Here is a 72,089-nt window from a genome sequence, read left to right as displayed (position 1 = left end):
GAGCCCCATCAGGCATTCTCTGCCCTCCTGTTGACTCATTTTCATCTGTTCTCATTTCTATTATCTTCTGCTTTCTCTTGGATTAAGGTTTATCTGTGTTTTATTTGTTTTTGTTTGGGATTATTTGGTATGATTTTCTTTATGTGACATCTGGGATCGGTAATCCATAGAGACAGTAGCTTAATAGTTCCTTGGGGTTATGGCAGGGAAGTTTTGGGGGTAATGGGGAGCAAATAATAATGGGCACAAAAATGAAGAATATGTTCTAAAATTGATTGTGGGATGGTTGCACAACGTTTAAAAATATTTTTTCACCATTGAAAAATGTTGAGTTTGGGGAACAAGTCTGAAAGGGCAAGATCAGTACTTTGGGGTAGATGAGTTACGGTTTCCCCAGGAAATTCTCATAGAACAATGCCTGCCTGCTACTATTGAAAAATGGACAGCTACATTGTTGTGACAAAAGAAAAGTCCTTCACGCAACTTCCCTGGCCTTTTTTCAACACAATAGCTTTTAATTTTCTCTAAGTCCTTTTGATTGTCCTTTGTTCTTCAAAAAATCTATCAAGAGTATCCTCCTGAGACCACCCAAAAAAGTCAACATAACCTTCTCAGCTGACCTTCATGCCTTAAAGAAATGTTTTTTTAAAAACTTAATTGTGAATCAGGTAAAGTTTTCAGTTTAAATCATTGCACACAGACATTCCTACAATGGACCTGTTATCCCATTTCCTCCATATTACCCATTTTCATGCCTTCTTTCCTACGCCCTCTTAGCTTCTGCAAGTTGTCCATGTTCAAAAGCTTTTTAAATTTCAAATGATTGATTACACGAAAGAGTGCACACCTCCCTAAAGTTATTCTTAACCTTAATAATTGCTGTTGCTCAGTTGAAAATTGAACCATGGGCGAGTTCATTTCCAGGCCTAAAGGGTGACTAAGGGTCATAGCCTCTGGCGTTCAAGTTTCTATAGAACCAGCAATTTGGCTGTCTTTCATAACATGATTGTTTTTTCTTAAAGGACAGCATAAAACTGCCCCTTTTTGGTTTCTGAAGCTGTAGAGTTAAAAACAAAAAAGATTTACTGTAAATTATCTGGGGGGGAGGTTACATTTAATCATTTTTGTATTCAACAACTTTTATCAGACCTCCCAATAACCTGTCCTGCCCAACACCTTTTTCTTCCATCTCCTCTGCATTTCCTCCTGGCCCCAGTAACATCTGTCCATCCTCTAGCTTCTTCCCTTTTCTTTTCTTCCCACCTTTGGGAACCATCGGTCTGTTTCCTGTAGCATGAAGGTTCTTGTTTCCTTTTCTAACAATGGTTTCATACATTTGTCCTTTTGTGAAGCACTAACTTCATTCAGCATGACATTCTCCAAATTCATCCATGCCATGCAGTTTCAGTTTTATCCTTTGTCGATGCAGTGTTCCTTTGTGTGTATTTATTGATAAATATGTTTGATTATCCATTCTTCCACTGATGGACATATAGGTTGTTTGCATCCTTCTTGCTATTTTGAATACTAGTGAACCTAAGTGTGCATCTATCTGTTACATGCTATCGTTGTTACTTCTTTTAGAGTATATATTTAGTTACGGGAGTGCTGGATCATAGGGTATTTATATTCCCAGTTGTTGAGGAAGCTTTCCACAGTGGCTGCAGTTCTGTGGTTGTGGATTCCAATCTCAATGCGTCACTCCACTATGTTACTTGCCCTTTCCTTTCCTTTTCTTATTTTTGCCCTCAATGCTGGTGTGAGATGGTAGCTCATGGCTATATTTATTTGAAACTTCTGGATGGCTAGTATCTCTTAATGTTCTTCATGGCCACCTAGATGTCTTCTTTCTGAATTCTCCGTTTTCTGCAAATTTTTAACTGAGTTATTAATCTTTTTCTTGTTGAAGTGCTGCAGTTGGATTGTATCTTATTTAGTATTATCTACTGGATCTCTGGAGACCTGGTGGCATCGTGGTTACCCATTGGGCTGCTGCCAGGTCAGCAGTTCAAAACCACCAACCACCCTGTGGGAGAAAAACAGGGCAATCTACTCCATTAAAGAGTTAAAGTTTTGGTAACTCACAGAGGCAGTTCTACCCTGACCTACAGGGTTGCTTTGACTCAGCATTGACTTGATGGCAGTGAGTTTGGCTTTTGGTTCTACTTGACCTCCAGGTTCTAATACCCATTGCAATGATTCCAGAGAATTTACAGACAAAATTCATGATTACAAGGTTTATTAATGAAGTTAACGAGTTGTATTGCCAGTGAGATATGCTCATGATTGAGTTATCAGGACATGCTAGAGAAATTTTTTGTCTAGGGTGTTAATAAGTGCTCCAAGGGCATACCACTTTATATAAGTCTAACACAAAGGCAATCAGCTTAAGCTCCATGGGTCAACAAACCCAGCTCCCTGAAGCCTCAAAGGGACTCGACTTCATTTTCACAGGTCAACAAGGGCAACTTCCTCAATGAACTGACCAGAGGCACCCCACTTCTTAAGCCAGCCTCCTGTACAAACTCATTCATATTTACTTGCTCTGAGGGTTGGGAGTTAGGGACTTTAACAAGAGCCACATTAAGTAATTCATTGCCCCTGCAGCAGTTTTCTATAGGCTTTAATTTCACCTAGTAATTGTTTTCAAGTTTAAAATACTCATCAGCCCCTTCCTCCCCTGCTCCCCACCAACAGTTTACCCTTGACCCACTCCTTGATGTCTCTTTCCCCTCTGGTGGACTATTATCTCCAATTACAATCAAGTTAACACCTTCCACAGTGTAGACCATGGTTTTATCTTCCCTCCCTTGCAGGCGCACCTTTGGCAGTTTCCAAAGTCTGTTCTCCTTAGTATGACTGTATCTTAATTAAAAAAAATATTTTTCCTTTATGTAAGTGGTCTCATAATATTTTCCCTTTTGTGACTGACTGCACTCAGCATGGTGATCTCCAAGTCCTCCATGAGATGCGGCATGGTCTCGTCATTTCATAGTGACATAGTATTCAACTGTGTACGTGCCTTTCCATCTTCTTGCTATTGTGAACAGTGCTGTAGTGAACATGGGCTTGCATATGTCCATGTTAGGAATCTTGCTTCTTTAAGGCATATACCTAACAGAGGGATTGTGGATCATATGGAGTCATGTCACTTTGCACTTTGGTGGTTGTACTTATTTCCAATTCCATCAGGAGTATATGCGGGTTCCTATCTCTCTGCATCCTCTCCAGCATGGTGTTTTCTGTTTCTTTAAATTGGCTATTAATGTGGGTGTAAGTGCATTGCATCATTGTTTTGATTTGCATCTCTTGAATGCTTAGTGGTTGTGAGCATTTCTTCATGTAATTTGGCCATTTGGATGTGATCCTTGGTGAAATTTGTGCTCATGTCCTTTGCCCACTTTTTAATTGGTTGTTCATCTTTTTCTTATTGAGATGTACTATTGAGATGTACTTTTCTATAGATTTTAAAGATTAGTCCCTTGTCCATTAAGTCTATATTAAAAATTCTTTCCCTCGGTGAGTTCTCCTTTTACTTTTGTGATGAAGTCTTTTGATGCACATGTCTGATTTGTAATAAATCCGTCAATTATTTTGTCCCCAACGGATTCTAGGAAACATCCTAGAATCTATTTTAAAATGTATTAAGCCCTGCTTTGTATCCTACCAGATGATCTATTCTAGAAAATGCTCCATGCACACTAGAAAATAATATGTACTGCGCTGGAGTTGGCTGGGGTGTTCTGAATATGTCCAGATTATGTTGGTGAATTGTGTTTGGTACTTCAGTGTCTTTTTTTTACAATGATCTGTCCTTCCCTGAAAGCAGTGTTTTGAAGTCCTCCCCTATTATTGTTGAATTGTCTATTTCTTTCTCCAGTTCTGTTTGGTTAGCATATTTTAAAGGACTTTCATTATGTTTTTATATAGATGTTTATTTCTTCTAGTTCTACTGTCCCTTTACTCATTGTGTAATGCCTTCTTTGTCTCTCAGGATGGATTTTGCCTTGCGATATGCCTGATCAGATATTAATATGCCATTCCTGCATGGTTTTGTTGTTTCAGTTGCCATTAACTTATTTTTTTCAATCCTTTGATTTGTCTGTGTCTAAAGTATACTTCTTGCAAGCAGCACAATGATGGTCTTATTTTCTTATCCAGTCTGTTACTCTCTCTTGACGGATACATTTAATCCATTAAAATTCAGGGTCATTATTGATATAGATGACTTCTTCGCTGTCATTTATATCTATTATTTTTGTGGTAATTATTTTGTTCTTGCTACATTTTGATGCTGTTTGGGATCCAGCTTTGAATGTGTTGATCTTTACGTGGAGTTGTCTTGAATGTTGATCTCAGGTTTATCCGTTATTGTTATCTGTGCATAGTACACCATTTAGTATTTTTGTAATTCTAGTCTTGCTTTTACAAACACCTTTAATTTCTCCTTGTCTGGAAACAGTTTTTCTTCTTCAGATTTTAGTGATAATTATGGATATGACTCTTGGCCGGCAGTTTTGTTCTTTCAGGGTTTTATATCTGCCATTACATTATCTTCGTGTCGGCACGACTTCTACTGACAGCAATCTGAGCTTATCCTTTGTTTCCTTTTGCTGTTGACTTTATCCTGGCTGCTCACAGAATTCCCTCCTTGACTTTGATATTGGAGGGTATGGCTACAATATGTTTCTTTGTGGGGTATATCCCAATGGAGGTTCTCTCAGCTTCCTGGAGCTGTTTGTTTTCTCTCTCTTTTTATGCTATTTACCTCCAAGATTTCTTGTACAATTTTCTCTGTAGGTTTGTTTCTTCCTGATCTGACAGTTTCTAATGAGATGTAAACTGTTCCTCTTCTAGAGCACAACATAATTTTCAGGCTTCCTTGACTTCATCACTCTTTATTTTTATTATTCCTCTGGAATCTGAATGTTTTGCCATCAAACACAAATTCAGCATTTCTTCATTTATAGTGTTGTATAATGGTTATTTAGTATTCATCTTTTGGTTTTGTTTGGTGTTTTTCTTGTAGAATTTCTTGGAAGATGTCTAGTTTTTCTATTCTTTCCTCTGGTGTCTAAGACTATTCTTCTATCCATTGAAAGTACCCTATCATCATTATTTTAAATTCTTTTTCTGATAGTCCCACCCAGAACCTTTTCAACTTCTGCAAATTCCTTTGGTTCAGGGTGTTGTTCATTTATGTGTGCCTGCTTTTCCTGTTTATTCATGGGAACAGATTTTTGTTTGTTTGTTTCCACAACATTTTGATTTAGCAGATCGAGGTGATAGGGTAGGTGAGTCATGTGAGGGTAGTTAACTCTCAAGTCATGCAGGAAAGGAACAGAAACCTCAAAACAAATAAGAGAAAAATGGGAAGAAATAAAGATGAAGGAAAATCATTTCTTTTAAATTATTTTATTGGGGGCTCGTACAACTCTTATCACAATCCGTACATCTACTGTGTCAAGCGCATTTGTACATCTGTGGCCATGATCATTCTCAAAACATTTTCTACTTTAGCCCTTGATAACAGTTCATTTTCCTCCCTCCCTTATGAACCCTTGATAATTTATGTCATGTCTTACACTATACAACATCTCCCTTCACCCACATCTCTGTTGTCCGTACCCCAAGGAGGGGGTTAAATGTAGATCCTTGTAATCGACACCCCCCTTTCTACCCCACCCTCCCTCCACCCTCTTGGTATCTCCACTCTCGCCACTAGACCTCAAGGGTTCATCTGTCCTGGATTCCCTGTATTTCCAGTACCTATCTGTATCAGTGTACATCCGCTGGTCCAGCAGGATTTGTAAGGTAGAACTGGGACCATGATAGTGGGGAGGGAGGAAGCATTTAAGAACTAGAGGAAAGTTGTATGTTTCATCATTGCTACACTACACCCTGACAGGCTCGTCTCTCCCCACCACCCATCATCCCCTGCAACCCTTCTATACAGTTGTCAACAGATGGGCTTTGGGTTCACAATCCGCACTCACCTACATTCACAATTTTTGTTCTTTGATGCCTGATAACTGATCCCTTCGACACCTTGTGATCACACAGGCTGGTGTGCTTCTTCCACGTGGGTTTTGTTGCTTCTGAGCTAGATGGCCGCTTGTTTACCTTCAAGCCTTTAAGACCCCAGATGCTCTATCTTTTGATAGCTGGGTACTATCAGCTTGCTTCACCACATTTGCTTATGCACCCGCTTTGTCTTCAGCGATTGTGTTGGGAAGGTGAGCATTATGGAATGCCAGTTCAATAGAACAAAGTGTTCTTGCATTGAGGGAGTACTTGAGTGGAGACCCAATGTCTATCTGCCACCTTAATACTAAACCTATAAATATGTGCACATAGATTTCCATATATATGATTGTATTTAGACCTCTATAAATGCCCTTTGCCTCTTATCCCACTATCATGCTCAGCTTTCATTTAGGTCTCAGTAATTCCTCGAGGTTACATTACCCTTGATCAAGTCCTACCAGGCCTCCTACACCCTCCTCACCACTGATTTTGGATCATTTGTTGTTCTCTTGTCCCTGGGTTTAACACCACTTCCTTTCCCCTGCTCCCCTCCCCCTTCTCATGTCCCCCTGAAACTGTAGGCCTGGTTGTTTTCTCCTCCGGATTGTTTATTCAGCCTATCTTCTCTAGATAGACCTGCAGAGATAATAATATGCACAAAAACAAGACAGAGCAAAACAAAACACAATGAGAACAAAACACACCTGTAAATAGTTCAGGGTCTCTTTGTTGACCTTTAGGAATGTTTTCCTGTTGTCTGATGGGTTGTCACACCCTGGCTCCAAAGTTTATTTTTGGTATTCCCTCAGGACTTCCTTGCTCTGCTCCCTTTGCTGTTCTGTTGCACACCTTTAGTGTTTTGCCTCGGTGTGGTGGGGTCAGATAGGGCACAATTCCCACACTATTTCTCCATTGTTGGCCCCTATAGGGCTATGGATCAGTGAGGGGTGTTGTGTCTCATAGTGGGGCCGGCCATATGGTACTCTGTGCTTTGGCTGCTCTGAGCAGGGATAGAGTCCTCATGGCTTGGTGGGATGTTCCTCCCCCTTCATTTGCTTCTGTGTGCTCTGATCAAACATGTCCCTCTCCCTGAGCTGTAGCATCAGTGCTGTCCTCTGAAGTAAATTCCTCTGGGGGGAGGAGTGGCTGCCCACATAGTTGGGATTGGGGCTGGCATCTCAGAACCTCTCAACTGGTTCCCTGCTTCATGCCGGCATGTTGCATTCACATCTTGGAGTACAGGGTTGAAGTCTGGTCCCTCTTCCCCTGTGGAGATATAAACAATACCCTCCCCTTGGGTGGGTATTGGCAGGGTAGGTGCCCTGTTCCCCCGCTACCCATTTCTTTTTTTTGAAGGAAAAGTATTTTAAAAGAGTAATGAAGAGAAAGGGCAGTTTAAAGTTTAAAAATGTAGAATTATTTACAAATAAAATATTTTAAGATTTTATTGTAAAACAAGGTTGGTTGGATCTTCCTTGTGCTAAGGTGTGTTGTGGCTGGTGTGAGCAAGAGCACAGTGTGCCACCATGAGGGGTGACGAGGTAGATGCAAGACTTGTGATCAAGCTGTTCACAAGCCAAGGAAAATAAAGTAGATGTAGGGAGCATCAAGGAGTGGAGTGGGCCTGCACAGGGGAGTGTTCAAATTGGCCTACACAGACTAGGCAGACGTTTGTACCAGCCAAGGGCTGGACAAAGTGGGGCACAACCTACGCAGGAAGTGAGGCAAATATGTGGAGTAACTAGAGAAGAGTAGGAGCCATCTGGAAGGTGAGGTGACTTTGATAACTGATCATGGGTCAGGTAGGTGGGGTAAAAATCAGCCAGGAGGTGGGGTGATTGCAGGAACTGGCCTGGATGAGCAGGAGAGAGTGTGCTGAGAGGCTAAGGGACCTTGTGATCTGATTGAGGTAAAGGAGGTGTGAAGCAGCCCAGAGAGGCAACTATGACAACTGGCCAGAGACCAAAGGAATGGAGCTCACTAAACATCTGAGAGCAGTGAGCCAAGTGGGTAGGAGGGAGCACTAGACATCTCAAAGGTCTGTTCTCTTCTGGACATTATCACTTTCTGGAATTTGGAGGCTTCAGATTATTTATATACTGTAGGTAGATTTTATTTCTGGATTCTCTATTCTGCCCCATTGGTTTATGTATCTATAATTGTAAAGCGTACGAGGCTGTTTTGACTACTATGCTTATGTAGTAGGCTTTGAGCTTAAAGGAAGTGAGAGCCCCCCCCGTTTTGTTGCCCTTCCGTAGTGCTACGGTTATTTTGGGTCTCTTTCCTCTGCGCATGAAGTTGTTCACTAGTTTCCCCATCTCTTTAAATACTGGTACTGCGATCTGAGTTAAAATTGTCATAGATTTCTCAGGTCGTGTAGTGGTTACAAGTTGGGCTGCTAACTGCAAGGTCAGTAGTTCAAAATCATCAGCTGTTCTTTGGGAGAGATGAGATTTCAGTTAGTCTCAGAAACTCCCAGGGGTAGTTCAACCCTGTGCTCAAGGGTAGCTGAGTCTGCATCCACTCATGGTACTATATTTTGTTTTAAGTAGTATTGACATTTTCACATGGTTTAGTCTTCCTATCCATGAATACAGACCATTCTTCCCTTTATGTGGGTCTAGGGTTTTTTTTTTAAGAGTGTTGTTCCCCCAGGTTTCTTTGTATGTCTTTTGTTTCTCTGTTTAAGTCTAATCCTAAGTATTTCTTCTTTTATGTATTTTATGTATCCTAAGTATTTCTTCTTTTACATAGTATTGTTTTATTTTTTTACTCATTTAAAAATGTGTTCTAGATTTGAGTTTTATGGGCACATATTTCACATATCGCACAATAGTTCAATTACAATAATTTTAGAGCACTTACTTCTTTTACTCATTGTCATCAGCTCCCAACCTCTCCCACCATACCCCAAAGGGAACTATCAATGCAGCTGCCATCTTTATAGTTCTACTCATCCTGATTTCATAATAGGAAACAAAATACAGAAAAACAAAAGTCAGTGCACTCTGCATTGCTAGCAAGGCTACTCACATTCCAGGTCTATAATCAGAAGGGATTCATTAGAGGCTTAATCTGAGACAGCCCTGCAAATGGACGTGGGGCTCCCACCGTCATCCAGTCTCTTTTGCAAGCAGGTGTTCAGTTTAAGATAATACCATTCCCTCCTTCAGGTCTGAATTTTATCATTCACAATCCTTGGATCACACAGGTTCTTCTTTGTAGGCCCAGTAGACACCTCACTCAAAAGGCTGCGTGTTCAAAGACAAGTCTCTAAGACCTCAGATGATCTTTTTTTCTAATACCTAGGTACAATCTAGTTTGTCACACAGCTAGATCACTGTATCTTCAGTAATCTCTTCATGAGAATAAGAATCAAGTATAGCCAATCAAGAACTAACTGTGCACAGATTAGGGCTAAAATTGTGAGCTCAAGATCTCATCTTTGATTTCCTCTTCAGGATCTCTCCTTTATATATAGGAATCTAAAACATTTTTAATATTAATTTTTGTACCCTGCCAGATAGCTAAATCTCTGAATTATTCCTAACAATTTTCTTGTCCTTGGATTTTTCTACATAATCATAAAATCTTCAAATACAATTTTACTTCTGTGGCAACTTGCTTTTCATTTTTTCGTGTGATAACTCAGGCTAGGATTTCCACAAAATCTAGGATAAGTTTGATAAAGGGCATCCTTGTCTAGTTCTCACTTTCAATAGGAATACTTTCGATTTCTCCCAATTGAGCAAGACTTTGGACATTGGTTTTGCATATATGGCATTTATTATGTTGAAGAATCTTCCTTCTGTTCCTATTTTGCAGTGTTTTTTATCAAGGATGAGTGTTGGGTTCTGCTAAGCCTTTTCTGCATTCATTGCTGCAATCATGGTCCCCCCGCCCACCTTGCTTTATTCAAATGGCAACGGTGAACCACATTTGTACAGCCGGTATGAGTATCACAATTGATAACGGTGTTTTTTTAGTTTGGGGATATTCTGTTGGATTCTTTGGGCTAGAATTTTGTTGCAAATTTTTGCATGCTTGCTTGTAATAGAAATTGGTCTGTAATTTTCTATTTTGTAATACTTTGTGAAACAGTATGGCCCTGGACATTTTTTAGTTTTTAAGTAACAATGTTATTAATTTTTCTGCTATGGATTTGTTGAGGTTTTCTGTATCAATCAGCATTAATTTAGGTTGGTATAGTGTTACGGAAAATTTGTCCGTTCGAGGTTTCCAATTTGTTGGAGCAGTCCTTCATAGTATCAGAGTACTACTTTATTTCAGTTGGTTCTTTGTGACATCACCCATTTTTGCTTATTCTTTACACTTGCCATCTTCTCTTCTTTTTCCATTAAATTTTCTACTTGTGTGTTGATTTTGTTAGTCCTTTCAAATATATGCTTTAAAATGTATTTAGCCTACTACCTACTTTTGAAAAAAGTTATTCAGCATCCTCCTGGCAATTAAAACCGCTTTACATAATATGTGATGGAAGTTTAGATATCTGCTTTTGCAGCCCCCTTGTATCACTCCAGCACTCTCAGGAAAATATCACCCTTTGGAAACACGGTTGAAGAATCTGTTTCTGGTCTTGATTTTTTTCTATTGTTTTGCTTAACTAATTGCCTCCAGTTTGGGTGGCATAGTACATTACCCTTTGGGCTGCTACTTGCAAGGCCAGCAGTTAGAACCCATCAGTTACTCCATCAGGAAAAGATGAGGCTTTCTTCTCCCGTCGACTTAGTCTCAGAAACTCATAGGACATTTCTATTTTGTTCTGTAAGGCCACTATGAATCAGAATTGACTATATGGAAGTGAGGTTTTACGCTGTTTAGGGCGTTTTCAATTGCTTGTTATTCTTTTTTAAATTAGTTAATTGGGATTGAATACATACTGTATAGACTTGAGTATAAACCGACCAGAATATCTGCCAAGTACCCGATTTTACAAAAAATCTGCATAATGTACTGAAAAATTGAGCTTATACTCGAGATTACACGGTATATCCTATCATTCAGTCGCATCATGTAGAATTGAACAATTGCTACCACAATGTTTCCAAACATTCATTTTCTACATGGACTCCTTGACATCGTCTCCCTTTTACCCCACCACCACACCACCGTCCCCATGAAATCTTTATTCTGTTTGCTGTATCCGAAAGTTCATCAATCCTGGGCTTCATATACCGAAAATGGAAAAGCACGTAACAACTTCATGAGGGTGACCTCTAATGACAGAACACCTCTGAGATGCACCCTAATATGAACAAAGTAAAACAACGTCCATCACAGGGTTGCCAGAATAATGCATATCTTAATACAGCCTATAGAGTGTTGATGTAGCAAGACCTTGTTTGTCTGTCAACCAACTGTACACCATTCATGGTACAGCTGTCTTCTGCTTCCTCGGACACCAGGTTACAAGTGTGTCTGCGGTAGAGTTCAGTTCACCCAGTTGAGTTCCCAGTTGTGATCTCGCTGATGCAGCCTCTGGAGCATGCCGTGTGCTCCAATCAATGATTTAGTGTCCCAGCATTGCACAACACCCAGCTTGGGTTTCCAAGATATCCCTAGATACCCAACTTCAATGTTGACCACCCACTGCATATCACCAGACACTCCCCACCTAGTATCCCCCAAAGCATCCTTTCACTCCTCCCACCACCTGGAGGTCAGCCCTGCCTCCCCTCCCACTAACAGACCTACACCAATGCTCCCCCAAACATGACCATTCCCTCTCTCCTCTCCTGCGCTGCCCCTCCCATCAGTAAGCCTCATCCCTCTGACAGGGCTGCCTCCCTCTGGGAGGCACCACATACCCACCCACATGGCCACCACTTAGCAGATATCTCTCCCCCTCCCCTGACCATCTGATCCCAGTGACCTGAGGTGCCTTCCATCCAAGATCTACACCATACTTACCTAGAGCCGATGATGTATGTATGGCTCATTGGCACCGGTCAGGCGCTCTACCAGTGTCTGGCCCCCCAGCCAGAAGTATTGTCTCCTTTTTATGGTCTCAAGGAAGTTTGTTCCAGTAATTATTAGAGGATTTTCTTGGTGATTTGTTCATTTGTTTGTTCTTATTCTGGTATGCCAGCTATTCCTTTTGATATCATCCCACCTAATTCTTAGGCGTCATGCTTTTCTAGTCTTACTGATTGTTCTTCTCACAGAACATAAGAGATTTGTATTTAAGCTCACTTAGCTGGTTTCCCAATGTTCTGCTTCTTTAAAATATCTGTATCTAAATGTATCTTAGAATACATTTCCTGAATTTTTAATTTTGTGTTTCCTAGTTTGTCATTTACTTTTTCCATCGTTCTCTCAATCTTTTTCTGAATTATTTTTCTGATGGTTCCAATGTACTTTCTTAGAAAGGTCTTTTGGCCATGTTTATTTGTCAACTTGTTTCTATTAGCCTTTCTTACTCTTCATGCATAGGAGACTGTTGTCTCCATGGCAATGTGATGCAACTCTTACATGTGGAGGGTGGCTGGGTTGTGACAATTGACTATCAAGTAGTTAGAGAAAGCAGTAAAAACACCAAAGCAAATGCTGGTGCCTTTGTAGTGCTGATTGAGTGGGCTTCCGCCTCAGCCATGAAGATCAGGGGAAAGTACTGTATACAGTTGTGTAGAAGCTGAGTTTTTCAGCACATTTTAAATGCAGTTTTTGTGGTAAAATTAGGTGCCTGGGCTGCTATTCGGGTCAGCTCATACGAGTGTGAATGATACGTGCCCAAGGCCTGTACAGCAGTTTGGGAGGGCTCTCGGCTCAGCCGGAGAGAGCAGAAAGTGAATTACGTGGCTGACTACCTTTTAGCGCTACTTTTGAGGGCTTTTTGCCTCCGCCATGTAGAGCAGTGGGGGAGTATGTGGTTGGCATCCTTTTCATGTAGTTTTACTAGAAGAGGGGGGGGGGGAAGTTTTTTCTTGAAAGTCTCTGCTATCCTGTTTGTCTAAGACTATTAGTGATAGCAGTGTGATGAGCAGGAGAAAACTTTGCCTTTTTACTTTTTCCACTAGTTTGGTGAAGAAAGATTAAAAATAAGAAAAATTTCCCACATGGACTCTGTAACCCAGAACATGTCATTATGCTTGTGTGGAACATGTATGCAGACCAAGAGGTTATTAAATATATGAAGGTAGTACTAAATTGTTTAAAATTATGAAAGGTGTACATCAAGTTAATAAATACTTACCAAACAAACTCAGTATGTGTTGAGCAAATAATTTGAGAGGCTGGGCTACATGAAGAACATGCATCAGGACATAGAGAATGCTTATTTACAGCTGCAATGTGCAAATGGTACTACCTTGCTTGCTGAAATTAAGCAGGACTTGAAACATTTCCTGATGCAAATCCAAGATTGCAGTCTCAATATGGATAGCAGTTCAATGTAAAGAAAATCAAAACCCATAGAAGGATGGAAAAAACCTAGACGCTCATCAGAAGAATGAGTAAGTAAGTTTTGGTACATACACACACAGTGGGGGATGCTATGCATCTTTAAAGACCAACGATGAAACTGTACAACATGACATGGATGGATTTGGAGGCCATTGTACAGAGTAAAGTTAACCCAAAAAGGACAGCTTCTATATGAAACCATTGTTAAGAAAAAATCAAGATACAGTTTTTTCTTTACAAATGAGACTTTGATGTCAGACATGGAAAGGAAAGGAGGAAACAATAGGAAGGTAGGTATTAGTTAAGTGTAAGGGAAGATAGTATTCTAGAAGAGGAATAAGAAAAAAAGGGCGGAACAGAGAAGCTATGGGGAGGTTTGAGAAGTTGTTATTCAATACTAAATTATTACTTAATCCAAGTTATAAAATTGAATACAAAAATGGTATGAAACATAAACATCCATTTCACAATCAAAAAGAAAAACAAAATAAAAACGTTCACAGTAGACCAATAGAAAACATAATGATAAATGGAGAAAAGATTGAAACTGTAAAATATTTCATTCGACTTGGATCCATAATCAATGCTACAAGAAGCACTACTCAAGACTCAAAGTATTGAATTGGGCACATTTGCTACATAAGACCTCATCAAAGTACTGAGTCAATTTGAGGACTAAGGCTTGCCTGAGACATGCCATGGTATTTTCACATACCTCATGCATGTGAACGTTGGACAATGAATATAGAAGACTACACACCTGATGCATTTGAAGTGTTAGTAAAGAATACTGAAAAGTACAACGGACGACCCGAACACATTGGTACTTGGAGAAATTCAACCAGCATGCTCCTTAGAATGTAGACTTCTCACATACTTTGAACATCTTATCAGGGAGATCAATCCCTAGAAAAGGGCAGATTGTTTAAAAGGTCGGGGGGGGGGGGGAGGAAAAGACCACCCCAGGCATTGACTAACAGTGGTTTCAACAATGGGCTTAAACATAACAACTGTTGAGTATGGTGAAGACCACGCGGTGGTTTGCTCTTATAGATACTACATATTGGAACCATTTGACAGCAACAAGAAGTTTGTCTCATTTTTAGTTGGCGGCCTTTGTTCAAATTTGACATTTAGGCCTTTGAACGTGTGTGTGTGTGTGTGTGTGGTTAGATATGGATCCTGTTTCAGTTTTGTATTCACTTCTTAGAGACTCTCTCTTGCCCATTTAATGAGTCTCAGCTCTTTGTCAAAGATTAAAACCCCATGGGTAGATGGGCTTACTTCTAAAAGCTTCATTCTGTTCAACTGAACGATGGCATTAGTTCACTAGCAGGCTCTGATGATCATGGCTACAGGTTTTGAGATCCAAGTACGAGAGGCCTTCTTCAGTAGTGCTTTTCTTATTCCAAACTCTCCTTTCCAAAGCCTAACTAAAAGTAATGATTAGCTTTTTACTTCTTTTCAAGAATGAGGATGAAATCTGGATCCGGTCTGCATTAGCTCTTTAGATGGCCTTGGGTTGCACCAGCATTTCCACAATGTTAACTGTTTTCTCTTACTACCCGTGAGTAAGGTGCATACTTCCATAGTGATCATTCTGGTTTCTTGTATGTGGGAAACAGAAAAATTTCTCCCAAGTTGTCTCCCCAAATATATGCCAAGCTTAGCTGCTTGATACACAGGACAAATGACTATATATTTGGAAGTCAACAGAAGTAGGTCAGGGGCTATTCTCCCTAAGGGTTATCAGCCATCTAGAGCAAGCAGTCACCACTGTTTATCCCACAACAGGTAGGACCCACTCCCTTATGATAAGGAGAGTAGTTGACTGGTTCCTTGCAGGAGACCCCTGAGAGGGTGACCAAGTGTGATAGTTTATTGTGCCAGCATGGCAGATGAACACAAGTAGGATTAACTGAAGGGCAGAGGGATAAATGGCTTGGTGAGCCTCACCTTGGTTGTTCTGTGCCTCAGTTTAAAGGGGTACACTACCTGTGGGATGCCTAGCCTGTGGACTGTGTCACTGTAAGTTGAGGTCCCTTTAAACCCACACGATTGGAATGTTCATCTCTGGAGCTGGGGACTGACAGTTGATGACAGCTGGGGACCTGCCTTGCTGTTTGCTGCCTGGATATATGTAATATATAGCCCAGCTCTCTCTACAGAAGGGGACTGGCAACTGGCGGCTCTCAAGCCTTGAAGGATTGCTAGTGTCTCACTGCTTTATAATTTAACTGTTAATTTCCTGTATTATCTATCTGTATATAATTTAACGGTTCATTTCTTATATCATATATCTATCTTTATAAATATATTTATATATAATTACTAGCAATCTGGTTTGTCTCTCTAGAGAACCCTGTCCAACACGCCAAGGTTAGCCCGCCATCATGGATCTAGGCTCCACCCATCTTGTCACATGTATACTAGTCCTTCCCATCCCGATGTGCACATCCCTCACTCATCCCCTTTCTGTCACGCTTATGGCTATCGTAAATTCCCTTCATATGATGTGTATGCCTACTGTACTGCCCCTTCCTGTGACGTGTAGTTAACTGTAATCACGCCCACCCAAAAAGTGATACGCCTTGGTTAGTAATAAAGCTGGGTGAGCACTCTCCTGCTCTCACTCCCGGGCTCTCCCCATGAAGACCACCATGCAAGGCTGAGGTGAGCATGCTACCATGAATTGTGTCTGACTCCATTACTTCAATCTCTCTTCTAGCTCTCGTGCTCTCTATGACACCACTATAATCTTTACTTATTATCGGTGTACAAGTGTGCCTACCGGACCGGCGATGACTTGTTGGGGCCCTCCTTTCCATAGCTTCTAAACTCTTTTTCCATGAGCATTTCAAAACGGAATATATGAAAAATCATTGGCAATAATATCTTTGAGGCAACATAAAAACCTCTACAGCTCTATGATAAGTACTTTGAAAACTATTTAATGTACAGAGAAACTTAACCCAATTTTATTTCTGGATTCTGTCACCAATGTGTCATGTGACCTAGAACAAACTTCATTTTATAAAAATGGTATCATAGGTGATGATATCCAACAAGCATTTTTCAATTGAGACATATTCTGGATGTTCCGATGCACTCTATCTTACTACTTTAGCATCCACTTATTAAAAGGATATGCTTTACTGAAATGTTCTCAACAGTAAAGGCATCAACCCATCTACCATGGATAATGCTGTCTACACATGGCACTGCTGTCACTTGGTTTGTGTTTATCTTTCTCTCCTTGGATATATGACTGACCTATCAAAAGTGATCCTATTCTCTTTTCCAGTAATTGATTTGGGGTCAATGATAAATGAAGAGATGTTTTTCCTGAGAGTTTATGAAAAAAGGTCTACACTCTTCTAGACAAGAAAAAGAAAAAAAAAAACCAAAATGACCTTTCTGCTAAAACCTCCATGGTCCCCTTAAACGGCAATTAACCTGTAATCAATCACGGAGCAATTAGAGAGCACGACAAAAATGATGGAGACTAGAAAGATGGAAGAATTCTGGGTTCTTAACAATATTGACTTGCTGAGTTTACCAACATTTAGAAAATCTCAAAGCTTTTAGCCAAATAATTCTAGAACACTTATTTCTCAATAGAATTTTAAAAATAGCTTAATTTCTGTATGTTAATATTTTATTCAAAAGACTTCAATTTTAAACATCTGTAAAACAATGGGAGCACACTTCAGTGATACATCTTAGAACATTAAAATAAAAGCTTAAACAATAAACACAAAAATCCATCACCCTCCAAACAGAAAGACCAAACACTGATAATTTATTAAGCACGTGTATGTTCATGTTCTATTTTCCCTCTAGCGGTTTTTTGTTTGTTTGTTTGTTTTACATTTTCAAAGATTAGTTCCTTGTAAAATCTACTACCTAGGTTTTGAAAACCCACAAAACAAAAAGGAAATGTCCAATTACTAGCTAACACTGTCATGCTCAAATCAGTTACACAACCGAGGGAAAAGCTCTAACTACTTTTAGTAGGTAAACTCCAATTCTACATATCACCACTGTTATTTTCAATTGTGTTGAAAATTGTCTTATTGCTGAACTGTACATGATAAAGTTTCTTTGGTAACTTTTTAAACTACTAACACAATTAAGCAACTATAAAGATTTGAATTAACTTAGTATTTAAAATTTTCAACATTCCCAGTTTTTAAAATTTCTAAGAGACACTATTATAGGAAAGCTTCCCAACATACCTAATACAATTTAACAACAAAGGAACTATTAAATCACTACCAAAAGCTTTTGAGTTCTATTTGCAAATATATTCTTAAATTCAAATACCAGTGAACCAACAGTAGGTTCAATTTCTTTTAAGATCTTCTGTGATAAAGGACAAAAATAAATGATGCAACTAATATCTAGTAACTGTCAGTTCTGAAGATGTTTCATATGAATTTAAATAGCTTGAATTTAACCAGAATCTATTATAAATTCTTACTATAATACCTCAGAAAACTTAAAAGAATAACATTAATTTTGGTACTTTTCCATGAAAGAAACCTATTTTGAAAACATAGCACAATAATACCAAGACATCTAAAAAGGAAGTTCAAGTCATGATGTACATCTACAGAAACTTGGTATAGATAACAAAACCACTAGTTTAAATGACAAATTGCTTCCACTAAATATTGGTACTCAAATTCATAAAAATCAAATTAAAGCAGGCACAGCAGAAAGTACTCTGAAGAATGTTTACATCACAAATCAATAATGAAGATTTTATAAGCATATGTGCAAACTTTTATACAAAGTTTTATGAATAAGATAGAAGATGATTCATTTGTGTAACTTTATGTACAGTTTGTATAAATTTAAAATAAACACAACTGAAAATGTTTCTAAACTCCACAATAAAGTCAAATGAAATACTAAATAACAGTCTTACAAATTGGTCTCTCGAGGTCTCAAAAGAATAAGTAAATGTATTCTAAGAAATACCCTCTTCTTGATCAATCATTTCTGTTTTAACCGAAAACACATCTGCCAACATATGCTTTGGAATTTCTGAGCCTCTGACTTTCAAGGCATAACAAGCATTTTCCACTTTGGCCAGACTTTGTTTCAAAGTGTATAGTTTCTTAGAAACTTCATAAGGTCCAGTGTTGCCAATGAATGAAAACCCATCATAAACCTGACGTAAAAACTGGCTCACTTCAAAGGGAGTGTCAATGTCCCCATTCCCCACACTGTTAATGCACATCCGCATCAATTCTCCAGTCAAGTCAGCCACTCCCAGAAGGTAATCAACAGGTGTGACTTTCAGGCTCCAAGTACCAAACTGCTTATCCTGTGCCTCAGAAGAGGGCTGGTCAAAAGAAAAGACACAGAAAGAAAATATAACGTGAAGCAGAGTGAACATGGCTATATTACAAGTAATATATATACGGTACAAAATCAACAGCAGAGCAATTATGCTAACCTCTAAATTAAACAACCTATTTTGCTTAATGATCATTTATCTGTAGTGTTACAAGAGGAAATTAGGTCACAAGTAGGAAGATGAAATAGCTGACATTTTAAAAATTGAATACTTTATCATTATAAAATGTATGTGTCCAACATCATCATATAAAATGAAGAAAGGGAGTCTACTGATTGTATGACTGTCGACAAGCATTACTGAAATGACAACAAAAGCACACCACTGCTGATCCTTTCACGTCTCCCTAAGTCAATTATAGTTTCTTCGTGGCATCTTTCCACACTCCATCGCGTTTCTTCCCATCCACAGCCCTGACTGCCATGACTTATGGCGCTCTACAATCTTTCCAATTGCCGGGGGCTCCTCCTCCTTTGCCACTGCACTCTTCCAGGAATATCACAGTCTCTTGGTCTTCCGAGTCAATACTAAAATCTATCCCGGTATGGAGTTAAGAAAATCACGACATACTGTATACTACAAGAAATTTCCCATCAATCCTTTTACTTAGACTATTTCTTCCTCAGTCACTCACAACACTTAATTCCTATGCAATCTCAAACTTCATTCACAGTAGACGATCTTGACTAGTTTTATGGTGGTGACATAATTTCTCTCAATTACCTTTATGCCTACACAAAAGCTTATTTATATTCACATCCATCTTTACCTTCTATCCTCCAATCTCAGGATGAGTTGTCCCTCCTCTTGTTTCAGGTAAACGTTTCCAAATGACCTTGACCTATTATCTCCTCCCACCTCTTCCAGGACTTTGCTTCATAAGGTATGTGCCCTTGAGCAAGTTATTCCATCTCTCTAAACCTCAGTTTCCTCATATGTAAAATGGGATAACAGTATCTAACCTTAGAGGTTTGTTTAAAGGGCTAATGAGATAACATTTACCAAGTTTTAGGCACAATGCCTAACACAAAACAAACTCAATAAATGTTAGCTGTCATCACCATTACCATCACTAGGTCAATCTTACAGCTCCATACCAATTTCTCCCTCTACACTGGGTTCTTTTTGGAAGAGATAATACCTAAAATGCTCACAGGCTGTAAGGGAGTTGGCAAGACAAAACTGCAATTACATCAAATGACACTTTAAAGCAGCAGAAATTGCAAAGGAGGGAAGGTGAATAGTGTGCCGTTTATTTGAGGAACTAGTCAAGTATTTCTCTGAGTGAAGTTTAAAGTGAGAAATACTGCAAGACATACACATAGGGACAGAATGCCACCTTTAGCAATGTAAACTTTAAGATGGTCACTGAAATGTAAAATCAAGGAGGTAACAGTCAAATTAGGTTTTCTTTAAGGCCATGTCCACTGCTCTTTAACATAGGAATCCTGCCACTGCTGAAGCTGTCCCATCCCTCATTGTCAAGAGAAGGAAATGAGATCCAGGAAGCCTGTGGGTCATACAGCTGCTAAAAGGCAGACTTAGATAACCCAAAACTTCCTTCTCAATTATTCTGATACCTTTTAAACTACATTAGGAAACAAAAGTACCTGTTATGTTTTATTTCTATTAATTATCAGAGAACTGGAATTCTAAGGCAGTAGTGTAGAGGGGGTTCACAGATCATTTATAGAAATAACCCTTGCTTTAAGAAGTATTTAATTTTTTCCTTACAATTAGACAAAGATTTCTGTGATAGGAAAGATGATTTCAAAGAGCATTCTAAAAACTCAGTTTGTCAAAGGATAAATTCTACTTTTTAAAAACTTTTTATCATGTAGTCTGGGTTTAGAGAACAAATTCGTTTCCGAATTATTGAATAAACATTTTGTTTTGTGTAATTGGGTATCATCCCCTCAATGACACAGCACTTTTTCCATTTCTTCCCTAAAAACATTCTTCTTTTCTGACCCTCCCTGGCTTCTTTGCTTTGCGGAGTTTTTTAAGCAAATGCTGCCTTTCTGGCGATGTGTGGCTGATTGTGCTGAGAATACACTGCTCCTGCTGTGTTCCTTTGATTTATGCGGCCTGTTTATTGCTTGGCTGACAGTTGACCCCTGGGGGTAGGGTTCAATTTCAGGACTAACGGATCACCAAGGGCTCATGTCTTAAGGATTCCACCAGTCTCTAGGAGACCAGTACGTTATCTCTTTATTTAGCTTAAGTATTTACAGGTAAAGTATAATAACATCTGTAATTTACTTAAGCAAAATGTTAACTGCTAAAACTAGCAGTGGGCATTAGGTTGTTCACTGTATCTATTTTTTCTAAAGTTTAAAAAAGATACATATAATGAACTCATTTTGATAGTACTCCCAATAAGTCAGTCAGAGAGAAGTACTTTTTCCCAATCAAATTCCCAGAATTTTGGGCACCAAAAATGTTTGGCACTAAAAGAAAAACTGTGTCTGTGTCCTTCATGTGAAATGTAGCTATAGTACTGCAGTAATATAATCTTAAAACAATTTATTAAGTAAATCCTGAAAATAGGGTATTTATTCTCAGTTTCCCTCTCTACCTTTCCCTTTAATATTTTCAGTCTGAGTTAGAGATAACTAGAAAGAAGCTGTGGGAGGGTTACCAAATGGTAGTAACTTTCAGAGTGTTATTTAAGAAGCAGGGTTAAATAGGTTTACTTTCTTTCGTTATTCAATATTCACTAAATAAATAAAAAATATAAAGAAATTTTGCTTCTAAAAATAAATTTCCTTCTTAATAATAATTCAAAAATTTGGGAAATACACTGCTTCCTTAAAGTTATATTTATCTGATCAAATTAAGTCTTTTTTTTCCTTTTCTGTTTTGATAACTTTTCAATTTTCTTTTTTAAAAATTATTTTATTAGGGGCTCATACAACTCTCATCACAATCCACACAGATATCAACTGTGCAAAGCACATTTGTACATTCATTGCCCTCATCAGTCTCAAAACATTTGCTCTCCACTTAAGCCCCTGGCATCAGCTCCTCATTTTTGCCTCTCCCCAAATTAAGTCTTTATTTTAGAATATTACTATAGATTTTTTTCATCTCCTGCCTTTCCACCTTAACTCCTTGAGTGTGATATCTGAAAAATATAAAGGAAAAGAAAAATACAATGGAGGGAAAAATCCCATAGCTTACTCGTGTCTTTAAGTGTACTTATATCTCAGGAGGTTAACAAAGACTCAAAATAGTTTATCTCATGTGTGAATGCAATTTATCTTGAAATTCAGTGAGGAAAAGTATTACTTTATTTAAATGTTAAGGTGGAAAATTTCTCTAAATTCAGAAGAGCTACATAAACCTCATATAAATACTATGAGCTAAACATATAATTAAGAGCTCTCATTTTACAGTAACAACTATTAAACCTATTTCAAGAGCTATACACTGTCTAATTAACCTTTAAATAATCCTCTGAGATAGATAACCAGGTAAAGGTGATCTTTGGAGCACACTAACACTAGCCCAGGGGGGAAGATCACAGGCTTTGATTCAGATGATCTGATTTCAAATGTTTGCTGTCACACGTATTAGGGATATGACTTTTGGAATGTTTAACTCTATAAAAGCCTATATCCTACGGATGTGCTTTACACAAAAGATGTATGTATGGATTGTGATAAGAGTTGTATGAGTCCCTAATAAAATGGTTTGTTTTTTTTTAAAAAAGCCTATATCCTTCTCAGTAAAATAGGGTGAAAACATTTCATAAGGTTAATAAAAGATTACATGAGATGGGTGTTTATAAAAGGCACAGTTGAATTACTCAATGATTAAATTTTGGTAAGTACGATGTTCCCATAACTAACTAAAAAATGTAAAAAAGGCTAATTCTTAGTGGGAAACCTATGAACCTACTTTAAAGAAAACATTTTCCATCTGAATCACATTAGCTAGTATAGCTCCTATAATCATTTCACTATTAAACAAGTTACAAAATATATGTAAAATATGGTTTTAAATTCTTACGGTCTTATTTTCTTTCCCAGTGTCTTCTGTTGTAAAGATGAGTTGTTTATTAATTTCATCCATACTTATTAGTGATCGCGTTTTGATGAAGTGTTGAAAAGAGACAGCCTCCACATACTCCTGCAGTCCTGAAAATTCAATCAAGAAAATAACCGAGGTCACTAAATTTATAAACATTTCACAGTAAAAAGCTTCAAGTTTATCACCTAATTCAACCACAAAGGTCTGGGTAGTACAAGTGGGTTACCTATAACTTCTAACCTAGACGCTGGCAGTTTAAAGGCACCAGCTATACTGTTGGAGGGCTAGTGATGATGTTTCCCTGGAGACTAAAAATCCATTGCTGTCTTAAGTTGACTCCAATTCATAGTAACACAATGCATAACAAAATAGAACTGCCTCATAGGGATGTCCTAGGTATAACATTTACAGTGGAAGATTTCCAGGCCCCTCTCCCCTATACCTGTCAATAGATGCAGTTAAATCTGAAGTAGACAAGCACAAACTGTGCCACCCACTCACGCAGTTCTTCTTCCTAACACTCAAACCTACTTCCTGACAACACAAGTTTAATTGATAACTACAGTTAATGCCAGCACTAAATTACGTGGAATTCAAGCAATTACCTGGGTGATAGATGATGTGGATTAACACCAAAAATAACATACATCCTGAAATTAGACTATTTCGAAGATAAAGTATTTAGTGGCTTTTCTCTGAAGTCTGAGTAGTTAAATCTTAGAAATGGTTATTCCATATATGTTGATAAGCTTTGTGAAATAGGAAATATTAGATTTTTTTCTTCCTTAAATTCCAAAATATACCACTAATATAACCAAATGAGACAAAAAAGTTATGGATCACGCAGACCATTCTTGAAGTTAACAGTTAAAAAATTTTTTTAAAAATTTGAACTATGCAAATAAAAGTGCCAAAATGCATAATATGTATTGTTTGGCTCCTAATATTTCAAAATAGATGTAAACTAAACAATAGAAAATGCATTTGTGCCTTAGCATTTTACTTTTTTTTAGAATGGGAGCAATATAATTTACATTAGATGTAAACACCGAAAAAGACTTATACAAAATTTAAAGTAGTTTGGTAAAGGTCAAAATAGGTCTATAAGTACTTATTCAAGTGCTTAAAAACCCCTTAATTCTACCAATACACTGTTCATTATTATTTTACCTTACTCTTATTTTACAAATGTATTTACCAGGTTTAGTCTTTTCCAAGGGTTTATTGTATATAACGTAAAAGATAATACATTTGATAATCAAAATCATAGAATTCTCACTATTTAAGCTGTCTCTAGACTTTTGGTGGAAAAAGCCTGCTACATATCCAATTTAATTACCCATGACCCAAAACTCCCAGCAGACTCAGAAAACCCTATAGGTCAGAGGAGAACAGCTCCCTGGGGTTTCCAAGAGTGTAAATCTTTAAAGGAAAAGAGAAGCTGGTTTGAAATGCTAATTTCACTGTACCACCAAACATTAGCTGGCAATAAAAACCAGATTTGGAAGCAGCAATATGGGAGAAGCCGATGGTTTTGACATCATTACCTGAAAAATCAGATGAGGGAGCTTAAAGAAACATAAAAATGGAGTAAAAGTGAAATTTTCCTACTAATTTTTGAAGTCCACTTGTATTAGGTCAAGAAAACAAGCAATGAAAGAAAACTTAATGAAAATTTCCTGAAATACTATTTTAAATAGTGGTTAAAAAAAACATAATAAAGAACACTTCAACTCAAATTCAATGGTCTCTACCAATCACTAAGAATTTTGGTTTCTATACATAAGCCGTTCTCAGGTTCCAAACTTTACAAACCAACCCATAAAGCTTATTATATATCAAATTACACAATGGTGCATCATAATGAATAGGTACTACTTTATGGCAAGAATCAAAACATTATTACTGTATTGCTGTTAGAGATGTTTCAGTGTACATGGAAGTTTATTTGTTATGCTTAGAATTGTAAACTCTATACATGTTAAGAAAAACATTTGACTAGCTGGTATTAGATAAAAACCAAAACCAACAATTCTACTTTACATGCAAATATGATGAAGAGACTTAAGAATGGAACTCCTGGTCTGAGGACTGCCTGTATCAGAGAGCTTCAAACAGTTAAAAAAAAAAATTCTGTTGTTAGACGTCACTAAATTGATTCCAACTCAAAGCAAGCCTATGTACAATAGACAAAACACTGCCTGGTCCCGAGCCAGCCTCACAATTGTTCCCATGCCTGAGCCGATTGCTGCAGCTACTGTGTCGATCCATCTTGTCAAGGGCCTTCCTCTTGTTCACTGCCCGTGTATCTTTACCATGATGTCCTTCTCCAAGGACTAGTCTCTCCTGACATGTCCAAACGATGTGAGACAAAGTCCTGCCGTACTTGCCCCTGAGGAGCATTCTGATTATACTCATTCCAGGGCAGATCTGATTGATATTTCAGAAGTCCACAGTACTTAGAATATTCTTCGCCAACACATTTCAAATGCATCTGTTTTTTGTTTCTGTTTGGTTTTTTTTTTTTTCAGTCTTTTGTAGTCACATGCATATGAGGCAGTTGAAAAAATCTTAGCTTGGGTCTGGTGCACCGTAGTCCTCAAATTAACATCCTTGCTTTTCAATATTTTAAAGAGGTCTTGTGCAGCAGATGTATTCAATGCAGTGCTTGACTTGATCTCTTGACTGCTACTTCTATTAGCATTAATTGTAGATCCAAGGAGGATGAAATCCTTTAGAACTCCAATCTTCTGTTTATCATGTTACCTAAATTATTGGTCCAGTTATGAGCATTTTGTTCTTTACATTGAGTTGTAATCCATACTGAAGGTTGCAATCCTTGGTCTTCATCAGCAAATGGTTCAAATCCCCCTTACAATATGGATACGAGCAAGGTTGTATTATTTGCATGCTGAAAGGTGAAAGATAATAAGCCTTCATCTAATCCTGCTGCTGCATACAGGTGGTGAGAGGATGCAAGTTCAACCCACACCTATCCTGGTTCTAAACCATTTTCTGCTTGCACAAATGCTTCTTGGTCCATGTACAGGTTCTAGGTTCTGCACGAGCACAATGATGTGTTCTGGAATTACCAGTCTTCTCATAGCTTGCTATGATCCACACAGTTGAATGCCTTCACACAGTCAATAAAACACAAGAAAACATCTTTCTAGTATTCTCTGCTTTCAGTTAAGATTCGCCTGACGTCCGCAATGATATCCTTTGTTCCACTTCCACATCTTCCGAATCTGGCTGGAACCTTGTCAATGTACTGCTATAACCATTATAGAATGATATTCAACATTTTACTTGCACGAAATATTAATATCGTTCTACTATTTGAACATTCTGTTTGGTAACTTTTCTGTAGATATATCACATAGCCAAATATGTATCTCTTCCAGTCAGTTAGCCAAGAAGCTGTCTTACAAATTTCCTAGCGTAGATGAGTGCCTCTACAGCTTGACCATTTTAATTAGTGTTCCACTAATTCCTGGAGCCTGGTTTTAGACTAATCCTTTCAGTGCAGCTTGAACAACTTCTTTCAGTATCTTTGGTTCTTGCTCATGTGGGAATCCTTGAAGTGGTGGAATGTTGACTAATTCTTTTTGGTACAGTGGGTCTGTATTCTTTCCATCTTCTTTTGATCTTTCCCACATCATTCAATATTTTGCTCTTGGAATCTTTCAATACTGCCACTCAAGGCTTGAAGTTTTTCTGTATTTCTTTCAGTTTAAGATATTTTCTAACTCCAGGTCTTTGCACAGTTCGTTATATTTTATTTTCTTATTTAACTGCCCTTTGCAAGTTTCTGCTCATTTCTTTTATTGAAGTAAAATATTCATTTCTTCCATTTGGCTTAGCTACTCTACAGTTAAAAGCAAGTTTCTCAGAGTCTCTTCTGACATCTACTTTGATCTTTTCTTCTTTTTAATGACCTTTTACTTTCTACATGTATGATGTCAACCCACAGCCCACTGGATCTTCTGTCATTAGTATTCAATACATCAAATCTATCAACATATTCTTGAGATTGCATTTTGGCTCTCATGGACTTGTTTTCATTTTCTTCAGCTTCAACTTGAACTCATATGAGCACCTGATAGTCTGATCCAGAGTTGGCTCCTAGCCTGGTGTGAGGTGCTGTTATTGAGCTTTTCCTATCATCTCTTCCCACAGATATAGTCAACTTGATTTGTGTATTCTGTCTAAGAGTCCACGTGCACAATTGCCGTTTGTGAGGCTAACAAAAGGGATTTGCTATGAACAAGTCATTGGTCTTGCAAAATTCTATCATGCAATTTCCCAGCTTCATTTCTATCACCAAGACTAGATTCTCCAACTACTGTCCTTTCCTGTTTCCAGCTATACAATCCAAATACCAATATTTATCAACAGACCTTGATTGCATGTTTGATCAATTTCCAACTGAGGACTTTGATAGAATTCTTCAATTTCTGCTTCATTAGCTTTAGTGATTGGTGCATAAATATGACTAACAGTTGTACTATTTCCTTGTATGTACACAGATATTATCCTATTACGGACAACATTGCACTTGAAGATGGATCTTGAAATGTCCTTGACAATGACTACAATGCTATCCATCTTGAATTTGTCATTTCCAGCAAAGTAATCCCATATGATTTTTTAATTCAAAAAGGCCAACACCTGTCCATTTCAGTTCACTAATGCCTAAGATATATTTCTATCTTTATGTGTTGACAACTTCCAATTTTCCTAAATTCATACTTTATGCATTCAATGTTCCCATTATTGATGTGTACAGATGGTTCTTCTCATTTTGAGTCATGCCACATCAGCAAATGAAATTCCCAATGGCTTTACTCCATCTACATCAACTCTACTTTGAAAAGGCAGCACTTCCTCAGTCACATTTTCAGTGTGTTCTTATCTGAGAGACTCACCTTCTGGCATAATCTCGGGCAATGTCCTGCTTCTACTCATGAAGTTTTCAGTACCTTGGCAATGTTTCCATGCTATCCATAGGTTCTCAGTGGCTAATTCCCCACAAGTGGACAACCTGTTCCTCTCCTTCTTTATACTCCCTTCTTACTCTGGAAGCTCTGCTGAAACCTGTTTCCTTTGAGTGACCCTGGTAGTATTTGAAACAACTAGTGGTATGGCTTCCAGAAACACACAAGCCACTGTAGTATGAGAGACTGAAAGACCAATGGTAGAAAAAAACTCTATCATTGTTTAACTCCATTTGCCATAAAACTTTCTGAAGTACCCTCTTATTTGCTTGTTTCATATAACATAAAAGATCAATTATTGCTTTGCAATTGACTTATTTCTCTTAGCATGATTTTCAAAGTTCATTTATGTTGGAGTGTGTACCAGGACTCCATTTCTCTTTATGGCTGAGTTGTATTCCACTACATATACATATCACATTCTATTTACACACACAACCTGTTGAAAGACATTTGAATTATATATACGTTTCTTTCAGTTTGCAATCCTGCCTTTATTTTTCCTGCATATATACCTAAATTTATGTTTGGGGGTCTTGTGTTCAACTGCTTAAGAAAATACCAACTGTTTTCAACAGTGGCTATACTATTTTACATTCCTATCAGCAATGAGGCTTCATTTTCCCACAACCTCTCACACCCTATTTTTAAAAATCATTGCCATTCTAATGTAAGAAAACCAAACTCATTGTCATCGTGTAAATTTTGACTCGTGGCAACCCTCTGAGGGTTTCTGAGGCTAATTCTTCACGGAAGCAAGCCTAGCCTTTCCCTCAAAGAGCACCTAATGGTTTCAAACTGCTAAGCTTGCTTTTAACTACTCAACACATAACCCACTATCCCATCTATAAAGGGTGGGATATATTTCATTTTGTTTTTTTCTCTAAAATTCTCAAATAGCTAATAACTTTGAGTATTTTTGTGTGTTTATTAGCCACTTCTTTGGTAAAATACTACTCAAGTTCTTGGTCATTTTTTGGCTTGGGTTGTCTTGTTGTAAGTTGCAGACGTTCTTATAAAAATTTTACATATAAGACGTTTAGTAAATATATGGTTCCTGACATTTTTCCCTAATCTGTAGGTTATCTCTTCACTTTGTTGATGAAAAATAACTATTTCTTTTATAATGTTCTATTTGTCTTTTGTTTGTGTGTTTGCTGTCCCATATAATAATCCATCGTTAAAAATTACGCCTCATAACAATGTCTTTGTATTTTCTTCTAAATTTTTCTGGTCTCAACTTTCAAATTTATGTCTTTGATCCATTTTGGTTTTTGTATATGATGTTAAGCATGGACTTGATTCATTATTCTGCATGCTGAAATCTGTTGTTTTTTTTAAATACTCTTCTTTCCTCACTGACCAGATTTTGCATTCTATTAAAAAAAAAATCAAGTGACCAACAATGTATGAATTTATTTTTGGATTCTCAACTCTATTCCATTCATCTATACCATAGCTTCCCAAACTTATTTTGCCTAATACCCCCTCTCCTTTTGGAGTTGGGGGTTGTGAGAAAACAGCAACCACTGACAATTAAAAACTTTGTTAGTACAGTCCATAATCCAGTTTAAAATATAGCCATATGCTCTTGCTGCCCCAATAGTATACACAGAAGTATTGCTTATTTTGGAAAGTATTGGCCTATATTACAGTTTTAATTACAGAAGGCTTATTCTTTAAATCAGGGAAGTGTGCTTCTCCATTTTAATATTCTTCAAGATTGCTGTAGTATTCAGGGTCCTTTGTCCTTTTTGATAAACACAGAATTGGCTTTCCTATTTCTATAAAGAAAACTGATAAAGTTCTGATGGGGATGCCATTAAATTTATATTTTGCTTTGGTTGCTATTAGCATCTTAACTATATTAAACGTTCCAATTCAAAAACACAGAATGTCTTTCTAATGATGTGTTGCTGTTGTGTACTTCTGACTCACAGTGACCCTACAGGACAGTGTAATTGTTTGGTTCCACAGTAGGTTCTGATTCATAGCAGTCCTATGTACATAAAGAAAGAAACACTGGGCCAATCCAGCACCATCCTTACAATTGTTACGTGTGAGCCTATTGTTGCAGCCACTAATTATTAATAGATGTTTACAGCTGTTTCTTTTCATTTTGAGGCATGTCCATTGGCAAAGGAAGTTATTTTTTTTAACCTAGCATTCAATTGTTACTAACTGTACTTATTTTATAGTCCATCAGATGTTATATTTTATAGTCATCAGTTATTTACTCTTCAAGTATACCTAAAATCATAATTTATGCTCTCCTTGGGTGATTTTTAAATTAGTATTACTTCAGAAATGTCACTTCTACTCTGGATATTAAGTTTTCATGCTATACCATAGAAAAAGTTCAAGGACATCTGGCTTAAGACACTAAGAAGCATTTTGTTCACATGTAGGTAAAAGGATGTTTAAACAAGCTATGTTTCAACTTAATGAAAAGGACATCCGCTACTTTCAGTGAATAATCCCTAAGGTGAAAAATCTTAACACACTGTTATATTCCATCAAACAATGCCTTTCCCTTCTGCTATTGCCTTGGATGAAATCCAAACAGAATTATTTACAGAATCAGCTATTTTTTTAGAATCAGCTACCACTGAGAGAGAAAATTGGAGGCTGCTTTTATATAACTTATTTCTCTCTTTATTTCCGTTAAAAATGAATATATGAAAATAAGCCAATTAAAAGCTTCTCTTTAATAATTTAAATTATTTTTATAATACTTGAGTGGCATACATGCAAGTCAACTAGCCATTAAAAACCTATGTATAGGTAAACAGATGAGCGAAGTTTTATTTCAAGTTTGAATTTCATGTCTCAACTTTCTAGTGTTTAAAAAAACTTTAGCACATTACCTTGCTACTACACTCCTATGTATACATCCAACAGAATAAAAAACATTTGACACATATAGTAGTATTATCATGGGTAAAAAAACTAGAGAAAAACAAATGTCCATCGACTGGTAAGTGGTCAAACAATAGGTAGTTATTGATATAATGAAATATTCCTTAGCAATTACAAAAACTGAAGTTCTGATTTATGCTCCCATATAGATGGAGGAAACTTAAGAACACATGCAGAGAAAGCTGTCAGACACTAAGGGGCCTATATTGTATGATTTTTATCTATTACATGTCCAGAATAGGTAGATCCATAGATAGAAAGGTATTATGTGACTGCTAGGAGCAGGGTAAGGAGAAATTGGTAACTGAATACAAATGAGCAGTAGATTTCTTTTTGGAATGAACAAAATGTTTTGGAATTAGATAAAAATGACAGTAGCATAACTTATAAATGTACTAAAACAAACAAAACCCCTAAGGGCTGTATAAGTAGACAAAAGTGAACTTCATGGCATACAAATTGTAAAAATGAGTATGTGCAATTACATGAAAAAATACTAACTACATTTTTACAAACGTTAATATCACCAGATCAAGTTCCTTGGCCTGGCTTGACAGGTATGTACCGTACGCCTTCGTATTTGCCCTATTCTTTACTCCTACAAAGGAGTCCTGGTCGCAAAACTGGTTAAGTGTTGGGCTTCTCACCAGAAGATCGATGGTTCAAACCTACCAAGCACTGTGCAGGAGGAAGATGAGCCTATCTGTTCCCATAAAACTGTATGTACAGTCCTAGAAATCCTACAGTGCAATTCTATTCTGTCCTATAACACTGCTATCAGTCCAAACTCAATGACAGTGATTTTGGGTTTTGCTTTTTATTTTTTAATAAAACAGATCAAGTTTCTTTCATTTATTTTAGTTCACAATTAAGAAGCCACTGTGTTAGGCTGGGTTCTCTAGAGAAACAAAATCAGTGACAAACATACATATAGAAGAAAGAACTTTTACTATCAAGCAATAATTTTATATCAAGGCATGCCAACCCTGTCCAATTCAGAGCCAAAGGTCTAAGAGTAGCTGGGGTACTCTTCAGCCTCATAGAGCTGTAGTCATAAACAGACATATGAGAGGGTACCCCTCAAAATGGAATATTTTCCCCTCAAAGCTACCATATATGCTCATGTAGTCTGAGTTTTCCAGCGCATTTTTAATGCAGTCTTTGTGGTGAAATTAGGTACCTCAGCTGATATTCCATTCTGCTTACAATGTAGTATGTATGGTATTTATTATTTATTTATTTTGCATTATCACCTTCAAAGTACTCTCCATTACACTTAATACATTTGTCAAATCTCTAATCCCATTCTTGGAAACATTTTTCGTACTCATTGGTTTGAATGGCTGACAGCAACTCCCTCCTTTGTTTCTTCACCTCTTCTGTGCCATCAAATTGCTGTCCTTTCATTTCCCTCTTCATTCGTGGGAACAAAAAGTCGCACAGTGAGGTCGGCTAAGTAAGGTAGAAGGGGCAAGAGAAGCATGCTATTTTTGCCCAAAACTGACACTCTGAGATCGCTGTGTGCAGCAGGTACACTATTGTAGTGACAAAACCAGTCCCTCATCTGCCACAAAGCAGGCCTTTGTCACATACTGTTACTCTATCTTTTCAGAACCTTTAAATAGTAAACTTGATTAACATTAAAAATTTTTGTCCATTCGGGAAGTTGACAGATGTCCAGAAGGAGGTTTATCATCAATCGACATTTCACCTTTTTTTGAAACAAGAAAACCATTCAAACACTTGAGTTTTTCCCATACTACTGTCCTATAACCTATGTTCCACATCACAAAAGTTTTGTCGGCATTTTTTCCCAAGCAGGAAAAAAAATTTTCACAACTGCCCACTGTTCTTTTAAATCGACCATCACAAAGAATGAGGTTCGAGTGAAACTGCTTTTATTTTAAAAATTCACTGTGACCAGAGAGAACCTTCCCAGGTGACACCACTGAGTGCACTCAGAGTGAGTTGCTTGACACTCCTAAGAAAGCGCTTCCCAGCAGAGCTTTATTCAGTTTTCTTTGGGTACCTCCTTGTAAACACAGTGCCTGTGTCCCCTGAAAACAGAATCCTAGCAAGCAGCAAGAGAAAGAGCTAAATAGAGTTCATAGTGTCTCTCTTATTAAAAGCCCACATCCCCAAGAGGTAGGTCTCATTAAATGATAGGTTGAATTCACCTCTACACTTAAGTTCAAGATGACATAAAACCTGTGGCAGTAGGTTGAATCCCTCAATCTTATCAACACCTGAACCCCATGATCTTTCTTTTTTCTTTACATTTTATTAGGGGCTCATACAACTCTTATCACAATCCATACATAGACATACATCAATTGTATAAAGCACACCCGTACATTCTTTGCCCTAATCATTTTCAAAGCATTTGCTCTCCACTTAAGCCCCTTGCATCAGGTCCTCTTTTTTTTCCCTCCCTCCCCGATCCCCCCTCCTTCATGAGCCCTTGATTTATAGATTGTTATTCTCTCATATCTTGCCCTATCTGTTGTCTCCCTTCCCTGCCGTCCATCTCCCAGGGAGGAGGTCACATGTGAATCCTTGTAATCAGTTCCCCCTTTCCAACCCACTCACCCATTACTCTCCCAGTATCGCCCTTCACACTCCTGGTCCTGAAGGTATCATCCACCCTGGATTCCCTGTGCCTCCAGCTCCCATATGCACCAGTGTACAACCTCTGCCCTATCCAGTCCTGCAAGGCAGAATTCGGATCATGGTAGTTGGGGGGTGGAAGCATTCAGGATCTGGGGGAAAGCTGTGTTCTTCATCGGTACTACATCGCACCCTGACTGACCCATCTCCTCTCCTAAAGCCCTCTATGAGGGGATCTCCAGTGGTCGACAAATGGGCCTTGGGTCTCCACTCTGCACTTTCCCCTTCATTCACTATGGTGTGTCTGTATACACACACACACACACATACATATATTTTGCATGATGACTTATACCCGGTCCCTTTGGCACCTCGTGATCGCACAAACTGGTGTGCTTCTTCCATGTGGGCTTTACTGCCTCTGAGCTAGATGGCCGCTTGTTCACCTTCAAGCCTTTAAGACCCCAGACACTATCACTTTTGATAGCCGGGCATCATCAGCTTTCTTCACCACATTTGCTTATGCACCCGTTTGTCTTCGGCGATCGTATCATGGAGGTGTGCAGCCAATGATATCATTTTTTGTTCTTTGATGCCTGATAACTGATCCCTTTGGGCCCACGCGATCACACAGGTTGCTGTGTTCTTCCATGTGGGCTTTGTTGCTTCTGAGCTAGATGGCCGCTTGTTTATCTTCAAGCCTTTAAGACCCCAGTCACTATCTCTTTTGATAGCCGGGCACCATCAGCTTTCTTCACATTTACTTGTTCACCCACTTTGGCTCCAGCTGTTGTGTCGGGAGAGTGAGCATCATAGAGTTCCAATTTAATAAAAGTAAGTATTCATGCATTGAGGGAGTGCTTGAGTAGAGGCCCAAGGTCCTTCCGCCACCTTAATACTAAACCTATAAATATAGACACATAGATCTATTTCCCCATCCTCATATCTATATTTGCATGTACATGTCTTTGCCTGGACCTCTATAAATGCCCTTTGACTCCTAGTTCTTTCCTCCATCTCCCTTGACTTTCCTCCTGCCCTACTACCATGCTCCGTCCCCACCTGGGTTACAGCTATACCTCTTCTTTACGTAACCTTACCCTTGATCATTCCCTACCAGGCCTGCCACTCCCCCCCCTAGAATCCCACAATCTTATCAACATCTTCCTCCCCCTACTCTCTTCTCTTGATCCACTAGGGCCCTCCCTGTTCCTCTTATGTAAGACTAAAGACAACCATTAAAGTTTGTGAGCCAGCTACTTCATGCCTTCATCTCCCTCCGTTTTGATTATCTAATTTCTAAGTTGCCCATTCCTATCAACTCAGTACTTCAAGGAGACAAGCATCCTCTTTGATGTGAAGAAATCTTCATTCCAGTTGGAACCTTGTGGGTCTGCATGCACAAACAAAGTCAAATCTAGAGTAGACTAACAAGTTAGCAAGTAATGTACCTCAGCTCACAGGGTCAAACACCTTCCCCTTCATACACCTGAGTTCTGGTCTACTCAGTTCTAGTCATTTCAACTAAGTCAATGGGTCATAAGTTCAGGAGCTTCACACATGACTCCATCCACTGCAGACACTTCATATATTCTCATCAACCTCAGTCCTCTCAAGTTAGGTCACGTCAGGTTTTACACAACCCTTTGTTCTCATGTCTCCGCTCTAGTCCCTGTAGACCAGTGGTTCTGATCCTTCCTAATGCCGTGACCCCTTAATACAGTTCCTCATGGTGACCCCCAAACATAAAATTATTTTCATTGCTACTTCATAACTGTAATTTTGCTACTGTAATGAATCATAATGTAAATATCTTATATGCAGGATGCACTTTCATTGTTACAAATTGAACATAATTAAAGCAGAGTGATTAATCACAAAACAATATATAATTGTATATTGTGAAATATTTGTGTTTTCCGATGGTCTAAGGCAACCCGTGAAAGGGTTTTCGACCCCCTCCCCAAGGGGGTCGCGACCCACAGGTCGAGAACTGCTGCTGTAGACCAAGTCCAAGGATGTCCGTGGCCAGACTAAACCTGTCTCTCCATTGATTAATTTTACTCAAGTGAATCCAGGTGGTCACCTAGAAACCATTCAAGGCTGCCTGTCCTGGTGGTATGGTTGTGGGGTGTTCCTGATGGGCAGACGTTTCTGGCCTCTGCATATTTACAGGTAAATGCTTGTTCAAAATTCAAAAGGACAAAGTCACCCCCATCCCTACAGTTCTAATTATCTTTTCAAATGCAAATATCCTGCCGCTCAGCACTGGATAAGGCTTGCCTTTCCTAATGCCCCTTTTAAATAAATTTAATGGTAAAGGGTGAAGGCAACCTCCATTCTTATCTCTAGAACCCCACTTTCTCAGTAGTAAATTGTGTTAGGTTGGGTTGTGTAGAGAAACAAAATCAATGAAAATCAAATGTATAAGAAAGAACTTTATAATACTCTGGTTTCTCTTCAGATCGTATAAATCTTTCGCCTTTTACTAAAGATTTCCGTGGGGAGGTTTAAAAAAAAAGAAAGAACTTTCCATGTAATTTATATTCAAAGTGCATGCCAGTGTTTTTATGTAGTCTCATCCTTGATAGACAGATCTCATTTCCTAAGATCCCCAAGACTTTCGAAAAAGGATTTCAGAAAACAGGATATTTGAAGATGTAATGGCTGAGCTACATCTCAGTCATTAAATCGTCTTAACTTTCCTATTAGATATTTATCTATACAGAAAATTCAGACACTGAGCTTTGTAACCCAGTAAATTATTTTCTTGTGCCCATAGTATTTAGCACAGAACTTTATAGTATGAATAGGCTTCAAAAGTTCCCAGAAACATGGAACTGAAATAGTATTTTTCCCCCACAAACTTTTAGAAGTTCTACCCTATGAAATACTGCTGTTAGGCCCCATCGCATTGGTCCCCCTCTTTGCACTATCATTGGTACGTTTGAGCCCCTCGCTCCCACTGTGTCAGTCTATCTTGTCGAGAGCGTTCCTCTTTCTTCTACCTTACTGAGCATATGTCCTTTTCTAGGACTGGCCTCTCGATAATGTGTAAAGTATATGAGATGAAGTCTTGTCATCCTTCCTTCTGAGGAACATTTGAGTTGTACCTCTTCCAAGACTGATTTGTTCTTTTGGCAGTCCACTGTACTTTCAATACTAAGCAGCACCACAATTTAAATGCATCAATTCTTCTTCAGTCTTCCTTATTCCATGTCCAAATTTCACATACGTATAAGGCAATTGAAAATATGGCTTGGGTCAGGCACACCTTAGTCCCCAAAGTGACTGAAGGCTGCGGTCTTTGATTTTTATCAGCAAGTGCATCAAGTCTTCTTTACTTTCAACAAATAGTGTCACCAAATCAGTGTCATCTGCATATCACAGGTTATTAAGAAGCCTTCAGCCAAATCTGATGCCATATTCCTCCTCACATAATCCAAATCCCGGGATTACCCGCTCAGCAGATAGGCTGAATAAGCATAGTGAGAGGATACAACCATGACACACACCTTTCCTAATTTTTAAAGTAAGGAATATTCCCTGTTCAAACAATTGCCTCTTCATCCACGTACAGGTTCAACATGACCATAATGAAACTCACTCACTCACTGCCATACACAGTTTCAACTCAGCAATCCTAAAGGAAAAGGTAGAACTGTCCCTGTGGGTTTCCTCGATTCTCTTTATGGGATTAAGAAGCCTCATCTTTCTCTTCTGGAGCTGGCAGGTTTGGGCTGCTGACGTTGTGGTTAGTAAGCCAATGAGTAAATTAAAATTACTACGCTACCAGGGCACGATGTAGTGTTCTAGAATTCCCATTCTTCTCCCTATTATCCATAGTTTGTTATAGTCCACAGAGTCGAACGCCTTTGCACAGTCAATACAACACAAGTAAACATCTTTCTGGTATTCTCTTCTCTGAGCAAAGATATCTGATGATATATCCTGTTCCACATTCTCTTTTGAATCTGGGCTAATTTTCTGGCAGTTACCTGGTTACTATACTGCAGCAACCTTTGTTGATCATCTTCAGCAAAATTTTACTTTCATGCCATATAAATATTGTTCTGTAATTTCTGAATTCTGTTGGATCAGCCTTCTTTAGAATGGATACAAATATTTCTCTTTAAGTTGGCCCGATAGCTGTCTTCTAAACAAGTCATTTGGTATTCCATCAGTTCTTGGAACCCTTTTTCCCCCTACGAATACCGACAGTATTCAGTATCACTGGTTACCAATCTTACACTACTTCTTGAAATGGCTACATGTTGACTAGTTCTTTCAGGTACAGTGGCTGTATATTCTTTCCATCTTCTCGGAATGTTTCCTAAGTCATTCTGTATTTTTCTCAGAGACATTTTCAATATTCAGCTTGATGCTTGAGTTTTTCTCAAGTTTACTCAGTCATCTCACATTTAAATGCAAATTTAAACTACACCTACTTTTCATACACAATACATGGTAAACTAAAGAAAGGGTGAGTCTTTAGCCAGCTATAGACCTGTTCATTGAAAAATTTTTAAAGTCTTACTGCTATGCTTTAAAGCATTAGATACTACCTATCGTGAATCAACATAAAAAGCAAAGTAGAGAAAATATGAGGACAAGTAACAAAATATTGCTACTATGGATTTAGTCTATAAATGCATACATTTATTTCAAGGAAACATATTTAAATATGTCTCTGATCAGTGGATGGCTGCAGACAAGTTTGTTCAGTAATTCACCTGTCTTAACATCGTGTTTGATAAAGTGCAGGGGAAGCAAACAATGAGCAAAGCCCTCAGCGAGAAGAGCTGGCACAGTGACTAAAACAATGGGCTCTGGCATCGGAACAATTGCGAGGATCGGGCACAGGACCAGGCAAGAGTTCTGTTTGTTGTGCATAGGGTCACCGCTAAGTGTTCAAACAGACTCGATGGCACCTATCAAAACAACAATCTTATTACAGTAAATTCAGAGAAAAGATAGAATCAAATCAGTGGCTTCCAAGAGGTTCCACTAAGCCAATTATGTTCAAAGTTTAGAGGTCAGCTCAGACGGCTATAGTGACTGTTTTAAGGGCTCTTAAATCACCGTTTTCAATTTTCTTAAGGACATAGGTCAATCATGGGGGCTTATTAGGAAGAAATTTAAAGAAAACTGAAACTACATTGGTAACAAAAAGCCAGGGAAGTTGCACTGAAAGGGGAAAAAAAAATTCCCCATCCTGACTGCACCTACTCGTTCTTCAAGTGTAACAAGAGCTACCCTGTGAGAATTTCATTGGAAAGTCTTACCTCGTTTACCCTACAACCCTGATCTTGTTTCTTCAGAATTTTGTTTGTTCCTCAAATTCAAAGTACATTAAAAAGGAACATCCCTCAAGGATGTCCAAAGAGTCATTTTGACATAATATAAATGAAAGAGGATAGAATTCCTTCAGTGGTGGGTTAGCAAGAGGAAAACACTGCATTCAAAATTGTAGAGAACTAGATGGAGGATATGCGGTGAAATAATGGCTTTACTTTTTGCTATTTTTCATCTAATAAAGTGATTATATAGCAGTACCTTTTTGATGTACTCCCATATACCCCATCCGGCTTTACAGTGAGGAGGAGCCCTGTGACTGAAGTGTAGCCAAATGGGCAGAAATAATTATACATCTAAGTAAGCCCATATAAAAGCCTCCAGCAGCACCATTCTCCATTCTTCCCTTTCCCACAGTACACATGCCCTGGTTGATCTTGGGAACGATATAATTGCAGGGCCCCAGTAAACAAGATTCCCAAATGAGTAGGCAGGTCAGAACACATGCATGCCACCAATGCAAAGCCTGGATTTTAAGTCAGAAATAATCAGCGACAATTTTGTTAATACACTGTCATGTTTTAGTAATTAGCTTTATCTTAACTAACCCACAACTCTGAAGCTTCTAATCTCTTTAACAAAGAAGTAGATTTGATTTTTAAATGTAACCTCTTCCTTTGTGTGGTGGTTATATAATTTCATGTCAACTTGAATATAGATAAAAGTGTAGGGGTGGTATTCCACCTGTCAATCAGGTCACAGCCTGACGGTGACTCCTGTGGGCGTGGCCTCATAAGGAGGGCTCTGGGGACCTGCCCCACTCTCTCTGCCTTCACCTTCCTGCAGGTGAGTCACTCTGGGACCTGCCAGAGCCCTGTGATGCTTCCACTGCCATTGGATCCACACTACTTTGCACCACTAGCCTGTGATCTCCCTGAATTCTATATCACTGCAATGTGGTTGTGTGAGTTTACAGAGGACTTTATGAACTAGTATTAAACATACGGACATGAGTTGGAATGGGCTGGGATGTTTTCTTGATGTATAATTACTTGTTGATATAAAGCTCTTTCTTAAACAAATGAGTGTCACTGTATTTCTCTCGTCAACCTGGCCTAACACGCTTTGCTAAATTCTTCCTACTATTATTCCAAAGACTTATAGATCTTTACATCTTCCTTTTTTTCAGTGGACATTTTCATTTCGCTAATGTGCTGATAGCCTGTACCGAAATAATTTCTCTGTACTGAGAAATGTTACGTTAAACTTTAGAACTTGTTCCTGTTTTCACTGTTAATTAGTAGCCACTTGAAACATGCTTTCTTTAGGAAAGAAAAACAAAGACAAAAACAGTAAAACATAGAAGCAAATCATCAGATAAAGACTATGAACAAAAAAAGGAGTCCCTTTTCCAGTAGTTTTGTTCTTTATTCAACATTTATTGAGCACCTGCTATCCTGCATATATAAAGGAAGTTTTACAAATTGAAGATCCACATTACAGTGGAGAAGAGACAAAGAAACACAGCACATAGGGGTAGTACACAATATGGCAGCTGTTATGTGCTATTGTGGGGTGGGAGCAGCAATATACGTTGTTTATAAAGAAAACTTTAATCTCTGCTAACTATTCTACTGGAGAAGTGGTTAACAAGAGATACTCTCTTCGGGGTTACATTCTAAACAAACTGTGATGACTCAATAGTAAAGCACTTGGCTGTTAACTGAAAGGTCAATGGCTCAAACTCACCAGCTGTTTCAAGGGAAAAAAGACCCCATGATGTTCTTCTATAAATATTATAGCATAATTATCATAAACCAAGGTTTTAAAGAAGGCTCCTAATCATAGAATTTCCAATTCTAATGTGGAGCCATAAGGGGAAGATGAGCTGAAACTACTGCCCTGAGGTAATCTTTAAACCAAAATGATCCCCCAAAGTCATTTTAAAATCAAATAATAGTTTAACTTAACTAGTAATGAATGTCTACTTTGAGCATTATGATCTTTCATCATCTATGTAGGGTATGAAATTGACAACAGCAGTTCAACAGACAGGAACCGGAGATGGCAGTGATAAATATTAATGAGAAGGAACAACTCAAGAGGGTAAAAATGGCTGCACAACTTAAAATGTATTTAGTGTCACTGAACTATACATATAAGCATGGTTGGATTGATGCGTATTGTGCTGTGTACATTCTCAGCCATTACAGAATTTATAAAAGCTACTTTTTAAAGATGATAGCCTAGGAAATCCTGTGTGCAGTTCAACTGTCCTATCGGTCAAATGAGTTAGAATTGACTCCTACAGTACACGACAGGTTTTAAACAGGAATTCAATCCACATAGTAAGGTCGCAGTGTGCACTATGACTCTAGCACGCATTTGCTTATGACCTTGGATAGGTTACTTCGATTCTGTAAGCCTTACTTTCCCCACTGTGGAGTGGCAATAAAAGTATCTAAAGCCATATGTCATTGTGGCCCCATCTAAGTCAGAATAGAATTGTGCTGCAGAGGACTTTCTCAAGAAGTAGGTCATCAGACCTTCCTTCTGAGAATTACCAAGCTTCCTGGCTACAAGTTGAGTGCTAAACCTTTCACCCTCTAGGGACTGGTCTCTTCAGCAAGTGATTGTTGTTGTAAGGGTATTGCAAATATCAAATAAGGACATAGACATACAGAAGAATGACTTTAAAACATTCTTTTTTTCCTTTTTTTTTTTACATTTTATTAGGGGCTCATACAACACTTATCACAATCCATACATATACATACATCAATTGTATAAAGCACATCCGCACATTCCCTGCCCCAATCATCTCAAAGCATTTGCTCTCCACTTAAGCCCTTTGCATCAGGTCCTCTTTTTTTCCCCTCCCTCCCCGCTCCCCCGTCCCTCATGAGCCCTTGGTACATCGTTATTTTGTCATATCTTGCCCTATCCGGAGTCTCTCTTCCCCCCTTTCTCTGCTGTCCATCCCCCAGGGAGGAGGTCACATGTGGATCCTTGTAATCAGTTCCCCCTTTCCAACCCACTCACCCTCCACTCTCCCAGCATCGCCCCTCACACCCTTGGTCCTGAAGGTATCGTCCACCCTGGATTCGCTGTGCCTCCAGCCCTCATATACACCAGTGTACAACCTCTGCCCTATCCAGCCCTGCAAGGTAGAATTCGGATCATGGTAGTTGGGGGGAGGACTTTAAAATATTCTTAACTGTTTCCAAGTCCCCACATTTTTTACAAGAGTCAAAATATCAATTTTAGCTTGAATTTAGTTTTGTATACCAAAATCTCTCAAAATGCAATGACATTTTTAACCATTATCACAGAGATATAAACCAAGAACAATTATATTCTTAGAATTTTTTTTAAATTTGAGATGGAAGTATCACTATTCTTACTCCTTCAAAGCTTAATTTTTGTACATGTGAATATAACCATGAAAAGGCATAAAAAATTGCAAGTGATTTATTGCAAGGAACTAATCATTCGTTTGTTTGCTTGTTTAATCATCCCTTGGGACAGAGTGCAATGTGCACTGATAAGAAATGTGTAAGAACAGACCTAACTTTGTTGTTGTTCAGCTATTAGTAGGATACTCAATGTTTCAGCTCACACAAGCATCCCTTAGGGAATTGCTGCGTGCCAGTCGCACTATTCTTAATGAGGAAAAGCACCGAACTCCTTTAGTTCAATGCCAGAATTGTTTTATCTGCAAGTCAAAGGAACAACTATTTGGAATAACACCAAAACAAGCACTTAACAATTACAAGCAGCAAGCTATTCATAAGCATCATATTGTTAATCCTAATCTAATTATAAATAATCTTATTTTATCAAATAAAGTATCTATGAGCAAATATTTATGTCTAGAAGCATCTTTATTTTATGGTTTTACCCCTTTGTGCATGCACATGCACTGAAAAAATCTTTATTGCTTCAGTTAAAGAGCTTCATTTCATTGTAAAGACTTCTTAAAGCAACATGACATATGGGGAAATAATCAACCTTCAAAGAAAGCATACAAATCATAGAGTCCTAAAACAGGCTCGAATGCTTTGAACAATCTTAAATGATAGTTAAGTGGGAAAATCTAAAGACTGTTCCTATTTTATTACCATTCTATCCAATGCTTAAAAGTGGGTTCTTCCTAGCTCAGTTATGACTGACAAAGTAAAACTGATGGATCTGAATTTGTAAAATGTGAGTGAACCAGAAAGGGCAAAATGACAGGTCGATGTCTTGCTAGAACCCTTAATCACCATCGTAGAAAACTAAGGAACCTGAGCATTCCATAATAATCAATCTCTTGATGAACAGAGTCTAAAGCAACTAAAACTACTAAAAAAAATGGGTGGTCTACTATGCCTCTTTTAATGTGTGTAGTCCAATCTCCTGGATCAGGCTCTGCAAGCGTTCACATCTCTTACCAAGTCTCTCATTCCAAGGCTTTGCCCTGTAATTTTCATTTTCACTCTGCTTCACCCCAATTTTAAAATATCCATGTTTACTTTATCCACGTATCTGTGACACACAATTTCTATGGTGTATGTTCATGTACTGCTATGTAATATTCTACTGTACATGTTATATTGTTTTTATGTGCTGAGCTGCAAAACTATACCACAATTTATCCATTCTCCTACCGAAAGATATTTGAAAAAAATTTTCAATAATACAATTCTAGCTGAGATAAGCTTTCCTGCCCATGCTTTTTAATGGATTAACTTGTTTGATACATACACTATGAAACTATTGTTAGACCATAGGGCAGGCATATGTTTAGCTGGAATACTGCCAATTATTTTTTAATCTTTGTAATTTAGCCCTGCTGGTGTACATGAAAATTATCTCATTGTAGCTTTGCTTTGTATTACTCAAGGTGGTGCAAATGGTTAAACCCTCAATTTACAGTTGGAAAAAAAAGTTTGTCTGAACCCACCCGCGTCTTAGGAGGTGTGGTTAACTTATGAAAGGTCACAGCCTTGAAAGCTCTACCAAGATCTACTCTGTAAAAGGGCTATGGGTCAGAACCAACTTGATAGCAACTAGTACTACAAGTGAATAATGATGCTAAGCACCTATGTTTTTATTGAACATTTGCACATTCATTTATTAGTTCTTCTGTCCATTTAAAAAATTGTTTGCCTTCTTATTGATGTTATGTTCTTTATATATTCTAGATGTAGTTTATCTAATATATGTATTTAAATGTCTTTTCTCAGACTTCAGCATGCCTACTCACTTTGTTAATGATGTTAAGACAGTCAATTTCAATGAAAGTCAATTGGCCGATTTTTCGTTAAGAGGCACCTTTTTGTGTCCTTCTAAAGAAATCTTTCCTGCTACAAAGTTATGAAGATATTTTTTCTAGAAATTCAATTGCTTTACATCTGGCTTTATCATTTTACTCTTTAAAAATCAAATAAACCTCTGAAAAAACAAAAAGCCAAACCCATTGCTGCTGAGTCAATTCCAATTCAAAGAGATCCTACAGGACAGAGTAGAACTGCCCCATAAAATTTCCAAGGTTGAATCAGGACCAATAATGAGAGTAGCAATACCAGGAGGGGAAGGAGGAGGTAGGAGGAAACAATCACAATGATCTACATATAGCCCCCTCCTAGGGGGACAGACAACAGAAAAATGGGTGAAGGGAGACAGCGGTCGGTGTAAGAAATGAAAAGAAAAAATATATATAAATAAATTATCAAGGGTTCATGAGGGAGGGAGGGTGGAATAAGGAGGAAAATGAGCTGTTATCAAGGGCTAAAGTAGAAAGAAAATATTTTGAAATGATGATGGCAACATATGTACAAATGTGCTTGACTCAATGGATGGATGTATAGATTATAAGAGCTGTACGAGCGCCCAATAAAATTAATTTTAAAACTCCAGGGTTGAAATACTTAAAAGAAAAAAGCTCTCACTTCTCCTAGGAGCAGCTGGTAGAGAAAAAATTTTAAAAACACTTCCTTTGAGTCAATGCCAACTCATAGTGACCTGTATTTCCCAGACTGTTAACTCTTTGAGAGTAGAATGCCCTCTTTCTCCTGTGGAGCAGCTGGTGGTTTCAAACTGCTGAATGATCACAGCCCAACATATAACCACCATGCCAGCAGAACTCCTAAACCCATTATAATAATAATAAATTATAATGCTAATAATATATCTCCTTGGGGAGTGTGCTATAATGACTTCTTAGTATACAATTTTGAATTATCACTTATTTCCAATAATACAAATGTATCTTTAACTATCCAAATATTCTCCCACTCATATTAAATGATACTTAACCTATCAGTTTTATCTCTAATAAACTAGAATACTGCTGAAACTAGGTTTACACACTGGACATATACATTGAGCAATACCAAATGAACTCATTTCCTAGTGTACTAACCTGAAGTTCAGAAGAATCAGACATCTGAGAGAAATCAACACAGAACTTTCTTTCACTTATTTTCTGAGTATGAAATCTAACTTTGAATTTGTCCATAAATCTTAGGACTAAGTCTGTATTATACAGTATCTTCTCGGTCATGTAGCTCATTGTCAAGGATGAAAAAAAAGGCTAAGCATTGTAAACATTTAATACACAAATTTTAAAACAAGACATGCTTACAAAAATATGGTATACAACTTGATTTTTTTAAATGAGCATATAAAACTTAGTACTATCCTAAAATTCCAAAATATAGAGTGCTACTACAAGATGTTCTGTCCATCTGTATAAATAAGAGATTGTCATTCATGCATCAACGTAAACATAGTCACTAAAGTCACTATGCATTGTCAGAATGCACCTTACCCATTCTACAATAAAAATGATTCTACGAAGTTCACTTTCTCAACTACTTTATTAACATGCATCAATAATTACTGACACACTTTTAAGTATACAGCAATTAACATCTTAGAGTACCTTTACAACTACACAAATTAACCTATTTTTAAAGTCTAATAGGCCATACCATTTTTTCATTCAGTGTCAATAAAATCCATGCAATCCACACATACATTGTATAGTACACAGTTTTTCAAAGTGTTCCCAGTAAAGCACACACACTTACCTATCGTAACAGCTCGATGGAATTGGTGCATGTCTTCACCTGATAGCTCTTGGGCTACCTGCAGTATCTTTTGTCTGACACTATCCAATTTAATTTCTGATTCAGACAGTACTTCTTCTATATCAGGAGCACTGCAAATAAGGTATCAAAGCTTTCAGGATAGAAGATTTGACAGTTATATCAGTTAAATAATCTAAATATGCATGAACTAAGCAAACATAATTTATTTGTATCCCAAAATTTCAATTATATTTGAGTGTATAAAAACAAGGAACCATTTATAACAAAATATTAAGTAAAAAGCATAATTACAACATGGCAACAATTATGGAACATAAACATAAAATACAACATCTAGAGAGTGTTGCTTTCAGTCAGGATGGAAGAACAGCCTGAATTTATCTTTCTGTCTTTAATATTTACAAAGAAAAAGAACTATATAATTTTTTTTCCTCAGTAAAACCAGAAGTTGATTCTTTGAAAATAAGAATAAAACTGACATAGAAATTGTCTTTGTCAACAATAAATTTACAAAGATACAAATAAAAAATGAAAAAAATGAAATGAGGGGCATTACAACTAGTCAACAGAAATAAACACAATCTACCCAAACTGATTCAAGGGGAAAAGAGAGTCTTAACATTATGGAAGTACAACAGTAGTAAACCCCCCCCCCCCCACACAAAATCAAGAACCATCATGGCTTCACTGGAAAATTCCACCAAACATTTAAAGAACTGACACCAATACTTCTGAAATTCTTCTAAAAGGAATATTCCCTAATAAATTCTATGAAGCAAGCCTAACCTAATCCAATACCAGACAAAGACCTCATCAAAAATGAAAGCTCTAAGTCATTATGTCCTATAAATAAAGATGTAAAAATTCTTTAACCAAATAATGGCAAACAGAACCCAACACCATATTTAAAGTCACACCATGACTAAGTGGGAAAAACTCAAAATAAATATGAGGGTAAATCAAAAAGTACTGCTTCTAGGGTCCAGTTCATACAGGCATGGATCTTTACCAAAATAAACATGTTTAAATATATCTCTGTGATCAGTGGATGGTTAAGCAGACAAATTCACCATATATAGCAATAAACCAGCAATTGATAAAATCGAAGACTCTTTGTTGATGAAAACCGTAAAGACTGGAATAAAAAGCAAATTCCTTAATGTGATTCAGGGTATATATGAAAAGTCAAGGACCACCACTGTATTCAATGGACAAAGACTAAGAGAGCGTTCTTCTGAAAAAAATGGGAATAAGATAATAACACTCTCTTTTAACACTTCTATTCAATATTGTATTAGAAATCTTAACCAAAGCAGTAACACAAGAAAAAGAAATGAGGTAAAAACCAGTAATAAGAGATGGGCATCTTAATCATCAACATGGTATACTACAAGTCATTGGCATATAATACCACTTACACGATTAGTGGTAGGAGTGAGGCCAGGAGCTAGGGTTTTATATTCCCCATCATACTTTGTGTACCACTCCACCTCCTGTGCTACCTTCTCAGAGCCAAGGGAACCGTGGCTGAGCATTGGCAGGACCTGACCCACCTAAGGCCCTGGCATCAGCTCCTCATTTTTCCCCTCCCTCCCTGCTCCCCCCCTCCCTCATGAACCCTAGATAATTTATAAATTATTATTTTGTCATATCTTGCCCTGACCGGCGTCACCCTTCACCCACTTTTCTATTGTCCGTCCCCCAGGGAGGTCATATGTAGATCCTTGTAATCTGTTCCCCCTTTCCAACCCACCCTCCCTCTACCCTCCCAGTATCGTCAATCTCACCACTGGTCCTGAAGGGATCATCCACCCTGATTTCCCTGTGTTTCCAGTTCCTATCTGTACCAGTGTACATCCTCTGGTCTAGCCGGACTTGCAAGGTAGAATTGGGATCATGATAGTGGGGTGGGGTGGGGGAGGAAGCATTCAGGAACTAGAGGAAAGTTGTATTTTTCATCGTTGCTACATCGCACTCTGATTGGCTCGTCTCCTCCCCGAGACCCTTCTGTAAGAGGATGTATAGTGGCCAACCGCTGAAGACAAAGCGGGTGCATAAGCAAATGTGGTGAAGAAAGCTGATGGTGCCTGCCTATCAAAAGATATAACATCTGGGGTCTTAAAGGCTTAAAGGTAAACAAGCAGCCATCTAGCTCAGAAGCAACAAAGCCCACATGGAAGAAGCACACCACCAGCCTGTGTGATCACGAGGTACCGAAGGGATCAGTTATCAGGCATCATCAGAACAAAAAAACCTTACCATAGTGAATGAGGCGGGGAAGTGTGGAGTGGAGACCCAAAACCCATTTGTAGGCCACTGGACATCCTCTTACCAGGCTCTTTCTTGTAGCCATAAATGACCGTGTTGTACACCCTGCCTCAGCCTTGGGTGTGTGTGTGTGTGTGTGCGCACGTGAGGGGCTGCCTTTCCCTGACAGTTTGGGGGGAGGGGGTATCACTGGGCAAAAGAGGGAAGGACTGTGAATGCTAACGAAATAATTTGTCCATTTTTAATGAAACACTCAAAATATCACACCTACCAAGAACAGATTCCTCTTCCCACCTTGATAGCAGTATAGTTGTTAAATATACCGTTTCCCAGGCCCTCCCCAGCCCCTACCCCAAGCTCTCCAGGTATCCTACATGTTGGTCCGGAGCCCCTACCTCTCTAGGCTCTGCTCCTATAAACATACCTGCCCTTGTTACCTAGGGATCCAGAAGAGAGGGAAGGATAAGGAGGGGAGCAGGTATCACAACTGGGCGAGGTACCACCATCACTACATCCCAAGACTAGAAGCTTAGAAAGCAAGGCCTAGTTCTACTGCCAATGACCACAGTTAGCAGTTGCGTGCACTGTATTCAAGTCGATGTGTCTAGGACATGTATCCAGAGCTCTGTCTCAGCAAAGGTTGAATACCAGGTAGAACCTGTGCCTATGCACAAACAAGGTTTGTATTGAGCACCCCTTACAAACATTTAAGAGAGTAAAATTTCTGCTTGCATATTCCTAAAGAGAGAGAAGAGCGGCACGGGTCCTCCTCACACACCCTTCCCCAGCCGTCCACCAGCCTCCTCTGTCCCTAGCTAAAGAGAGAAAATTTCTATCTCTAATTTTCATAGACAAAACTGAAAGAAGCTTCCAGCTGTCCAGCATGCAAGTTACCTGTGTGATACTGGCACTAGATGAGCATGGAGTTACACACTGGGGCCCACCAGGGGCATCTCCCATCCTAGTCCCTTGGCGTGAGTGGGTATAGAATTCTGCTTTGAGGAGGTTCTGGGCTGTTCCCCTTGGGTGTGCTCAGGCTTGTCCACACCCTGACATGGTCCAGGATGGCATGGTTTCGAGGTGGGTTGTGCCCAGGGACAAGACCCCAGGCACATATCCCACCTCCAAGCCAAACTGTGCACTTAGTTCCACACTGGAAGTCCCCCACACAGCAGCTTCAAGCCACATCTGTACTATGGTATGACCCAGATGGCTCAGTGAACCTGAGAAAGGGTACCCCTATGCCTTGACATTCAAGTTGCACTGACATCATGAGCCCACACAAGGCTCTTAAAAAACCAACTGAAATGTTTCAACAAGCTGATAAAGCACTTACCAAGGCCAGAAATTTGGAAGAAAGCTACTTGGCTAACTGGAAAAGATCCATATTTGTACCCATTTCAAAGAAGGGTGACCCAACAGAACGCTCAAACTATAGAACAACATCTCTAATATCACATGCAAGTAAACTTTTGCTGAAGATCACCCAACACCTGTTACAGCAGTATATTGACAGGGAGCTGCCAGAGGTTCAGGAGATTCAGAAGAGGAATGTGGAACAAGGGTTATCATTACTGACATCAGACGGATCTTGGCTGAAAGCAGAGAATACCAGAAAGATGATTATTTTTGTTTTATTGACTATCCCAAGGCATTCAACTATGTGGAGGATAGCAAAGTACAGACAGCCTTGAGAAGAATGAGCATTCCAGAACACCTCTTTGTGCTCATGCGGAACCTGCACATGGATCGAGTGGCAGTTGTGCAAACAGAACAAGGCAATACTACATGGTTGAAGATCAGGAAGGTGTGGGTCAGGGTTGTATCCTTCCACCATACTTCTCAATCTACATGCTGAGCAAATCATCAAAGGAGCTGGATTACATGAAGAAGGTGTAGGGGGGGGGGAGGAGCACTTGAACTGATTGTGCGATGTCTATACAACTCTTTAGAAGCAGTTTAACTATGGAAGTGTGTAATATGTAAATATTGTATCAAGAAAACTACTCAAAAAAAGAAACCAAATTTGACCAATAATTATCATGGGTGTAGGAGGAAGAGTGTTTGCTTGCGTGGCATTGTTTATTTTAATGGTGGACAATTTGAAGAAGAATAACGGTTGTATAACACAAAGAATATAGTATAATCAGTGGCACTGAATTATACATGTAGAGCTGTTTATTTAGTCAATGTTTTATTGTGTATTTTTGCCAAAATTTTAAAAAATAATACACGAATAACAATGAGTACAGAGTAAAAAACATGTTCTAAAATGTATTGTGGCAAAGACTGCAACTCTTCTTGATATGGTGGAACTATTAAGTTGGGTATGTGACATGTCAATAAAACTGCTTAAAATAATTTTTAAAAAAAGGAGGAGCAGACACCAAGGCCTCAAATAGAAATGTTTAGAAAATGATAATGGCAACATATGTACAAATATGCTTGGTATAACTGATGTATGGATTGTTAAGACTTGTCAAAGCCCCCAATAAAATGATCTTTTAAATAAATAAAGACTCCCAACAGCATTTCTTTCTTTTTTTCCCCAGAGAAACAGCTTTAATGTTCACTTCTCTTTGCTGCTGTTGCTTTTTTAAAGTTATTTTTGGGGGGCTCATATGACCCATCACAATCCATACATACATCCATTGTGTCAAGCACATATGTACATTGGTTGCCATCATCATTCTCAAAACATTTGTTTTCTATTTGAGCCCTTAATATCAGCTTCTCATTTTTCCCTCCCTCCTCTCTCATGAACCCTTTATAATTTATAATTATTGTTTTGTCATATACTATACTGTCCGATGCCTCCCTTCACCCACTTTTCTGTTGTCCATGCCCGAGGAAGGAGATTATATGTAGATCCTTGTAATAGGTTCTCCCTTTCTCCCCTACCTTCCGACCACCCTCCAGGTATCGCCACTCTTACCACTGGTCCTAAAGTGACCATCTTTCCTGGATTCCCTGTGCTTCTAGTTCCTATCTGTACCAGTGTACATTCTCTGGTCTAGCCAGATTTGTAAGGTAGAATTGGGATCATGATAGTGGGGGGAACGGGGGAGGAAGCATTTAGGAACTAGAGGAAAGTTGTATGTTTCATTGTTGCTACCCTGAACCCTGACTGGCTCGTCCCTCCCAGAGACCCTTCTGTAAGGGGGTATCCAGTTGCCTACAGATGGCTTTGGGTCTCCATTCTGCACTCACCCTCATTTACAATAAGATTTTCTTGTTCTTTGATGCCTGACAACTGATCCCTTAGACATCTTTTTTTTTTTTTACATTTTATTAGAGTCTCATACAACTCTTATCACAATCCATACATATACATACATCAATTGTATAAAGCACATCCGTACATTCTTTGCCCTAATCCTTTTCAAAGCATTTGCTCTCTACTTAAGCCCTCTGCATCAGGTCCTCATTTTTTCCCCCTCCCTCCCTGCTCCCTTCTCCCTCATGAGCCCTTGATAATCCACAGATTGTTATTTTGTCATATCTTGCCCTATCCAGAGTCTCCCTTCCCCCCCTTCTCTGCCGTCCATCTCCCAGGGAGTCGGTCACATGTGGATCCTTGTAATCAGTTCCTCCTTTCCAACTCTCCACTCTCCCAGCATCGCCCCTCACACCCCTGGTCCTGAAGGTATCGTCCACCCTGGATTCCGTGTGCCTCCAGCTCCCATATGCACCAGTGTACAACCTCTGCCCTATCCAGTCCTGCAAGGTAGAATTCGATCATGGTAGTTGGGGGGAGGAAGCATCCAGGATCTGGGGGAAAGCTGTGTTGTTCATTGGTACTACATCGCACCCTGACTGACCCATCTCCTCTCCTAAACACCTCTATGAGGGGATCTCCAGTGGCCGACACTTGGGCCTTGGGTCTCCACTCTGCACTTCCCCCTTCATTCACTATGGTGTGTGTGCGCGCATATACATACATACATACATATACATACATATATATATTATATATATATATATATATACACACACACACATTACACTTTTTTTTTGCATGATGCCTTATACCTGGTCCCTTTGGCACCTCGTGATCGCACAGGCTGGTGTACTTCTAACATGTGGGCTTTATTGCTTCTGAGCTAGATGGCCGCTTGTTCACCTTCAAGCCTTTTAGACCCCAGACACTATCTCTTTTGATAGCCGGGCACCATCAGCTTTCTTCACATTTGCTTATGCACCCGTTTGTCTTCGGCGATTGTATCATGGAGGTGCGCAGCCAATGAGATGATGATTTTTTGTTCTTTGATGCCTGATAACTGATCCCTTCAGGACCACCCGATCACACAGGCTGGTGTGTTCCTCCATGTGGGCTTTGTTGCTTCTGAGCTAGATGGCCGCTTGTTTATCTTCAAGCCTTTAAGATCCCAGATGCTACATCTTTTGACAGCCGGGCACCATCAGCTTTCTTCACCACATTTGCTTATGCACACATTTGTCTTCAGGGATCATATCGGGAAGGTGGTCATCATGGAATGCCAATTTTATAGAACAAAGCGTTCTTGCATTGAGTAAGTACTTGAGTGGAGGTCCAAAGTCCATCTGCTGCCTTAATACTAAACATATAAATATATGCACGTAGATCTATTTCCCCACCACCTTATATAAATATATTTACATATGTACATGCCTGTATTTAGACCTCTATAAATGCCCTTTGCCTCCTACCTCTTTCCTCTAGTTCCTGTTACTTTCCTCTTGTCCCACTATCATGCTCTGCCTTCATGTAGGTTTCATTAATTTCTCCCAGTTACATTGCCCTTGCTGAATCACTACCAGGTCTCTCATACCCTGCTTGTAACTAATTTTGGGTCACTTGTTCTCCCTTGTCCCTGGGTTGATCAATACCACATCCTTTCCCCCACCTCCCCCTCTCCCATGTCCCCCCGGGAACCATTGGTCCCATTGTTTTCTCCTCCAGATTATTCATCCAGCCTATCTTATCTAGATAGATCTGCAGAGATAATAATATGCTCTAACAGTAGTTCTTTAAGAAAAAAAAAGGTGCTATCAGGATTGGAAGAAGGCCTATGACACACAGATGACACAACCTTGAAGAAAAGAAGATATGAAGCACTTAAAGAAGATATGAAGCACTTGCTGATGAAAATCAAGGACTTGCAGGCTTCATTTTGGATTACAAAATGAAGTACCTAACAACATGGGTACCTAACAACAACCAACATGCCTTGACATGGTGAGGGGTAGTGGAGTTGGGTAGCCCTGTGCAGGGAGGTTATTACTGTGCTAAAAATCCACTGCAGATACAGTAATAAGACCTGTCATTTTCCAAAACAAAACAAACTTTGCTGCTCCAGTAGTGGCAGGTTCAAGCTAGCTTGAAGCCAGCCATAGGACAACTGGAGTATCACTGTACACCTACAGCTACTGCAACCTTATTCACAGTAACAAAAAGATGGAAACAATCCAAGTATCAATCAAGAGATACATAAGCTACAGTTCACACACATAATAAAATGCAATTCAATGGAAAAGAATAGCAATTCTCAAAACACATCATATGGGTGTACCTGAGGAACAGTATGCTGAATGAAGTTAGTTCATCAAAAACAAGCAAATATTATACAAGTGCACTACTTTAAAGGTGTCTTGGTGGCACTGTTGGATAAGCGTTGGGTTGCTCCTCAGGAAGTCTGGGGTTCTGACTTACCAGCTGCTCTGCTGGAGAAACATCAGCTTCTCTGCTCCCATAAAGATTTACAGCCTTGTAAATATAGAATCTCTATGAGTTGGAATCAACTGCATGGCAGTAGGTAATCACTATTTTAAGCGTAAAGTACATACCAAAAAGTCATTTCATGGCGACAAGGGACGGAAGGGGAAAGAAAATCACAAGACAGATAATGGACACATTAATTTGGGTGAGGGGAAAGGCAGTAATAAAAGAAGTGATGAGCATAATTTCACTAAAGAAAAGATATTAAAATGTGGGTGAAGAGAGAGTGGACCGTGTAAGACAGGAAATCGATAATTGATCAAGGATTCAAGAAGGTGGGAGGATGGGGGAGGGAAAGAAAAATAAAAGAGAAGCTGATTCCAGGGCTCAAGTAGCAAATGTTTTGGCAGTGCTGATGGCAACATATGGACACGGGTGCTGGACACAACTGAAAGATGGACTGCCATGAGACTTCTAAGAGGCCCCCAATAAAATTATTAACAAAAATAAATAAATAACATACTGAGAGGAACAACAGAAGAATTAGAGAAAACAGTTCCTACATTATCAGTAATAACAGACATTAATATACAATTCCAAAATTAATCTGTACATAGACAAGATGAAGAGGCATGAGTAGGCAAAATGGACTACACGGAAACCATATAAAGTTTGGCAGAAGATCCCTGCATACAGGGGACAAAACCATGTACACTCTTAACTGAAAACCTTGAAGTCCTTAGAGCTGGAAGTTTAGGACTGTCAAGGTCAAATGACATACCAAAGTCCACAAAGACAATGTTCAACATCACACTTTGGTATCAGCCATGGTCTTGAAACATCGCAAGTAGCCATTCTCAAGTGCAACTATTTGTATTTCCCCATCCAGAATGAATAGTGAAGTAAATTTTAAACACAAGAAAACAATTAGTCCAAAAAAGCTAACAGACTGCGTGAACCCCAATGACCATGACTCTGAGCCCAGAACTATAGATGGTATCCAGCTACCATCACTGACTGCTCAGAAAGTGATCACAAGAGGCTCCTGTATAGAATGGGAGAAAACTGTAAAACAAAGCTCAAAATAATAAAGTTCAGGCTTATTGGTTTAATGGAGACGATGGCCCTTGGTCATGCTTGGAATTGAACTCCAACAGCCAGACAACAGTGAGCACTAACCCTGGGAGGTAAGCACTTCTTAGAATCATCAGCCATACAAGATCAAAAGGTCAGCATTTCCAGGGATAAAGCTCAGAAGGCAAGAATGGATAAGGACAAACAGAACAGCAAACACAAGAAGGAAAAGGTTATTTACATTGTGGGGACTGCCTCAGTATTACGAAACAAAATGTGCAAGAACTACTGAATGGAAACCAACTCACTCTATAAAGTTTTAAGGTTTCTGAGACTTTTCACAGGAGTACAAAACCTCTTCGTTTCCTCTTGGACCCGCGAGTGGTTTTGAACCATTGACCATGCTGTCAACAGCCCAATGCATAACCACCACCCCACCAAGGCTCCTTTTAAAAGTATTAGGGGGAGACAATAAAGAAAATAAGAGCTACTTTCTCTTTAAAACAAATTATGGGACCAAGAGTAATTATACAATGGAACATAGTCCAAAGAGAAATAAAACAGCATGGTAACAGTGTAACAACAGATGCAAAGAACAATGGATAGAACTGAGAATCCAGACGTTTATGTATTTGACATGAGTACTAAGTCTACTCAAAGGGAAAAGAAGGGTCCCTTAAATGAATAGTCCTGGGAAAATTGAATTTCCACATGCAGAAATATGAGACATCCATGCTTGACACCAAAGAGACAAATTTAAAATGTAATATGGACTTAATTGTGCAAACTAAAAGCACAAAATTCTTAGAAGGTGGGGAGGGAGGGGGAAAAATGAGCAGCCAATATTAAGGGCTCAAGTAGAAGGCAAATGTTTTGAGAACGATGATGGCAACAAATGTACAAATGTGCCTGACACAATGGATGTATGTATGGATTGTGATAAGAATTGTACGAGCCCCCAATAAAATGATTTAAAAAATTTTCTTAGAAGGCAGGAGCAGCACTGTCAAATCTCACTTTCAAAAACTGTTTCTCTACTGTAGTAACAAAGGTACAAAAGCATGAGGAAGAAAAGGAGCTCAGGAAGAAAGGAAACATTTTGAAACTGGTTGTGGTAACAATTTTACCACACTGCTTGATGTGATTGAACTATGGAATGTTCTATCTATAAGAGCGCCCTCGAGCAGGAGGAAACTCAAGGGAGATGGAGGAGGGAGCTAGGAGTCAGGGGGCATTTGTGGAGGTCTAGACAAAGACATACATGCAAATATATATAGGAGGATGGGGAAGTAGATCTATGTGTCTATATTTATAGGTCAAGTATTAAGGTGGCGGAAGGACCTTGGGCCTCTACTCAGACACTCCCTCAATGCATGAATACTTTCTTTTATTAAATTGGAACTCTATGATGCTCACTCTCCCGACACAACTGCTGGAGCCAAAGGGGGTGAACGGGTAAATGTGGAGAGGAAGGCTGATGGTGCCCGGCTATCAAAGGAGATAGTGACTGAGGTCTTAAAGGCTTGAAGATAAACAAGCGCCCATCTAGCTCAGAAGCAAAAAAGTCCACATGGAGGAACACACCAGCCTGTGTGATCGAGTGGTCCCGAAGGGATCAGTTACCAGGCATCAAAGAACAAAAAATCATATCATTGACTGCACACCTCCATGATAGGTTCGCTGAAGACAAATGGGTGCATAAGCAAATGTGGTGAAGAAAGCTGATGGTGCCCGCTATCAAAAGAGATAGTCTGGGGTCTTAAAGGCTTGAAGGTGAACAAGCGGCCATCTAGCTTAGAAGCAAAAAAGCCCACATGGAAGAAGCACACCGGCCAGTGCGATCACGAGGTGCCAAAGGGACCAGGTATAAGGCATCATGCAAAAAAAAAAAAAAGAAAGATATATGTGTGTATATGTATATATATGTGTGTGTATGTATGTATATGTGTGTATATATATGTATATATATACCATATTGAATGAAGGGGGAAGTGCAGAGTGGAGAACCAAGGCCCAAGTGTCGGCCAATGGAGATCCCCTCATAGAGGGGTTTAGGAGAGGAGAAGGGTTAGTTAGGGTGCGAGGTAGTACCAATGAAGAACACAGCTTTCCCCCAGATCCTGGATGCTTCCTCCCCCCAACTACCATGATCCGAATTCCACCGTGCAGGGCTGGATAGGGCAGAGGTTGTACACTGGTACATATGAGGGCTGGAGGCACAGGGAATCCAGGGTGGATGACACCTTCAGGACCAAGGGTGTGAGGGGCGATGCTGGGAGAGTGGAGGGTGAGTGGGTTGGAAAGGAGGAACTGATTACAAGGATCCACATGTGACCTCTTCCCTGGGAGAAGGACGGCAGAGAAGGGGGCGACGGGAGACTCCGGATAGGGCAAGAGATGACAATATAACGAGGTATAAATTGCCAGGGGCACATGGGGGAGAGGGGAGAGGGGAGGGAGGGAAAAAAAAGGGAGGACCTGATGCAAGGGGCTTAGGTGGAGGGCAAATGCTTTGAGAATGATTGGGGCAGGGAATGTATGGATGTGCTTTATACAATTGATGTATGTATATGTATGGATTGTGATGAGAGTTGTATGAGTCCCTAGTAAAATGTAAAAAAAGAAAAGAGGAGAAAAAAATGATTAGGGAAAAGAATGTACGGATGTGCTTTATACAACTGATGTATGTATATGTATGGACAGTGATGGGAGTTGTATGAGCCCCTAATAAATTGTTTTTTAAAAAAAGAGCGCCCTAGAAAATGATTTTTTTAATTTTAAGTACAAACAGCAAAATAAATTAAAACTCGTAAAAATTAAGTTTTTTAAAGTGAAGTTTTATTAGGATATAATCCCAAAAAATCATACAATTCAATATTTCAATCAGGAGAGCTAAACAATCGAACAATTTTAGAACAGTTTTCTTTCTTGTACTACTTGTTATTAGTTCTCTACTTTCCCTCAGAATGAAACTTTCGTTTATGACTTTACCAAAAGACAAGCTACCAACTGATTGAATCTTTAGAAACCATATATACAAAATGAATCCAATAATGGAGGGTGAGTGGGTTGGAAAGGGGGAACTGATTACAAGGATCCACATGTGACCTCCTCCCTGGGAGAGGGACGGCAGAGAAAGGGGGAAGGGAGACTCTGGATAGGGCAAGATATGACAAAATAACAATCTGTGGATTATCAAGGGCTCATGAGGGAGAGGGGAGCGGGGAGAGAGGGAAAAAAAAAAGAGGACCTGATGCAGAGGGCTTAAGTGGAGAGCAAATGCTTTGAGAGTGATTAGGGCAAAGAATGTACGGATGTGCTTTATACAATTGATGTATGTATATGTGTGGATTGTGATAAGAGTTGTATGAGCCCCTAATAAAATGTTTTTTAAAAAAATCTATCAAGTACTTAAGGAAGAAAAACACTAATCTTATGGAAACTCAATCAAATGACAAAAAAACTTAAAAAGATAAATAATCCAATAAAAAAATCGGTACGTAACTTAAAAATTTAACAAAAACAGGCATTCAAAGGACCACCAAACATTTAAGTCTTTAGCTATCATCACTAGCCATCAAAGAGATATAAATCAAAACCCCACTGAGATACCATCGGACAGCCACTTGGGTGGCTGAAAAGGCGCCGTGGTGAAGCAGTGGGCTGACCACATAGTCAGCAGTCCAAACTCACAGCCAATCCACGGACTAAAGCAGCAGCTACTTGAGGAGCAGTTTTACTGTCCTGCAGGGTCACTATGAATTGGAATTGACTCACTGGACTACAAGTTGGAGGAGGAGTAGGATTTGAAAAAACAAACCGAAAATAACATGCTGCCAATGATACAGGAAAATTGGAACTTATGCTGATGGGAAAGCAATATTATACAACTAATGCAAAAAACACCACAGCAGTTCTTCAGAACACTAGAAAAACAACTACCGATGACCAAAAAGTTCCATTCCTAAGTTGTTGTTAGATGCTGTCCAATCAGCTTGAATTCATAACAGCCTTGTGTACACAGGATAAAACACTGTCCAGCTCTGCCGTTCTGACAATTGCTATGTTTAAGCCCATTGCTGCAGCCACTGTGTTAATCTACCTTGTTGTAGAAGGCCTTCCACTTAGCTGTTCCTTCACCAGCTTAATGTTCTTTTCCAGAGAAAGCAGAGACCTAATCAGATACCAGTGTTCACTGAAGCACTCCATTCATCATAGCCAAAAGGTAAAAACAATCATACTACCTATCAACAGATAAATGTGGTAAATAGAAGGCACATACATACACAAGATTTTAAGGAGAAATGCAATCTTGAGATGCGTTACAATATAGAGGGTGGAAAGGCATCGTGCTGAGTAAAAAAAAAAGGACACATATTGTATGACCTCACTTATTAAAATTCCAGAAAAGGCAAGTGTAAAGTGAACAAAGTGCATTAGTGGTTACTGGGAAAGTGGGAGGAGAAATCAAAGAGGTAGTACTGTTGGAAATATTGAGCTGATTAAGGATACGATGTACAACTGATTACATTATAGTAATCAGCTGTACAATACTGCCTTTATTCCAATATTTCCACATTATAATTATATCATACAACTTTTAAAAAAAAGTTCTATTGGCAATACATTTACAACAATGATAAAAAAATTTCTTTTAAACAGTAGCTGCTGAGGCTGCCCATGTACAACCTAGCACCTCCTGAAATGTTCATCACAGTACTACTCACAGTATTAAGACAGCTGGAAACAGCGCAAATGCCCCCAAATAAAATGGCTAAAGAAATATTGGCATATATATAAAATGGAGTATGCTAAGAAGCATGATGAATCCACAAATGCCTCCTGCTAAGAAGATCATTATGCTGAGTGAAGTTAGTCAATCACTAAAGGACAAATACCGTATGAGACTGTAAGGGTGAAAACCAAAACAATGGCCTGCGTATCAAAGGGAACAGAAAGAAGAGTGGGAAGATGAAACTAATGTACTAGAAAGTTGATAGGGATTAGTTTGGGTATAACACAGAGTAGAGATTCATTAGATCAAAAAGAGAAATCAGGGCCCCCAATAAAAGTATTTAAAAACAAAAAAAGAGAAATCAAAGGAGGGGGAACAGGATGGGAATAGACTGGGTTTGGAAATGTTCAGTAGTTTGAACTATTGAATGCAAAGTTGGTGGTCTGAAATGTAACCCCCTTCCCAGTAATTCACAATAAGAAATTCATTTATTAAAATAATACTGAAGAGAGAATACTGAATAAAAATTATACTGAATATTGAATAGAAGAATAGAAAAATCCCCGGACCATAGATCAGAAAGTCAAATTCTCATTGACTTCAACGTTTCTTAGAGCTGCCAATATTAGATGTACCTCTGATACTAGCCCTGGCATAATTTTTCCCCACCACTTTTTGTTCATTTTATTGGGGGGCTCTTATAAATCTTATGATAATCAATCATTCAACTGTATTAAGCACACTTGAACATATGTTGCCATCAACATTTCTAAAACATTCTTTCTACTTGAACCTTTATATCAGCTCCTACCCCCCGCCCCACCCTCACTCCCTTTAGATTATTTCATGCTGATGTAATTTTTAAAATGTAAACCAAAAATAATCCCTAAATGAAACAATACTTTAGCTGAACCAGTACATTATACTCTGTTAAGAACTATCAACACAGGACCGAAGTGACAACAGCAACTTGAAAGATGACAGAGAAATCTGAGAGGACGGGGAGAAACAACTCAGAAAATGAAAGAGGTATTGGCTGCACAACTTAAGAACATCATCGATATCAATGAGTTGTTCAGATGTAGTCAACCATTTAATACGGTCCTTCCAGCCATGACGCCTTCTGTGATTTAGTATCAATTTTAGCTTCTATGCTTGTGATTATAATTCCATTTTGAAGAGAGTTCTCGATTACAGGATTAAAGTGGGACATATTCTGAGTACCTCAGCAGAGGCTGCAAAACAAGTCTCGTCTTTGTTTTTTTAGTACGGTGGTGAGTTGGAAGACAAAACCAGAGCATTATCGATCTCTCCAAAATAGGGGTAGGAATTCCCAGGACCACTGGAAGAACTGGCAGAACTACCAGTGAAGCATGTTCAAGTTTTGGTCTGACATGAAAGATGCCAAGATCATAGGCACCAGAGGCTGGAGCTGAAGGGCCATGAGACAGAACAGATGTGCAGTGCTAAGACGAGGGACTGTGAGCTGAGCAGTGGGGCCAGCTTCCTGGCCCACAGAGACCAAGGAGCCATGTGGATGAAAGGCTGAAGACAAGAGAGTGGCTGCTGGCTGAGGAGAAGTTAAGCTTGGACCAATGATTGTTTCCTTATTGTTTACTGATCCTGACTTGTGGTAACCTGCCAACCTCCCCAAATAACACCTCTAATCAAGCGTTCTGTCTGTGAGTTTATGTGGGATCCAAGAGATTTTCAAACCCTACAGAAAAGTACAGCATATGGGAGGAACAACTAGGAGTCAGGATAAGGTTAAAAAGGGCAGAGTGAAAACAGGCATGTCTGACTTCTGCCGCCTGACTACAGGAAAGCCAAAGGAAGTTAGTTATGGCCTCCCATGCGGTTTACGCGATTCTATGTGTAGAAATTATTGAATTAGTACTTATCTTGTTATGTTCTCTAAGTTTTTTTAAAATTAAACAATGGCTTTCAGACATTTGACGACAGGCAGCAGGTGGACTGATAGATGATAGAAGAGAAAAAATGACATGAACCCTACAATTTCCCATCTTATTTGCATGGAGAATGTTTCCAATTGGCAGCACAGGATCAGGGAACCTCTGTGGAGCCCGCGGTTTCCTTGAGTCTAGGAGATTGAAGACCATGATGGCTAAAATTCACTTGAAAGTAACAAAAAGAAAGTGAAAATTTCATAGAAAGAAAGAGCTCCGAAAAGAACTTCTGGCAAGATGGTGACGAACACATACCATAGGGACTCTGTAGATAACAGCCCAGGAGAGCTGCTCAGAGGGAAATTCCACACTGCTAGGTCATAGGAGGAGCATCATAAAAACAAGTAGGCACAAATCCACCAGGTTTTGAGGAGCTGGGGCTTTTGCCTGACCACAGTGGAGGCCGGCTAGGGTCTAACCTTAGCCCTGCCACAGTGTCTATCGGCCAGAGCCCGATCATTTGGAGCTGATCCAAGGGCTTTACCTCAACACAGCCACAGCTTGCATTGCCTCCACCACAGTTTAAATCCCTCCAGCCCCACAGTCAGGGATCTGGCTCAGCTATATTGTTACTTTTGGTTCCCTCTCCTCTCTTTTCCCCACCCAGTTTTTTTTCCGCCCTTTTCATAAGGCAAAGAAAAGACATCAAAGGTATTTGCCTGGGGAAGAGAAAGGTGAAACTATCGTTATTCAGATATGATTTTATATATGTAAAATCCCAAAAGCTCCACAAGGGGAGTACTGGAAGCAATAGAGGAATATGGCACAGTAGCAGGATACAAGATCAACAAACTGAAGACTATCGGACTGCTATACACATCGGATAAGACCAAAGAAGAGGATATCAAAAAAGTGTTACCTGCACAATAGCCAAGCACAAATTGAAATATCTAGGGATACACCTGACTAAAAGGAACAAAGATTTATGAGAAAAACTACAGAACACTATTATAGGAAACCAAGAGTGAGCTATGCTTGTGGATTGGAAGACTCAATATAGTAAAGATGCCAGTTCTGCCCAAGGTACTACATAAATTTAAAGTAACCCCAATAAAATTCTTCGAAGAAATGGAAAAACTGATTGCAAACTTCATATGTAGAGGGAAGAAGCCCTGAATTAGCAGGACAGAGTGGGAGGGCTTGCTTTACCTGACGTTAGCACAGATGTCAAAACCGCATGTTACTGGTACAATGACAGCTACTCAGACCAATGGGGGAAAAAAAACCCAGAAAACCCAGAAATAAAATCATCAGCATATAGACAACTGATCTTTGATAAGGGTCTAAAAAATATACAATGGGAAGCAGATACCCTCCCTCTTCAACAAGTGATGCTAGAAAAAAATGGATACCTACCTGCAGAAAAATGAAGCAAGATCCTTATCTCACTCCATGCACAAGAATAAACTCAAGGTGGATCAGAGACCTAGAGGTAAAACCCCAAACTATTGGGGCCATCAATGACGGAATTGGGACCAACCTGAAAACTTTGGCACAGGGAATACATAGGCTATCAGAAATAGGGAAGGACACAAATACAGATGAGGCACATATCGACAAGTGGGAAATGCTGAAGATAAAACATCTGTGTACATCTAAAGAATTCACCAAGAGAGTAACAAGAGAACCCACAGACTGGGAAAACATCATTAGCAATGACACATCACACAAAGGCCTAACCACCAAAATCTACAATACTCAGCCAACTTCCAAAAAGATAAAACTAATTCCCCACGGAGGAGGTGGGCAAAGGACCTGAACAGAAGTTTACCAAGGGCAGAAATCTGAATGGCCAATAAACATATGAGAAAATGTTCCCAATCATTAGCCATAAGGGAAATGCAAATTAAAATGAGATACCACCTAATACCCTGAAAGGTAGCCCAATTCAAAAAATCATAAAGAAGGGGCTGTGGTGAGATAGGAACTCTCATCCCCTGCTGGTAGACTGGTAGGTATGTACAGCCACTATGGAAATTGATTTGGCGATATCTAAAACAGATGGAAGTTGAGCTACCATACGACCCAGCAATACCCCTACTGGGCACAGACCCAGAAGAGGCAAGAAACAAACCACGGCCAGGCATCTGTGCTGCAATGTTCATCATAGCACCATTCACAATCGCAAGGAGCTGGAGACAACCCAAATTTCCATTAACAGATGAATGGATTTAAAAACCGTGGTACATACAGACAATGAAGTGAGTACTACACATCCCTCAAAAACAGCGATGGACATAAGAAGCACATAGCCACATGGGAGGAACTGGAGGAAATTAAGCTAAGCTAAGCTAAGTAAGCCAAGCACAAAAGGACAAATACAACATGAGTCCAATGAGGTAAGCTTAAAAATGCAAAAGGGGAATATGGGAAAAGCTACTGTATGAAAACATTCCCGGGGTGAGTTCGAAGTAGTATGGCAGGGGCCAGACCAAATCCAGGGATACATACAGTAGCCAACTGAAAAAAGAAAGTGGGGAGGAGGGAAGGACATGGGTAGTTGGGGAACAGGGCACTAACCCAACCAAGGGGAGGGTATTGCTTGTATCTCACCAGGGAAAGATTGACCAGCCTTCAACCCAGTGGTTGCAACATACTGGCATGAAACAGGAAAACGAGAGGTCTGAGGGGCCAGCCCCAATTCCAACTACAAGGACAGCCCCCATCCCCATGAAGAATTCACTTCAGAGGACAACAATGAAGCTACAGCTCACGGAGAAGGGCATGTTTGATCAGAGGACACACAAGCAAACAAAGAGGGAAAGAGTGGAACGAATCCTTGAGGACACTATTCCTGCTCAGAGCAGCCAAAGCACAGAGAGGACCATAGTGCCGGCCCCACTATGAGACACGAAAGTCCCTCATTGACCCATAATGCTTTGGGAACAACACTGGAGACACAGTGCGGGAACTGTGCCTGATCTGACCCCACCACACTGAGGTGAAGCACTAAAGGTGTGCAACAGAATGGCAAGGGGAACAGACCAACGAAGTCCCCAGGGAATACCAAAAATAGACTTTGGGGCCAGGGTGCAAGGCACCCCATCAGACTCAACCAGAAAACACTCCTAAAGGTCAACAAAGCGACGCTGAACTATTTACAGGCTTTTTCTTTTTTTGTCATTGGTTTTTTGTTTTGTTTTCTTTTGTTGCTTTGGTTTGCTCTGTCTTGTTTTTTTGTACTTATTATTATCTCTGCAGTCTATCTAGATAAGATTGCTGGGATAAACAACCTGGAGGAGAAAACAACGGGACCGATGGTTCTGGGGGGATATGGAAGAGGGGGAGGCAGATGAAAGGAAGTGGGTGTTAACAACCCCAGGGACAAGGGAACAACAAGTGATCTAAAATCAATGGTGAGGAAGGTGTAGGAGGCCTGGTAGGGCTTGATCAAGGGCAATGTAACCAAGAGGAATTACTGAAACCCAAATGAAGGCTGAACATTATAGTGGGACAAGAGAAAAGGAAATAGAGGAAGGAACTAGGAGGCAAAGGACATTTATAGAGGTCTAAATACAGGCATGTACATATGCAAATATATTTATACATGAAAATGGAGAAATAGATTATCATATTTTAAAGGTTTAGTATTGAGGTAGCAGATAGACATTGGGCCTCTACTCAAGTACTCCCTCAATGCAAGAACACTTTGTTCTATTAAACTGGCATTCCGTGATGCTCATCTTCCCAACACAATGGCTGAAGACAAAATGGATAATGGGTGCAGCATAAACAAATGTGATGAAGAAAGCTGATGGTACACGGCTATCAAAAGATATAACATCTAGGGTCTTAAAGGCTTGAAGATAAACAAGCAGCCATCTAGCTCAGAAGCAACAAAGCCTACATGGTAGAAGCACACCAGCCTGTGTGACCACGAGGTATCTATAGTATCAGGTATCAGACATCAAAGAACAAAAAAATCCTATCATTGTGAATGAGGGGGAGTGTGGAGTGTAGACCCAAAGCCCATTTGTAGACAACTGTACATCCCCTTACACAAGGGTCGCGGGGAGATGATGACCAGTCAGAGTGCAGTATAGCACCAATTAAACATACAACTTTCCTCTAGTTCTTTAATGCTTCCTCCCCCCACTATCATGACCCCAATTCTACCTTATAAATCCAACTAGATGTACACTGGTACAGATCAGAGCTGTAAACACAGGAAATCCAGGACAGATAAACCCCCTTAGGACCAATAATAAGAGTAGTGATACCGGGAGGGTAAGGGTAAGGTGGGGGAGAAAGGGGGAACTGATCACAAGGATCTATATATAACCCCCTCCCTTGGGGACGGACAACAGAAAAGTGGGTGAAGGGAGCCATTGGACACTCTAAGACATGAAAAAATAATAATTTATAAATTATCAAGGGTTCGTGAGGGGGGAGGGTGGGGAACAGAGGGGAAACTTGGGGGCTGATACCAAGAGGTCAAGTAGAAAGAAAATGTTTTGAGAATGATGATGGCAACAAATGTACAGATGTGCTTGACACAATGGATGGATGGATGGATTGTGATAAAGAGTTGTACAAGCCCCCAATAAAATGATTTTTTTTTTAAAAAGAGCTCCAGAGATCTAGAGGTTACCTAGAAATCTCTATCTACACAATAAATGCAAAAACTGGAAACACTAAAATGTGCTAAATGTCATTTTTTCTTTTAAAACATATTGTTATTAATACATTAATAATAATATATTAAGGAGCTTATACTAATGTAGAAGTAGTACAGTGGCAAGGAAATCAGACTGATAAAGGAAAATGGAAAGAAATGTTAACATTTCAAGGTTCTCATACAATCTATGTGAGGATCCCTGGTAGCACAGTGGATGCAGGGTTGAACTGAGAGTCAATGGCTGAGCCCATCAGCCACGAAGATGAGGCAGTCAGTTTCTGTAATGAATTACAACCTCAAAAATCTATGAAGCAGTACTACTCTGCTCTATGACTGGCAATTGATTGGAAAGCAGTGGATCAATTGTGGGTACGACCTTAAACCATAAAACAACCATGACAAAAATCAAACAAAATTTATGAGTTTTCTCTGCTATTTTGGATTGAGGAATTTTTTAACACTTCTCACTCAAGTAAATCTTTAATGAAAAAAACCTTAACACAATCGAAAACCTAATTATCATTTCAAAAATGGCTTTATCTTTATGATCTGACCAGAAAAAAACTAGCTATTCTGAAAAGAATTTTCTCTAAAGTATTTATTCTTAAAATATATTTATGTCTTCCTCTGATCTTAATGCTCACAAATTAAGTCAAAGATTGGTAGCTGGTGCTGAGAAAAAACCCTTGGATTGCATCCTTGCCCTGGGTCTGTGCCAGTGGCAGCTGTCAATCAATGGGACAAAGGGAAAAAAAATTAAGTCAAAGAATATCCTAACAGGTAAAAAGATACAAAGATACTGAGATACAAAGCATAAAATTTAAATTATAGAGTGCATCAACCTCTGACAAAGTTTAAAGGTGTTTACTCACCTTGTAATCCTATGGAGGAGAAAAATTGTCCTTTTACTTTCAACAGTTATATCCCGACTAAGTTTCACAAGCCTTTCATATTTGTCATGCCTCGCATCAAGTTCCTGCTGAAAGGCTAGGAAGACATAATAATGACCATAAGGATATATGTGTGAAGCCTATCAAATCATATTAAAGACCGCAAATAACAATGTATTGAGAACAGCACATAAGACAACTAGAATGTGGTCAAAATGACATTCAAATAATCTCTACTACCTATTGTGTTTCTTAACTGTCAAGTCGCTTTTGTCAAATATCCTAGTGCCTTAAAGGTTCACTTAATGTTACTCAAACTTGTTTATGATAGTACCAAATGTCTAAACCTTTCAAAGTAACTACCCACTTATTTTTTCCTGCAAATGCAAACAATGTAAAACGAAAACAAAACCACAAACATATTCTAGAATCTTAAGAGACTTTTTCTTTTAAATCTTTTAAAGTCAAGTGAAGTTGCATTAGTATATTTATAGTATAAAGAAATCTACAACCAATGTCTTAATATGCATTACCACAGTATACAAATTTTATTTTTAAGACCTTAAAGTATGTATTGGACCATTTTAAAATATCTAATTTATTTATTCTAGATTGAACATGATCACTCATTTACATTATTCTACCATGCAGTAACATTACATACAGAAGCCCTGGTGGCAGATAAGCACTGGATTGCTAACCTCAAAGATGGTTCAAACTCAACAGAGAAACTTTTCTGCTTTCTGAACTCTCCTGATACATTACTAAGTTTTCATTTAAGTTAAATTTAAAAACAAAGATAATGGTAACACAAAAGGAAAAAAGGAGAAATGGCTTTTAACATTCTTAAAATACAAGTTGCTATTGGCACTGGTACAATGATGTGTACACAGACCAATGGAATAAAAGAGAGAATCCAGCAATAAAGTTATCTACCTACAGACAACTGATTTTCAACAATGGGTCAAAAACATTATATGGGAGAGGAAAACGAAAAATATTAAGTGGGAAAGAAATAGTATCTTCAACTATTTTCACGGTGTTGGCAAAACTGATCCTCCACTTTCAGAAGAGACGCACAGTGCCTATTTCACCCCGCATACAGACGACCTAAATGCAAACCCCAGAGCTACAAAGATCATCAGTGAGAAAATAGGGACAAATTGCCCTGAGACAAACAACTGCAATGTCAGTGGTTGACAACCATCAGGGACTTGCTACACCAGCAAGGAGTCTTGGAACCTCACAAGGGCAGTTTTACTGTCTTCCAGGGTCATAATGAATCAGAATTGACTGCATGGAGATGAGTTTGTGTTTTTTTTTAATAATGCAGGTCATATACCCTATCAGATATGATAAACGCGCAAGCGCGCGCACATGCACACACGCACGCACGCACGCACGCACACACACACGATTACTGGGACCTACTAAAATAAGGCACGTACGTGCATTAAAAGACCTCATCAAAAGAATAAAACAAGAACCCATGAACTGGCGGGTAAAAAACTGGCAACAACACAGCAGACAAGGGACTAAACTCTGAAATAAGTAAAAAACGTCAATACCTCAATAAGAATAAATGAATAACCCAATTAAAAATGGGCATAGGATACGGACAGTTTACCAAGGTTAACATCCAATCAACCAGCAAACATACAAAAAAGTTCACAATCATTAAGTCATCCAGGAGATCTCTGTGTACTGAGGAGAGTCAAAGTCAATAAATCAGAATACAATTGCTAGAGAAGGTACAGACATATTGGAACACTCATACACTGCTGGTGGTAATATAAATATGTATACCCATTGAGGAAAGCAGTATGGGGCTACCACAAACAACTGGGAATAGAAATTGCATACAATCCAGCAATACCTCTACTGGGTATATATGCTAATGAAGTAAAAATCAGCACAGATAGGCAAACACACACCCAAAATAGTGTTCAAAATGGTAAGAAGATGGAAACCATCTGAATGCTCATCAGGAGAAAGCTGAATAAAAAGCTTTGGTACATACACATAATGGAATACTATGTATCACTATGAAAGACAAAGCACCTAATGGCATGGACTTGGAGAACATTCTGTTGAGTGAAATTAGTTAATCACAAAAGGACAAATATTGTATGAGGCCACTGCTAAAAAGCAAAAAAAAAAAACGAGACCAAGACTTTCATATCTAAGGGAACAGAAGACTGTGCACATCACCAAGGGGATTAGGGCTACGGAGGGAAGATGAAATAAGAGTTGTCAGATTGTGAGGAAGGAGGGTTGTTTTTGTTTTCCGTTTGTTTAAATTTTGTCTTGAATTAGGGAATAATTTGACCAAGTCAGTATGGGACAAAAAGGGCCTGTAAGCATGTAAAATGTGAGTTCCAGTTATGCGGCGTGCTATAGACAGAAACAAAACTGCATTTTCTATCTTTAAAAAGTTCAGTTGAGAAAACAAAATGAGTGGGCTTCAAAGGTTCGTGGAAAAAAATGGAATTAAAAGAAAATGAACTTTTTATTTGGCTTGTGGAAGTCCAAGGCACATTTTTAAAGCATGCTTATGCATTCACATACATAGTTTCATAAACATATAAAACCATATATATGTATATTGACACACATATATGATTATACAGTAATGCATGATAGATTAGGAGATTATCAAACACATAGTACGTTTTAACTGCACAGCAAGTCTAATGTAAACAAACAGGAAAAATTAAGATGTGCTGGAATTCAGATTTTTAGGGCAGACCTAACACCATCCCAAAGCCTCCATGAAAATTAAAAGGTTAACCTCTGCACATCTTTCAGGCACAAATTGGCTAAATTGTTTTGTCACGTTATTCCTCTTTCATGTGCCAACTTCCGTTAAAGATAACTTACATTTGAAGGCCAACATCACAGGTGAAGAAGAATTCACGTCCTTCCCTTCTCTCCTTTGGTTATGTGGGAAATTGTCGTGCTTCCTTTTCCTGAATCCCCCAGATCCTTAAGCAGAGATGGATTTGGGGGAGGGGAGGAGGGGAGAGTTGTAATAAGACTCTTCCATCACCAAGAACTGGCAAAACAGTACAGGCAAATCCTTTCCTTTAAAACTAGACACGCATGTGCCCTCAACTGAGATTTTTTTTTTCAGGGAAAAACAAAATAGAAATTAAGCTTTTCCTTTCCTCCAAATCGTAACCCGGCCTCAACCCAGACCTCCCGCCTGGTTCCTCAGAATGGCACAAGGTGGGGCCATCACTGAAATCCGTTAACATTACGGTTCAAAGACTTAAGAGAGTAAAGGATATAAATAATGCTAATCTGACCGCCGCCGCCGCCACTACTAATACCAGCCTGCGAGGAAGGAGAGGCAGGCATCCCTGAAGGGTAAGAAGCCAAACTCCCAAGAAAGGCTCGAGGCGGCCTGAGTAAATTACGCCGCATTAGCTCAGGAGTCACCTTCTTTGTTGCTCATGTCGTCCAGCCCGCGGTGGGATGAGCTGACAATGATAAACCTGGCGCGAATTGGGAACGGAAGAAACCGATCTACGGTGACGAACCAAATCTCCGGAGGACAGCCAAGCGAAACATACGCCGCAGCCGACTGGCGTCGAGCGACTACTCGCGAAAGCGCCGCAGCGACCCAAGCCCCGCCTCCCGTCGCCGCTCAGACGCACTTCCGGCCTAAGCTCCGCCTCCTCTCGCCGAGGCTGGCTTCCCCGCGGCGCGCCCCAAGCCAGGAGGGTCCTCGAGCCTCGCGTCTCCACGCCTGTCCGGTGCTGTGCCTGAAGACAGAGAGACTCAAAGGCCACTGCTGACAGCAAACGCTATTAAAAAGAAGGCGACGCGGCCCTCTGAAAATGAGATTTATGTGACAGTGTAAAAGCGGTGAGAAATGTACGTGACTGTGTTTTTGTCTCAAAAGCTCTTTAGCACGCCTCAGCTTTCCTTCAGGGTAAGCCCCGCCTCTAGCGCGGTGCGACACGGGAGTTGTGGTTCGCGCGGAGGAACCTGCCTGCTGGGCTTGGTGATGGGAATGATGATTTAGAATAGACTTTCCAGGTCTTACTGAAGAGGCCTTCGGACCAAAGGAATTTTACAGGCCTATGTTTGCTTCTGTTTTTGCTTTTAAATTTCCATTTCTGAGGTGACTACAGGAGCTTTTTTTTTTTTTTCCACAAGAGAAAAGCTTGTAGTTAGTTCAGGGATCGTTTGCTGGCCCTTAGGAGCGCTTTCCAGTCCAGTCTGTTGGGGCACCATGCCCTGGCCCCAAAGTCCACTTTCAGCATTCCCTGGGGACCTTGCCACTCCATTCCCTTGCTGTTCCGCTGCACTCCACCAGTGATTTGCCTCGGTGTGGTGGGATCAGGTCAGGTGCAATTCCCACACTGTGTCTCCGGTGCTGTCCCCTGTATCGCCCTTGGTCACTGAGGGGCATCATTTCTCATAGTGGGGCCAGCCATATTGTTCTCTCTGTGGCCTGGCTGCTCTACTCAGGAACATCATCCTCACGGCCTCGTGGGCCAGGCTGTGTTCCACTCTCTCCTCCTGCCCCTTCATCTGCTCCCATGTGCTCTGATCACATATGTTCATCTCCCGGAGCTGCAGAGTCAATGTCGTCCTTTGGAACAAATTCTTTTCGGGGGAGGGGCAGGAATCCACTTAATGTATGGTGCTGGGGCCAGCAGGAGCTTTAAATGATGCAAATTATCATTTTTTTCTGCTAAAATAAATACCCACCTTCTCATCCTTCTCCCCTTGCCTTACACATCTTCATCTTCTACCTTCCTTTGTCCGAGACTTCACAATCCCTATGTTTAAAAAAAAGGTAATAAAATAATATAACAAGCATTTACATTTTAACCCTTTCAAGTGTAGGATTCAGTAACATTAATTATAATCACAACTATGTCATCCCTGTGCACTGAAACTTACCCCACAGCCATCGTGTCCATTTTGCCTCTTAGTGATTCTATAGGAACAGATGGAACAACCCCTGGGGTTTCTCAATCTGTAAATCTTTATTGGAGTAGAGAGCCTCATCTCTCTCTGGTGGAACAGATGGTGATTTCGAACTGCTAAACGTTCAG

At 39.3% G+C, this 72,089-nt stretch overlaps 1 protein-coding gene and 1 pseudogene across 1 annotated transcript; one reads left to right on the top strand and one right to left on the bottom strand.

Annotated features, from left to right (window-relative positions):
• Nucleotides 1-17,089: 17,089 nt before the first annotated feature.
• Nucleotides 17,090-70,623, bottom strand: TSNAX (translin associated factor X). The gene is made up of 6 exons (XM_075532070.1): nucleotides 70,459-70,623; nucleotides 69,898-70,002; nucleotides 67,000-67,114; nucleotides 45,747-45,877; nucleotides 22,832-22,959; nucleotides 17,090-18,802 (listed from the first exon to the last, which is right to left on the bottom strand). Exons 1-6 carry the CDS (start codon nucleotides 70,472-70,474, stop codon nucleotides 18,425-18,427), a joined length of 873 nt encoding a protein of 290 aa, XP_075388185.1. The 5' UTR covers nucleotides 70,475-70,623; the 3' UTR covers nucleotides 17,090-18,424.
• LOC142438128 (U5 spliceosomal RNA) lies at nucleotides 35,821-35,945 on the top strand (annotated as a pseudogene).
• Nucleotides 70,624-72,089: the final 1,466 nt, after the last annotated feature.

This window comes from Tenrec ecaudatus, chromosome 1 (genome assembly GCF_050624435.1).
Source record: "Tenrec ecaudatus isolate mTenEca1 chromosome 1, mTenEca1.hap1, whole genome shotgun sequence".
NCBI classification, from domain to species: domain Eukaryota; kingdom Metazoa; phylum Chordata; class Mammalia; order Afrosoricida; family Tenrecidae; genus Tenrec; species Tenrec ecaudatus.
Note: the sequence above shows the minus strand (reverse complement) of the source record. Positions and strands in the feature narration are given on the sequence as shown.

Excerpts from the sequence above, each read along its gene's own strand:
- TSNAX (XM_075532070.1), bottom strand. Across the intron at positions 45,878-66,999 it reads CTCCTCCATAGGATTACAAG|TGCTCCTGATATAGAAGAAG; the intron begins GTGAGTAAACAC and ends CCTTATTTGCAG. Across the intron at positions 18,803-22,831 it reads CTGGGAAAGAAAATAAGACC|CCCTCTTCTGAGGCACAGGA; the intron begins GTAAGAATTTAA and ends TCTTTTGACCAG.